General features: G+C 38.7%; 5 protein-coding genes across 5 annotated transcripts in view; 1 reads left to right on the forward strand and 4 right to left on the reverse strand.

Moving 5' to 3' along the window:
* The window catches only part of LOC140240442 (adenylate kinase 8-like), a 16,353-nt gene extending 16,146 nt beyond the window's left edge, over positions 1-207 (forward strand). The window contains exon 10 of the mRNA XM_072320212.1: positions 1-207. This exon is cut by the window's left edge and continues 1,511 nt beyond it. The gene's annotated coding sequence lies outside the window, so the exon portion shown is untranslated.
* Positions 208-6,323: 6,116 nt separating this feature from the next.
* LOC140240646 (neuromedin-U receptor 2-like) lies at positions 6,324-7,463 on the reverse strand. The gene has a single exon (XM_072320400.1). It carries the CDS (start codon positions 7,461-7,463, stop codon positions 6,324-6,326), a length of 1,140 nt encoding a protein of 379 aa, XP_072176501.1.
* Positions 7,464-13,455: 5,992 nt separating this feature from the next.
* On the reverse strand, positions 13,456-14,604 carry LOC140240648 (neuromedin-U receptor 2-like). The gene has a single exon (XM_072320401.1). It carries the CDS (start codon positions 14,602-14,604, stop codon positions 13,456-13,458), a length of 1,149 nt encoding a protein of 382 aa, XP_072176502.1.
* Positions 14,605-28,602: 13,998 nt separating this feature from the next.
* Positions 28,603-35,538, reverse strand: LOC140241010 (uncharacterized). The gene is made up of 3 exons (XM_072320784.1): positions 35,440-35,538; positions 30,312-30,499; positions 28,603-29,239 (listed from the first exon to the last, which is right to left on the reverse strand). The coding sequence occupies exons 1-3, from the start codon at positions 35,536-35,538 to the stop codon at positions 28,603-28,605; spliced, it is 924 nt and encodes a 307-aa protein (XP_072176885.1).
* Positions 35,539-37,941: 2,403 nt separating this feature from the next.
* Positions 37,942-52,178, reverse strand: LOC140240417 (small ribosomal subunit protein mS40-like). The gene is made up of 8 exons (XM_072320183.1): positions 52,042-52,178; positions 45,914-46,070; positions 44,874-44,950; positions 44,381-44,401; positions 43,638-43,718; positions 41,588-41,654; positions 40,673-40,732; positions 37,942-40,154 (listed from the first exon to the last, which is right to left on the reverse strand). Exons 1-8 carry the CDS (start codon positions 52,171-52,173, stop codon positions 40,045-40,047), a joined length of 705 nt encoding a protein of 234 aa, XP_072176284.1. The 5' UTR covers positions 52,174-52,178; the 3' UTR covers positions 37,942-40,044.
* Between the last annotated feature and the right edge of the window lie 11,646 nt (positions 52,179-63,824).

Below are 63,824 nucleotides of genomic sequence, written 5' to 3' on the forward strand. Positions count from 1 at the left end.
ATCTTTGTCTGTGAAACAATTGTAAATATCATTGGTGTACAAAATGTATGTGTTTCTTCAAATGGTATTCCCATTTCCATAGTTATGTGTTTCATGGACTGGTCAATGTTATGTTGTCTTCAGTGACAAATTATTATTTTCCTTGGAAGATACAGGAAAAATATTTGTACAAATCTGTAAATGTAATAAAGTTAATACTTCATGAAATCTGCTTATGGTGATAATCTCAGTGACGTATGTTGGTAATGGAGACTGTGTGTATGTAGCCGGGATTCTCTCCAACATCTTGACATTTTTTTTATTTTTACCAAACAGATCAGGTGCTTTGTAAGTAATTTGAGTGACCTACATGTATGACAATTATGATACACATCAGCACTGAACGGGTGAATGAATGATGATATCGATAGATAAGTGAATATGTGATATAGATATATAAGTATATAGATTAGATAGATGTATAAATTAGAAACCACTTTATGAAATGTTAAAAAAGCATACGATTCTAAGAGGAATTCAAATTTTCTTTGATGAAAATTAGTTTTGAAATGGCTGAGATATCCAAAAACAAAGTGAAACAAAGCGGTCCTAATAAAAGGTTGGTCCCACCTTTTATTAGGTTTGCTCTATTTGGGATGTCTTGGCCATTTCAAAACCAATTTTTATCAAATAAACTTTGAATTACTTTGATAATCATATGCTCTTTCAGATTTCATAGCAAGTTTCCCATTATCTCAAAAATGATCATTAAAAAAATTGGAAACCTGAAGCCCCATGTCAACCAAAACTATACCATCCCTTTAAGCTGCAATCTCACTTTAGAACAAAGTCATTAACACTCTTCTTGTGTAACTAAAAGAGTGTTTTATGCACTCACAGCGATACATACAAAATATGCACACACCAAAAAAGCCCGGTAAGATTCCATCTAATTATGGAATACCTACTCCTACATCATCACATACTACAAGCCATCATCAGTGCAAATAAAACGTTCGTGGTGATACCTCACTTGTTGATTAAGGAGGAACATTTTGAGGTTATGGATGAAAACATCCCGTATTTTCCTATCATTAACTCTATTATTTTTAAGTAGCTGTAATCGCATATATCTCAAATCGACGCAAGTGGAGTTTACCTTTTTTTTTTTTTTTGGATCAAACTCTTCATATTTCCACCCTTTTCATGATCTGGGGTTTTTGTCAGTTCTTAAAATTATCAACAGTGTCGGAGAGGTCCGAGACAGGCTGGGGAATCGGACCTGTTTAGGTGATAGCGCCATCTCACCTACCGTCACCGCAGCCACACCTACAACCATCATCACCATCTACAGAACTCTGTTGACTACTTGTCCGTGATAGTGATGCCCCGCTGTCTTCACGTTTTCATGTGGGATGTAGCTATTATCACGCACAATTGTTTGTTAAGCTGTTTTTCTGTTCTTGCTGGCTCGCATGGAAACCAGTGACGCCTTTCTCAGTGACTTTCACAGCTCGTGAAATGGGAAGATTGATCGCAACTCTATTTCAGTGAAATTTGGAGTCTATTTCTGTTGTTGTGTAGATAGGCCTATTTAAGCAGGAACCAAGTTTACAGAGCGCAGCTCGATCATCTGCGAGCCAGAATTCTTGTTTTATCACCAAGATATAAAGCATGTTTTTACTGTCAGACACAGGGGAAACGAGAGAGAGGGAGAGAGGGAGGGAGATGGGGAAAGGTATTGAAATACAAGGTTGCAAATATCTTGACGAAATAGCAATTTCATTTACATTTACATATGGACAAGATGATGATGATGTGATTGAATCCCAAATCTTGCATTCATCATTCTGCAAACAACACCTTACTAAAAATTCCTTTTCATTCGAAGTGATTTAATGAATTGATATTGGTAACTCGTCTTTAAAGATCTAGGTAAAGCTACCAAGTTATGAAAATAATTTATGCAATGATATTTCCCAATATATATATATGAAAAATCGTTTTGAATTAGTGAAATGATGGCACCATCGCCTTGTTTAATGTGGTCATCGCAAAAAAAAAAAACACACACACACACACCAAAACAAACATGTCAAACTACCAAATTCCATGATTTTCTCAACTTCTCTGATCTGCATAAATGATTGACTATTTATCGCTTGATCTCACCCCCATTAGAAACATATCAGAGTACAATGATAATTCATGCCAAGACATACACAGTTTACACAGACATACGCAGTTTATCATATTCGCCGAAACCACACAATGCCCCCACCTCCACACACACATACTCACACCTACTCACATTGATACAAATGTACATAGTACATAAGCTACAATATGTACATATTCGTATACACACAATCATACCAATTCCTTACCCAAACAACTACACAGCTCTGCACGCACCCTGACTCACCTAGGCTATATGCACAAATGCTTTTTATACTAGTTTTTTCCCCATAATAAATCTTATTACAAATTTGATATGCAATGGCAAATTACCCATGTATGATGTATTCCTTTCAGAGGACACCATCAAAGTAAAACTCAAGTCGCCTAAGATGGCGATCTCCTAAATTTCTCTGTAATAATTGATTTGATTGTTAATGTCAATTGGTACATTTTTGCATATTGTGAGATTTTCATACGCAATATCTAGTTATCATTCTTGGCAGAATTCACTGTAATGTAATACTTAATCTGTGAAAAATTCAGAAATCGATAAATCAAATTAAATCAAATCAAGTCTTGCTCTTTCTTTTTATCAAACGGAGGCCGAACAATGAGGACATCTAATCTGCTTGCTGTAGTTAAAGGTAAATAAGACTTGCGAGAAAGATATGAATTGACTACGAAAATAATGATTCATTTAGGGGCTGGGGTATAGTTTCGTTATCCCTGAACAAGGACCGCCAACAAGCTGTCAGAAAGTTGTCAGAATGATGGATTTCGCCTATAATTACAAACAAATACACCCCGCCGATACACAAAAGAAAATAGAGTGTAATAAAAACAAGCATTAGTCATTTAGTTGAAGTCTTAGTTTTTTAATTGCTTTTCAAATGGATTGACAGATATCTAAAGATACGTATATATATATATATATATGTATATATATATATATATATATATATATATATATATATATATATATATATATAAGTCAATAGATAATAGTATGTAGCTATATATTATAGATAACATGAAGTGCTTTTGTGATAATGTATACGTGCTTCTTTCTTTATTACACAATGTAGCATCTGCGCAATTCATGTTGATATGTCAGAAATGAACAATGTCACGTGATTTATACCTTTGTTTAGTTTGTGATGCATCGTCAGGTCTACCAATGGCATGATTAACATTGTAAAATGAAACTCACTGTATATATATATTTTTTTTGGTAATATTTGTTTTGTCATACAGTGTAACGCCATATTGCAATAGGCATGTTAGGGGAAATAAAGAGTGTGACGTCCTAAATGCTCGCTGAAAAATAAGGGAGGATATACTGTCGTTTACTGTAATGTGGATCACATAATATTCAAATATGCATACCCACCCGCCCCCCCCCCCCCGCGCCCGTCAGGACTATAGTGATGGAGGCCTAGTGTTACAAAAGCCTTTAATTTATTCTGTACAGCTAAGTGCAAATCAATCACCATCTTCAAATTACGCTGGATCATTCTGTTTGCCCGCTCCAGATATCATCGAGACGTTTATTTGGTGTGTAAAAAGGTATTTAACCTTTCCCGCCAAAGATGATATCAATTTCAACGTCATTCCCAGCTTTCATTGTTTGCCATCATCGAGTCAGCACTACTGGCGCGGAAATTGCCAGCTCTGCCAAAATGAACGGAAAGCCAAATGCAAGTGGAGTTACCATGACAAACGAATCTTTACTTTTACTAGCTGATAATTCGGTTTAAAAAAAAAAAGAATGAAAGCAAATCAAAGCTGCAAAATGAAGAGTGAAGATCATTTGGCTAGGCGTCTTTATATCCTTGCGCCTATAAAGGGTACTGGAATTTATACTTAGAAATACGATGCCAAAATTACTGTCTTGACTCGTAGGTAACTATAGAACATTAATGGTCATATAACAGCAATTATGATACTGGCGATAATGATGACAATAATAAAGATAACATTTTTATTATGATTATTTTCATTTGTTATTATCATTATTCTCATACTACACGATAGTAACACGATAGTCACTTTGCTCGTATACATTTATGTATCTATATATATATATATTAGGCCTAGGTCATATACATACATTATCACCATTAAATAAATGTCAAGCCATAGGGTGACATTTTTGTTCAGCTTTTCTTTTTTCTTTTTTTTTTCTGAACACATTCGGATTGATGTTTAGGTATACTAGTAATATCCTGATGAGTTACGTCATAATGCCAATATTCCGATACTCTACGGACTAAAAACAAGCCCGCACTAGGAGTACCCTGAACATGCTCGTGCCAGTCATGCCAGTAGGCATTCATTGCTGGCTGTCTCTTGACAAGTTTACGCGAGGTGTTTGCCACGTGCATACAATCAATCAAAATTGATTTTTGCATTACACATGGACTTGTATTAAACTCATACCTTTGTGAATTCTCGTCCTTGTGGTGCATTACTTTGACCGAGACCGATCGAGTGATAAAAGCCGAGAGCGAATACTAGTATATGCCTTTTTTCATGCGTTTGTTTGTTTGATTTTATTTTCTTTAACATAATTTCACTCGTAAATCAAATTTCTTTTCTGTAATATAATAGGAAACGCTGTGCATATGAAATCAATTTTGTGCAGAGAGAGAAACATACTATGATGTAGACCCATTCTTACCGAGAGTCAAATGATAATTGTTTCGGATGTTACTGAACATCTTTTTGATATTTTGTAATTCATTTTTTTTTTTCAGATTGCACGTTATACCGTTGTGAAGCGGATGAAGAAGTTTATATAAGTGCCATTAGAGGGAGCTCTCGACGCCATGTTCGAGCTGTTCTTCAAACAAATGCAAGTTGTCTCTATTTCTTGAACTTACCCATTAAATTTGGGATAGTGGGAATGTCTTTGATTTATATGAATGTCCTTTGATGATGATCGAGATAGCAAATCAAGCTTAAAGATTGAAAAATCCATTCGGCTTTCTGGGTGGTGGTCGCAACGTTCTTCATTGACCAATATTTTGATATCCAAAAAGTAACGATTCAAAATATAACGAAAATCATTTTTTTTTTTTTTAGGGGAGGGGGAGAAGAGGGGGAGGTGTAATATGTTTTGCTCAATACTAGGAAGCCACGATATGTTAAGACCGATATCTAAAGATACAAAATACCACCAATAACATTCGACACTTCTTATCCCTGGATTTCAAGCACGCAAATCGAATTTCAGCACTATCTCAAACTCTATGTTTAAGGAGAGTGTATGCTAGTCCATTAGCTTTATATACTCTTGAAAAGTTCACTTGAGTATCCTTTTTCATTGAATCCATCGAAATCCCCCCCCCCCCCACCGATCGTCAGATTCTTTAGCTTTCTAGGAAACGGTGTACTTGGGCGAAGCGCGGAAATGCATACGTCAATATTAGCAGGGCTTGGAGTAGCTGGCCCATGTACACACAGATCGAGGATGTGTGCGTCCAAAAAAAAAAAAAAAAACAATAAATGGTTTTACGTTTGCCCCACTCGTATCGTTTTCGCTTTCTATTTTTTAATGTGTTAAATCAATAAAATATGTCTCGGGAGTCCTAAAACACTGATTTCAACACGGGGATGGATAACAAGTGGACCCCCCCCCCCACACACACACACACATACGTAACCAATACATGCACACTTACTAGCAACAGGTACTTGTGGCAGACTCTGATGTACAATTCATTTTACTCACGTGACAGCCAAGAAATATGTGACTCAACAAATTTTCTACTTCTTTATTTCTCTTACTGTTATTTTATCCTGCTGGACATTTGGAGAGCAGAACGATACTAATCTTGATACACTGCAGCACGAATTGTGCCAAGAAACATTTTGAAGCGAAATTACATTCCACTAATATCTAAATCAATTTACAAGCGAAACGTCTGCAGTAAGGGACTGTTAATATCAGTTGCTCTTCTTTTCTTCATTTTCAGTTTTCTGTTAATACTCTACCCTTATTTCACACACACACACACACACACACACACACAAACACATGTGCACATGACATTGTGTGAAATACCAAGTTGTGGCTGATATGTGACTTTTTTTACCACTTTTTCTAATGTCACACATTCCGTTTAGAGATGCATGCGAGGTTTTCGTGTTCGTCATAAACGTCAGTGTCCATCATTAGGGCTATCATCTGAGATTGTAGAAGGTGCCGTTGAAGATTTCTTGGCTATCGAATCGATAGCATCTTTTTTTTCCTCCTGGTGGCGGGAAAATGTTTCACATAGCGCCTGACGATACTTAGCATTGGTGGCGCCGTAAATATAGGCGTTGCTGGCAGAATTTATGTACATCAGTGTCTGGAAAACGGGCCAGTAGGCCGAAAACTCGCTGTGTAATGAATAGTAAGCATCCGCTCCCAACGTTCCCATGATCGCAAAAACAAGAGTTACCACGTGGTATGGAGTGTGGAGCAGCAGGAACATCACGCCGCTTACGACGAGCATGCGTGTTACGGTGTTGCGATCTTTCGTGTAGCGACATCGATCGTTGTGTAACGATAGATCGGTCTTGATGCGATCTGTAAGACTCCTTATGATATTCGTGTAGAGGACGGAGTTGAGGAACAAGGCAATGAAAAATGGAATCAGTTCCAGTGCATTTCCAAGGACTAGGAAAAAGGGCCATGGAGTCCCACAAATGCCAGAAAGCGTTGGAAAATCGTCGTAACTGGGGTCGTCTGGGTAGATCAGGCACGTGTATTGCATGATACAACGACCGGGGACTAGTACCCCTGCTAGGACAACACTGACTGTCCAATTCAAGAAGACAATGCGACGCGTTCTTCTCCATGTTGTAATCTTGAGATGCCAGAACGGCTTGCAGATGGCGTAGTATCGTTCGATCGTCACTGCCGTAATGAGCAATATGGACGCGTTGTAGGCGAGGTCTATGACAAAAGAGATCGTTGGACACCCTATAGGACCTTTAGGCGTATGGTCGTTGGCCAACGGTGATACCTGAAAACGCCAGAGCTTCTCGCCTACACCGACTGTCAGGTAGATTAAGTCTGCCACGGCGAGGTTGACAAGGTAAAAGTTTGTGATCGTCCGTATGGACTGGACACGCGCCACGATGATGAGAAAGAGAATGTTACCGAAAAGGCCGATGGCCAGCACGCAAGGGAGCACATAGGCTTTGATGACAACTTCAACTTCGTTTGGAAGGAACTCCTCTTCATCAACTAGTGTGAGATTGCGCACACCTTCACAAACTTGGTTGTCGTTGTCGAAGAGTGAGTAATTCATGCTGGAAATCTGAATGATGACTTACGCTCCGTGTGCAACTGGATTAAGATTCAGTCGATAGCAGTTTGTATTCTTAAAGAATTTCGCTGGCACTTCTTGTCCCACCCTATACAAATCCAACTCAGGGACATTTTCCTGATGGACTATATACAATCTACCCCAATTTTATAAAATTGAATACTTGCCCTGGATCAGTATGATGATGCGGCATATATATATTGGTTGCTGTTATCTTGTCTTCGTTTCCTGTTATTGTTGTCTCATCCTGCTTAAAATAAAGGCCAGATTGTTTCAAGCAGTCCTCGTAGTTCCCGCTCACGACGCAGAAGATTTTTTCGATGGCTAGATTATCTGGTAGCTCATTTTTTTTTATTTTTTTTTTTTTTGCAAAGGAGTCAATCAAACCTCAATGACTCTTAAAGAATGTGGTGAGCTGAAGAGGACTCTTTGGATTCCTCGTCTATTTGAAATATCAAAAATCAATCTAGCATTCCTTGTTCGAATATGATGACAAAGCAGTTGCTTGTGTAGTTGATTCGGGTCCACTTTCGTTGCATCCTTCTCCTTGCCAACTTAGCACAGCGTGTTTGGGAGCCGCTCTTGAAAGTTCGACTGAGCTATCGATCTGTGATGCAGTTGTTGTTAGAAGACGACACTACATCAGAATTATGAAGTCAAGATAGTGTGTAGATGTCCGAGCTTTTAAAAGAGAAACATTTCCCTCTTTTCAGCGTCAGACGACACTTGCTTAAAAGAGCTCATGTCTGTCTATAGATTTGTCCCTTTTGTCAGTATCAAAAATACTTTAGCACAAATATCATCGAGCATTATTATGATTGCGAGCGACTTTCGATGGTGTACAATTTTCATTTACTACCTTGCCCTGGTGAAGTGTTTGCGCGACGATGACTTTACTTCCTGTCGTTGATGTTAGGTCCTTATACTCTTTGTTGGCTCAGGCGCTCTGAACAAATGACGTGTCGCTTCAGCTCCACGAGTGACGAAACCTGTCCTCTTGACAGACGATCAAGCTTTAATGTTCCATTGGCTCAACTGTCGATCAAACTCTAATGTTCTGTTGAGTGTTTAGCAAACAAGCCCGTGCTTCACTTTTTTAATGAGCCGGAAAAGCGGAGTGAATGATGTATACTAATATACACACACACATGGGCGTTCCATTGCAACGTTGCAAAATCTGACACTTTTCTGGTTCTGATTTTACCGCGATCACGATCTATACCTTAACTGTCACACCGCTCCGAAATAGATGTTCAAATGAGCTGTCTTTCCCAGCTGCTGAGACGTTATGGACGTGGACAGATCGGCTCAGTTCTTTTGCGAGTTAATTGGATTGCATCATCTGATATGCCCGGTTAACTATTTGATGCGGACTGGTCTTCCTGGGCACAGCGATCAGACCATGCGATCGGTTCATTATTAATATTAGACGGGTGCGCAAACAATACGCTCCCGTGACCAGGAATAGAGCATTGATCATCATGTTGGGAATGTACACAAATTTTGCTTCGCCAATTTCAACGGACTGACGCCATACCAGCATGACCAGTGGCGGATCCAGAGGACGGCGTACCGGGCGCACGCCCCTCTTTATTTTTGGCTTAAACAAAAGAAATAAAAAGAAAAAGGGGGTGCGTGCACCCCTTTAATTTGCAAAGCTGCCTCCACTTAGAGAATTCCTGGATCCACCCCTGATGACGACATGACATTCTCCGATGAAGGAGTGTAATTATTATGTGTATTTGATCGGGATGGGGCAGCGATGATTTGCACAATGCGTTAAGGGGGGTGGGGTGGGAAGACGGGGGAGAGGGGACAGGAGCAAGAACGCAGCGAATCAATAATTCACAGTGAAATGAACTTTGCTATCATCTATAATCCTGCGGTGCATGGCCACCCTCTCCTCTGAACAGTATGAAATCTGTTGCCAGCGACTTTTTTTCCCCTGGAGTGTATTTGCTCATGTGTTACATCGGCGTTGATTGGTACGATGAGATGTGAAGCATGCACATACAATGCACTCACAAAACACTTATATATTTTCATATTCTTAACTTTTATTATAGCGGCGGCCTATTTGACATTGTGATGCACGAAATAGAACTATTGTTCTTCAAGAAATCCAGTGTGTCTGATCATTTATTTCCATATTCAATATGACACAAACATAATGAAATACATACAAATACACATACACAGACACATACAAACACATATACACACACATACACATACACACACACACACACACACACACACACATACACATACACGTATATACAAACAGGAGAGAAAAAATATGAATAGAAAAGCTCATGACCATTTCCCTCCCATCAATTTCGTCCTAAAAATGGGGGAGGGGGACGGGTAACGTCCTGAATATTGGAGAGTTGGGGGGGGGGGGCGGGTAAAGGAGGGGGGGGGGGGTATCTTGCTTGCCCGACGGAAGAATTGACGAATTTATCCCTGGGTCATTTCCAATGCTTTTATGAAATCCTATAGTGAACAGTCCAATACAAAACTACCAAAGATCCCTTTGATATGCACGCACTCGAGTAAACTCTAACACTAACCCTTGCATACAAATGTCTTTCTGCTGTATTTAAAGTACAAATCCACGTAATGTTTAATTCGACTTTGAAGTACATGCATATTGTAAAACCTATCAAACAAGAAGAACGAGTTTCACTACAATCGCATACAGTATATTGTGTTATGAAATTTTAAAGGTTCGTACGGTCTGACTATGTGGAAACAATGCTTTCGGTTATAATAATTAATCACAAGGCAGCTTATTCTTTACTTATTAAACAAAGAATTAAAGTGCACCTTAAAACACACGGTTGTGTTGCACTTTCATTTCATTTCATTTCATTTCATTTCATTTCATTTCATTATATTTATTTTCATTCTTTTATTCCAGCTAAACATAACACAGAATAACACAGAAAAAAAAAACAACTTTACAATGGGGCGTTGTCTGCCTCACTCCCGAGTTTGTTCTGATGAGCGCTAAAGTCCTCTCAGACTATTTACAATAACTTGCTCCTATCTCGGACTTTTTTCAGTTGACATGCATCAATCAGCAAGTAAGGAGCATTACAGGAACTGCCCCTGATCAAAGCCACATGCATAAAAAACAACAAAAACAACGGCTTCAAGCAACAACCCAAACTTCTGCTTCAGCAAATATTATAGTTGTGCATATTTTTTTTTCTCTGAAATTGTCGGTGTGAAGAGATGATACAGGTTCTTGGTATAGAAATAAGACTTCAGCATAAAATGTCGCTTTCTTATTTCATTGACATGAGACAGGTGAAATGACCATCTTCGCATTGTTAATGTATATGCCATTTTTAACTCTCCCTTAACTCTAAATGTTTCCTCGTCATGAAAATTTCAGTTTGATTATTCTCACTTGAGAGCTAGACGTGTCCTCCGGTCAACTTTAAGCATAATGACAAATATCTCATTTTTCAGCGCTTATATTCAGTTCAAAGTTTGTTCATGTGTCACGCTTTGTGACATACTCATTTGTAAGCAACAAAGTGTCACATCCACTCTGGATCCCACGCAATATTTGTTATTAATCTTTCAGCGCTTCAAGACAAAAGTCAAGTGGCATACTTTCATCAGAGAGACTAACCTCGAGCTTAAGGCATTTTCGCGATAAGAATAGTGTATATACCACGTCAATGTTCAGGTTTCAGAGTTGAAGGAACTTTTAGCGTCGTGCCCTGATGGAATAGCATGCTTTCTTCTCTCAGTGACACGGGTTTGATGCATGTGGCGTTGCTCACTGGTGGTTATTAATTACCAAGCCAGGTTTGAATGTTTGTGTCAATGTTAATTTTTTAAAGATTGTCGAGAGAGGAGCTGCACTAAGTAATTATTTGTGTAGCTAATCCAGGTTTGAGTTGTGGTCAAATGGAAGGGCGAACCCCCTACCTCGTCTTTTGTATTACATTTGTTGCCGTACAGATTAATGAAACGTCAACGAAATGATACGAAATAAATATTTGAAGTCCTTTTGTCGCAATCTTATACATGTGCTTCCGGGGATGATCTCATAAAATATGTGCCTCGACTTAGTATGACCAGGCATGCTTATTTAAAATGAGCTAATATGAGCTTTGTTCAAACAATTGAGACACAACATTGAACGGACATTGTCCAAACTTGGTTCCCTATCTCATGGAAGATCTGGCGCCACTGCTAACTTGAATGGTAACTGAAATACAATGTCGACCAGTGGAACCCCTTTCCCAACTTCCTAACTCAGTCACCCCCTTAGAGTAACTATACCTACCTCACAGCGGCATTGACATTATGTACAAACATGTTACCATTGGTATAAACGAAGTTTAACAACACTGCCTCAATCTTAGTCAATTCAATTCACTGCAATTCAAATGAATCTATTAGGAATTTTCTGCATTGAATATATGTTACAAATGAAGTACAGTCATTTCTTAAAATATACAGTAAAATAAAACATACATCCGAACATAATTAAGATATACGTGTACAGATTAAAGAATAGAATAAGAGAACACATCAAGGACCACTCGGGATGTAGCGAATCAAGGTTAATGATCTGACTGAATTATGACACATGTATTGGGAGTGTGAATGCAGAAGACTGTCGTCGAATAAGCATATAGCTTGAAGATACGACAGCCTGCTGAAATAATAGTCGCGGGCTGAAATAAGGATAAGTGCATTTTGTACCTTTATCTCCACTCCCCTGCGTCTGTAGCGGTTGAAGATCTTTCGGCAAAAAGATGCCACGTCTCAAGGGGGGGGGGGGGCATGGTAAATACACCTTTCAGAATGAAGATTTTTATACTATGACTAATTTACCTTACACAGCTCTGGATTGCCATTGAATGATCCAGCTTAAACCACCATACCATGTCCATGATTATAGTGACAGAGTCTGATGCACTTGCGCAATATTATCATTCACACATCACTTGATTATGTCATATTTGTATTTCGACAGCAAATATAATTTGGCTGCACTCCCGAGAAAATGATTATTGTTTCGAAATAATGCATTGAGAGATATCTTAATCCTTCCCGATGGCACTATTCGATATAATGGGGGAAAATGAAAAGATGAAGATGCTCTCTAATACAGACTTCAACACAACTTTATTCAGCATTGTTCAGAACAATTTTTTCAATCTCTATACACACAGAATTCTCTTTTCCAAATAGACTGCAAAGCGAGAGTGATGATAGATTTACAAATATTACACCACTTAAAATAAAGCTGTGGTAAAGAGTTCCACAATCAGTCAATATTTTTGCATATTCTCCTATATCTCTGAACATGCACAGAAGATAAAACTTCTGATATGACTTCATTTCGTTTTGACAAACGGTTTTCTCAAACGAGCTTTCTGCTGTCTCAGTAATTTCTGAGAGCATTAGACACGAGTGTCTCTTCAACATGTTCAATTTACTTTATGTCTATTCATGTTCGAAGCAAAAATATTTGGACGGCGCGCAAAATCCACAAAAATATCGGCGGCGTTCATGTTTCGATTTTCAAGAAAGCATTTCGAGCACTCGTCTACATTTTTTTTTATTGTTCTTCATTCCACATTTTGGTCGGCGGTACTGTTTGCAGTTCGCAATAAGAGAGCTCTTGATATGGAATCGGTAATATTCATTTGTCAGGCCCTGTTATTTGCTCATAATGTAGAGAAAACCACTTGTAAAGATCCGCACTTAGTCTTGTCTCATGTCAAGCCACGGTGTGTGCAGCACTCCCTCGTATTAGCAGCTGAGAATTAAAGGTGTATGGCCGACTCGACATCTTTTAGGTTATCTGCCTTAGGGGAATTTCCATGACATTTGCTCAATTTCCGCATTAATCATCTTCTTGCTTAAGAGGAAATTGAAATCAGTTCTGATAAACGATCGATTTAAAAGTGTTTGCATGTCATATCATGCTCCATTATGTTCAATCTGCGTCATAAACAATTTCATTTATGGTTTGTGTTGACGATTTCATCGTGATGGAATTGACAGTGTCCTCCCGTCTTGCACTTTTGCGATAGAATGTTTTCTTCAGCGCGCGACGGTAACGGGCATTGGTAGCGCCGTAAATGTAGGGATTGTTTGCAGAATTTATGTACAGGAGAGTCTGAAAGATGGGGAAATAAGGATTTACTTTGTCGCTGAAAGCGAAGTAAGTATCGTCACCGATCATCCCAGCGACCACGAGGGCGAGAGTTACCACGTGGTACGGGGAGTACAGGAGGAAAAATAGAACACCTGTGATGACGAGCATTCGTGTCACGGCGTTTCGCTCCTTGGTGTAGCGATACCGATCTGTGTGGAGCGCCGCTTCGGTCTTAATGCGAGCCGTCAGGCTCCAGATGATGAGTGCGTAGAGAATCGAGTTGACGATCAGGGCGAGGAAAAACGGAATCAACTGGAGTGCATTAGCAATATCCACCCACGTGAGCGAAACGGCTCGACATTGGCCATACAAAGTCGGAAAATCTTCGTAAGCAGGATCATCGGGGTATACTAGGCAGTAAAAGATCATATCTAAATGTCCTGGAATGAGCAAAGCCGCGAGCACACAGCTGAGGAGCCAGGTAGCGAAGACAATTCTCCTTGTCCTTCCCCAGGTTGCGATCCGTCGATGCCAGAACGGCTTACAAATGGCATAATACCGCTCGATCGTCACCGCAGTAATAAGCAGGACTGAGGCGTTGTATGCGAAGTCGACGACGAAGGAGATCGTTGAGCACCCAATAGAACCTTTAGGCGTGTGATCGTTTCCCAGCGGCGAGGCATGAAAACGCCAGAGCTTCTCGCCTACCCCGACCGTCATGTAGATCAAGTCTGCCACAGCGAGGTTGACAAGGTAAAAGTTTGTGATCGTCCGTATGGACGGGACACGCGCCACGACGATGAGAAAGAGAATGTTACCGAAAAGGCCGATGGCCAGAACGCAAGGGAGCACGTAGGCTTTGATGACCACTTCCACATCATCCGGAAGGAGACCTTTAGCTTCCTCTTTCGACAGATTCACCATCGTGTGCCCGTCTGCCAAACAAAGTTCAATCGCATCGAGCTCTTGTGCCGTGGAGTATTCCATGATGCCAACTGATGAAGAAAAACGCTGTTTTACGTCAACGATTAAAACAATGCAGGAAACTTTAGTCAAAGAGCTTTTTAATTAGGACTGTATTTACCTCTTCAAAATACTAAGAGCAGCCTATTACTATAATCTGTGGAAGTCTGCTGGAAAACAGACGTAACACACACGCGCATAAAAAAACTATTGGTTTCTCGTCATGCCTTTCAAGAAGCTAGAGTGAAAATGCAGATTGACGAAAGTATGAAACAGAGCTCAGTAGAGGACGCGCGATTCATTTTCTCTCAAAACTCATTCTTAATCTAGTTCAGCTGGGTGGTACACTATCTACATAAACATTCAGCAAGCAAGGCAGATGATTACGCGATGCTGTCGTCATCTTTGGAACGTCGAATTACTGCACATCTCAATATGATTCGCTGTGTAGTTGAGCAAAAAAGTTTTGACCGCTATGCCGGAGCAGCGAGACCGTTGGGGGTAGCAACGTTCTGCTCACGAATACGCAGCCACGGACCAAGTGGGGGTACATGTATTTTGAGCTGGACTTGAGATTAAAGAAGTCGCTCTGACAGCGGTTGACATCGATCTAGGATGACGTCACGGTGAGGGAAGCTATTGATGCAGCGAAGACCCGTCACCGCATTTCAGCAAGTTTGACAATGTCACTGCGTGGCGCGATGAATAGCAAACAGATAAATCGGTTAGAAACGGAAACGACAGTGTACTAAAACATTCAACTCGGAGAGATTTAACAATCATTTCCTTTTATGCTGTTTGATCATGTAGGTCGATGTACCAACCTCTCTCGAATTGGCCTTTTTATACATTCGCCGGACACACGCACGCAAGTATATTGTACCAATTTACACAACTTACTGCTCGCACCAGCGTACGCGCAAACACGCAAAAACTCTAGTACAATATTCTGCGTGTGTGTGTGTGTGTTTGTTTTTTTTTTTTTTGGGGGGGGGGGGAACAAGAAACTTACGTTGGCGGGAACGCGATTACGCGCGACAAAATCAACACCTACACTGTAAAAACATGGGTGTTAGATTTAACACCACGGGTGTTAAATCTAACACCGATCAAACTTCAATAAAGGACCACACCCACAGGAGTTAAAAATGCACTGTGATGGTGTTGAAAAGTGTTCACCTGACACTTCGTGGTGTTAATTTGACACTGTACCAGGTGTTATTTTGACACTGTACTGGTGTTAATTAAAAAACGACACCACATGGTGTTGATTTGATACTTGTTGGTGTTAATATCAATGGTTTAACACCCGTCCAGCTTCAATAAGGGACCACACCAGCTGGTGTTACTTTGGTGTAAAATTATTTTCACATTTTTTCAAAGATCTAGTATTTCAACGTAAAATTCTTGATCGTCTTGTTTAAATTAAAAATCAACAAGAAGTGCAGTTACTAAGAAACTCTTCAAAAAACAGTTTAAAATTTGGAAATGACACCCGGGGGTGTTAATTTAACACCATAAATGAGCACCGAAAATTTAACACCAGCTCGGTGTTCACTATTTAACACCGGACTTTTTGCAGTGTATGTTTCTAGCAAAGTGAATTGATCAAAGACTGGACACAAGCGGAAACAACACTATATATAAGAAGTCAATTAGAGAGAAGAAATATAATCTGACAAGGAGGGCTCTGCTAATAGGTATATTGTTGATTGCTAAATGGCGACTGCGTGCCAAACATCTTCTCCCCCATACTCGCAAAACGATAACCACACAAGTTTGATGTTCTCAGTAAAAAAGTTGTCTCTACTCGTTATTACACATAATATCAATACGGTGACACAAAAAAAAAAAAGGAGGGGGGAGAAAACCTGATTGATGATATGCCGCTAAGTTTACTAAAATGCATTGATTAGATATGTTTCAATCCATGATAGCGTCGATTTAATGGCAGTGCTGATACTGAGAAAATGCTGCTAAGCGAAGATCATTTTGTCTATACTAATACAATGTATAGCAACATGATGAATATATGTATGTATGGTGATTGTATGTATGTATGTATATATGTATACATACATACATACATACATACATACATACATACATGTATATGAAAAGTATTAGTTTTCTTCTATTCAAGTTTATCAGTCTTGTAATACTTATTGATAAAACAAGTAATCATCGTTTAATTTCTACAACGTTTCCAAAGATCATAGTAGGGCAAGGTCTCAGTGATTGAAGTTTCTTCTCTCCCTCTCAGTCTTTCTCTTTCTCCTACTGAATCCAGAAAACGGAGGTGTGTTTTTACTATGCACATATCTTGCCCCGATGTAGGCAAAGCTATCAGTTACACACATTAAAGGACAAGTTCACCTTCATAGACATGTGGGTTGAGTGAATGCAGCAATATTAGTAGAACACATCAGTGAGAGTTTGAGCAAAATCGGACAATCCGTTAAAAAGTTATGAATTTTTCAAGTTTCTGCTCAGTCACAGCTTGATGAAAAGACTACTATAGCTTGTGATGTCACATGAGTACAACGATGTAAAGAAAGAATAAAGAAAATTCAACATATTTCAATTTTTCTCGCATAACAAAAGAACACTCGACTTCTCTCTTTCAGAAAGCAGGGGGAATAATATTACCCTTAACATACGTCAGTAGCAAGTCGAAGAAATGTGCACTTTATTCAAAAAGTAAAGTTTTGTGAAATTCTCTTTTTATTTTCCTTATATAGTTGTACGCATGTGACATCATACACTGTAGTAGTCTTCTCTTCTAGAAGTGACTGCGCAGATACTTAAAATATTCGTAACTTTTGAACGGATTGTCCAATTTTCCTCAAACTTTCACTGATGTGTTCTACTAATAGTGCTGCATTCTCTCAATCCTTATGTATATGAAGGTGGACTTGTCCTTTAAAGGATATGTTTATCTACGGTTTTCACTCAGCATGATAGTATAAATGACCTTTTAGAAGAGCTTGAACGAACCTTAGCGCTTGAAATGAAAAGCAGGGTTTGGACACAATGGCGATGACGTGTGCAAATCAATACACAGGGCGTATGGTTTTATATTTTCTTCATGATAAATAGAAACTGATACTTTTGATAAAAGGTCTATCCCGAGGTGGTAATATAGGATTACACCACCTTTTCAAAATGTGAAAAGTCTAGTATAGCTGAAAATATTAACAGCTCTCACTACCGTGACACATTGTATCATCTCACTTACCCCGCTATAAGCCTGTGATCTGCCATTCATTTTGATTTCATTGATGTATACTTTGTCTAACTTGTCAAAATACTTTTTTCCATCTCTTCCTGAGTCTATAAGATCGATGTGCCTTTTGAACTTCCTCTTCTCTCAAATCCATATGTTATGGTCATTTTATGAGCGATAGTCAATTGTCTTTTTTTTTTCTCTCTCTCTCTCTCTCTAGTCAGTGCTAGTAATTTCACATCATTATTTTGTTCATGAAATTAATATCTGCTTGTTAAGAAAGTGTGCGATTGCAATTAATGATGATTATTATTTCAAGAAGCATAATAATGATCAAGATTATGATGATAACTCGAAGATAACTACAAAGACAACGTGATCAGGATGGCAGTGGTTTTAAATGATATATTGGCGCACTCTTTCCTTACGTACTATTACTTTCCCTGGATGTTAGTATATGGTGTATGAAGTAATAATCGGGCACACTTCATACCTTAGAGAAAAGGTGAGAGTTAGGGCTGTTAAGTTATTCTTCCACAAGCGCTTAAGGTGTTATGACTGTTTCCCATTAGCTCTTTCATGAAGCTCCGTTGTATACAGTTCCTTGTCTATGGCTCCGTTGTCTACGGCTGCGTTGCTACGGCCGAAGCGGTTGCATAACAACAGGTTATGCACAATTAATTTTTTTTTTTTTTTTTTTTTTTTACTTACAAGCTTTCAGACTGGACTCTTTCCAGATTGAGTAATTTCTATTAAGCGTTTGAATCGAAGGCGGTTGAGTAAACAAAATGCAGCTGATATTTGTGATTCTTTTTATTTAATCCTCTTTCTCTCTCTTTATTTGTCTCTATGTTTTTGTGTCTGTATGTTTTCGTGTGTCTGTGTTATTGAGACGGGCCTTAGTATTGTTCGCTACCATAAATTCTCTTCGTTTCCCCAGTCCCCCTGAACAAACCGTCATAGCTTTTAATTACCCGTCGCCATGATTTATAACAAGCAGAGCAAATATTATCAGAATCCAACATGGCCGAGGATTTGTGACGCATGTTTGTTTTGCCCGAGATTATACAATAACATTCTATTGCTACATGAATATACTTGCCTTTTGTTCAGCTTAAATCGGAATAGTTGTGCAGTTCTGATTTTAAAGAATATTATCTTTCTCATCATCACCTGTATAGTTTTGTCCCATTTACACATTAATTAAAAATTTTCGAAGTTATTCGTATTTCCTTTTTTTTTTCAGTGGTAGCTCTGGTGGATGTTCATGAACATGTGTGGGTTTTTTTTAACATTACAGTCTTCATAGCGACAAGACAATCAATTTCGTAGCAACATACATGCAGGTTTTGACAATGGATATAAAGCAAAATCGATCCTTTGGCAAATATTTTGGTGTCTGTGTGGATATAACGATTCCTTCATAGGCTCTTTTAGTGGTGCATCTCTGGGTTCAATTAGTTGATTGATTTTGCAATGGATGGACGCTCCTGTATACAGTGAGCTGTTTGATCCAGAAATAACAGTTAATGCTGTCAGTGAAATAAAACAGCAGTTGACTTCTTTTTTTCTCTCACGTGATTGACTATTGTAAAGGTCCTAGTAATTAAAGTATACGTGAAACATCGACTCTCAAAAAAAAAAAATCAGGTTGGAAATCTCCATGTAATCCATAGGGGACGAGCAAACCTCGTGTCTGTTTGTGGAATTATTTATGTTAGAGCAAAGGGTGCGTGAAAAGAAGTGTGGTCATAGGGACACCACTGAATTATTTGATAGTCCTTCAAACATCTGGATATTCCGGGCACGTTCCACAAACTTGGAGTATTTGTGCTCACACTGACCTGTCCTATCCTTGCACACGGCAAGTAATAGCAATCACGTCAATGTCAAATTGTTGATCACGCTCTCCATCGGTCGCCGGTGAATGTTGGCGCCATTTCTTGTGACGTCACATACACTGATTTCGACGTGACAGAACAAAGATGCCTCTACGCAATAGCAGCATGATGAAAATAGACACACTGCATCAAACACTAGTAGGTGACCTACATGTACCATATACATCAGAAACATTGTATGTGTATAGTCATGATAGTTTATCTGAACGACAGGCATTCCAGATTTAAAAGGAACGTTCACATTAGTTCACTCTCTCACTTAATGCTATTGAGTTCCTCACGCACACACAAATGGTTAAGACCGCCTCCCTGGTTAAGACAGCCAAGTTATCTTGAAAGCCGACTTATTGTCGTCTTGAGGGAGGAGGGGTATCGGGGCTCAGAATGCTTTCGGGTATGCCATCAAACATGGGCGTAAATCCCGGGGGGGGGGGGGGATGGGGGGGATATATCCCCCCCTGAAATGGAGGAGGGGGGGATGGCCTGTACAATCATCCCCCCCTGAATTTTGAGGGGAAAAATGGAGGAAGCAGAAATGTGATTGTATCAATTTTGGCATATTGCATGACGTTTGTACGCCGGCCTTCAGACAGGTAACAGAGCTGAACAGTATTCTATCTTGTAGGAAAATGTATGTAATTTTCTCAAGCGCTCGCTCGCTTCGCTCGCTCGCGAAGAAAGTAACATCGACATACACTGTAAGGTATGGCTCAGGCGTTGACAACGTCAAATAGTATAGGTCTACATGTAAACATGCTATATGACGCGAGTAACTGGGGACCATCTGCAAAATATGTACGAAAACATACAAACAAACAATAACAACAACTTTTATCGCCATAATTGAATCCCCTCCATTTCCTGAATCATTCCTGAGAAACGACGATGACTGATGACTCAGTCAGGATACATCTATGGGCATACCCAGGGAAGATCAGGGACGTCGAATCTATGGGGGGCAAAGGGGCATTTGCCCCGCCCCAAAGGAAGTGTTGAGACAGACAAATCATTTATCCCCCAAGCAATTCCCGAGATGAGGACAAATCTCGAACTTTCTTAATGGAAAATTGTCCAAATATCGCCAGAACTATGCACCAGATCGTTGTATTGCAATCATGAACATGCAAAAGGTCCGCTATACAGGATAAGGGATAAACTTTGTACACTTTTGACATAGACGTATATTCCCTAATTTATCAAAGAGTGTGCAGCAGATCTTTCACTTAACAAAAGCAACCTAATATGTATAGAGGCGTCGATGGGGGGGGGGGATGGTTCTCAAATAAAAGTGGGACAAAGAAAAGCTTTTGGAGTGTAAAATGTTAAAATTTTAAAGCTGGCTCGCTCCGCTCGCTCGCATTAACCGCTATGCCATTCTCCTGATGTTGCTGCCAGTGATTGACAGGAGGTGCACCCGGTGCGCCCCCCTTAATTTCCAAAACGAAAATATAGCTACAAACGACAGTTTTTAGGACTGGAAAATGTCAAAATTTTCAAGCTCACTCGCTTCGCTCGCTAGCATTTTATCAGTATGCCATTCTCCTGATGTTGCTGCCAGTAATTGCCGGCAGTTGCGCCCGGTGTGCCCCCTTAATTTCCAAAGCGAAAAAATACAGCCACAAATGGCAGTCTTTGGACTGTAAAATGTCAAAATTTTCAAGCTCGCTCGCTCCGCTCGCTCGCATTTAACCGCTATGCCATTCTCCTGATGTTGCTGCCAGTAATTGCCGGCAGTTGCACTCGGTTTGCCCCCTAAATTTCCGAAGCGAAAAAGTATAGCTACAAACAGCAGTTTTTAGACTGTAAAATGTCAAAATTTTCAAGCTCGCTCGCTCCGCTCGCTCGCATTTAATCGCTATGCCATTCTCCTGATGTTGCTGCCAGTGATTGTGAGCAGGTGCGCCCCCCTTAATTTCCAAAGCGAAAAATATAGCTACAAACGGCAGTTTGGGGACTGTCAAATGTCAAATTTTTGAAGCTCGCTCGCTTCGCTCGCTCGCATTTAATTATTGTTCCATTCTCCTGATGTTGCTGCCAGTATAATTGCCAGCAGTTTTCGCCCGGTGCGCCCCCTTAATTTCTAAAGCGAAAAATATAGCTACAAACGGCAGTTTTGGGACTGTCAAATGTCAAAATTTTGAAGCTCGCTTGCATTTAATCATTATGCCATTCTCCTGATGTTGCTGCCAGTAATTGCCAACAGTTTTTGCCCGGTGCCCCCCCCCCCCCTTAATTTCCAAAGCGAAAAAAATACTAGTACAGCCATAAAGGACATGTGGGACTGTAAAATATCAAAATTTTCAAGCTCACTCGCTTCGCTCGCTCGCATTTAATCGTTATGCCATTCTGATGTTGCTGCCCGATTGCCGGCAGTTGCGCCCGGTGTGCCCCCATAATTTCCAAAGCGAAAAAATACAGCCACAAACGGCAGTCTTTTGACTGTAAAATGTCAAAATTTTCAAGCTCGCTCGCCCCGCTCGCTCGCATTTAACTGCTATGCCATTCTCCTGATGTTGCTGCCAGTAATTGCCAGCAGTTGCGCCTGATGCGGCCCCCCTTAATTTCCAAAGCGAAAAAGTATAGCTACAAACGGCAGTTTTTAGACTGTAAAATGTTAAAATTTTCATGCTCGCTCGCTCCGCTCGCTCGCATTTAATCGCTATGCCATTCTCCTGATGTTGCTGCCAGTGATTGACGGCAGTTGCGCCTGGTGTGCCCCCCTTAATTTCCAAAGCGAAGAATATAGCTACAAACGGCAGTTTTTGGACTGAAAAATGTCAAAATTTTCAACGCAAAGAGATTTCACCGTAGGAAGGGGAAACCCCCTACCATACCCTCCCCCCTCGCTTGATTCGTTCCCTCACATAACCGCTCCTCCTAAGATCAAATCCTGTCTACGCCGATGATAGGCCCCATTATTTAGTAGGCCTTCACAGTGATGTCGCACAGCAAGAGCTAAAATACCACGATTTTGTCATTCAATAATATATTGTGAATATTTCATTTTCTTATTGTTTTTTTTTTAAAGAAAAGAAAACAAAATTTTCACAAGTGAGCACCAGATCGCTGAATTTCAGGTCTGAAAATGCAAAATTTTCCTCGTGTGGGAGAGGGATACCCCGACACCCTTCCCCCGTTCGGTCGTTCCGCTCCCTCTCACAGATATTTCCAAAAAAAAAAAAAAAAATGTTTTCATACTTTTAAGGTCTGATTTTCCGCCGAAAGTCGTCTGACAAGCAAAAAAAAAAAAAAAAAAGCAACAAGAACAAAAAGTCTTTATGTTGTTGCTGCCACTTTTCTCCCACTTTATATTTCATGCAAAAGAGTGGGGCATCCGATCCCTGTAAAGTGTGTGAGTGTGGGGGGGGGGGGGGAGGGGGGCACAAAGCTTCTCCCCCCCCCCCCCCCCCCAAAAAAAAAAAAAATAAAAAAAAAAAGGCTGCGCCGGTCCGGTTATGGGCTTGTAATCGTGGTGATGGTGACCATCCCCCCCACTCCTCAGTATGGATTTACGCCGTTGCCATCAAACGGAGCACAGAGTGTTAGAAGCCATTGGGAATCGGGTTATTGTGAAAAGACACAAGACTTGGCAGAAGGAGAAAGTCTTCAGGTGAGATCGGTACCCCATGCGGGTTAAACTCAGAGCTCATTATTCTCTTATTCTCTTGTGTGTTTCGTCGAATATTGAACATATATTGTTCTTGTACCACATGAAAACATGACTGCGTAAAGGACAAGTCCACCTTCATATACATGTGGATTGTGTGAATGCAACAATATTAGTAGAACACATTAGTGAAAGTTTGGGGAAAATCGGACAATCCGTTCAAAAGTTATGAATTTTTTAAGTATCTGCGCAGTCACTGCTGGATGAGAAGACTACTACAGTGTATGATGTCATATGCGTACAACGATATAAAGAAAATTAACAGAGAATTTCACAAAACTTAACTTTTTGTAATAATAATGGCAGGGCCCTCTGGTAGAGCAGTGGTAACACTGAAGAGGCTACCCTGGGTAAATAAGACCTTATCATTATTATCGTTATTATTATTATTATTATTATTATTGTTATTATTATTATTATTATTATTATTATTATTATTATTATTATTATTATTATTATTATTATTATTATTATTATTATTATATTTTGAATAAAGTGCACATTTCTTCGACTTGTTACTGACATATGTTAAAGGTAATATTATTCCCCCCTGCCTTCTGAAAGAGAGAAGTCAAGTGTTCTTTTGTTATGCCAGAAAAGTGAATATATATGTTGAATTCTCTTTACCCTTTCTTTATATCGTTGTACACATGTGACATCACAAGCTATAGTATAGTCTTCTCATCCAGTCTTGAGTGAGTAGAAATTATATTTAAAAAAAATTCATAACTTTTGAACGGATTGTAAGATTTTCCTCAAACTCGCAGTGATGTGCTCTACTGATATTGCTGCATTCACTCAATCCACTTGTCTATGAAGGTGAACTTGTCCTTTAACTCGAGTAGCGTCTCGCGCACTCCATCACATCCATTACCAGGAAATGATCAACTTAAAAGGGGGTGAATGATATCTTCAGTAGCACAAATCCGGATAATACTGAACATGGTATAGATAATAGGTTATATCAATTCAGTAGACACGAAGATGATCAGAGGCTTTCTTCATAGCTGATATTACGTCAAAACAAACGACATGTAATAAAGGGGCATGTCTATATAAGGGTCTGCTTTTTTGAACCCCACTTCCCAATTAGGAAAAAAATCTTAATTATATACGGGACTGTAGTGGAATATTTAAAATAAATAAAAGTTGCGGAAATATTCGATTTTTGTCTACCATATTGACAAAACAATATTGAACTGCCTTCGTTAGACGTGAGGAATGTAATCACCTTAAACACGTATCAGTAATAATTCAAGGGAATATGTACCGTTAATTTGAAAAATAACGGAATACACGTTCTGTGAATAACCTATTACAAAAGCAAAAGCAAAACAAAACAAAACGCGGACGGAGGATGCAAGTTTTTATCTAATTTATTTCATGTCAAAAAACAAAAATGTGTAGTGAGGATTTGTGTGTAGGTCATTGGGAAACTATCATGTCCCAATCATCACATCTCTTCTAATTTGTATGTGTAGATTCTACCTTTAATTAAACATTATATTTCATAACTTTTAATGTTATATCTAGAAAATTGACAAATTTACAATCCTTCTTGTCTCCCTCTGTAAATTTCATCTCTTCCATGAAATAGACATTAAGAACCAAATCATAATCACACTTACTGTCGTCAGTAGTCATGATTTGGAATCTGAAGCAAAAGCGTGGAGACGATTTATATTGTTTTGCTGCCTTTTCAACTCCTTTCCCGCGGATTTCATACAGTTTTAACGCTAATTTCACGTAATCATCACTATAAAACTCAAATTAAAGGGCTGGTGTTTTCAAAACAGTTCCTTTTTATGAGAAAGAAAATCCCATTGCGATCTAAAACGTCAACTAAGTGTACACTAATTGATCGTCCTGTAAACTAACAACACTGGAATTATCAATTAAGACGGACCTAATTTTGCAAATTACGACGTAATAAAATGGGCCACGGTCATTCAATTCGGCGCACATTCCGCTGTAGCCACCCCGTGTGTAACAGGCGATTAAATTCTGTTTATAGGCCTCCTCACAGCGTCGGCCTTGCGCAGTTCAAGTGTTAATTATTGACGATGAATCGCCCTCGTGAAGACGAGTTTCATGATCATCGTTCCCGTCTTCCTCGGCCGCAAAGGAAGTAATCAGGGAAGGGGAAATTTACTGCAACGAATTTAATTTGCAAAATCATGATGGCACTCGTAATAAATTATGGATTCTCTTTCCGAAAGAGTCACATTGTCCATCGAGGTTCATTTCTAGTTTATCAATTTTCCTTTCTTCGTGTAAGTGTAGTGGTCTACAACTTTCTGCTTTTTGTGACTTCGCATTTATATTGGTGAATCTATGGTGCTTTTGTTGTGTTCCACATTGCTCTATACTGTAACTATTCAATTACTTCAGAAACGATTCTTTTCTTCAGTAACAATTCAATTCTTCAGTAACGATTCAATTAGTACTTGGGGACTTGATTGAGACTGGGGAGAATTCATAAACCGTTATCCTAATTTTACACCAATTGATTTGTGTGTGTGTGTGTGTGTGTGTGTGTGTGTGTGTGTGTGTGTGTGTGTGTGTGTGTATGTGTAAAGGGCGGAAATTGCGCGTGCGTGTGAGTGTGTTTTGCAATGAAGTCACGTTAACGTGACATGAAGTGACAGTAAAAACAAAAACGACACACCATATCGTACCATTAACTGCTCCACAAGTAAGATAGAACTGCTCCAATGTCAACGATCCATCGAAGGTGGCGTCCTCTGCATTCCGTCAACAGTGCCGTATCTATTGTGACCATCATCGCACATCTCCTTGCTTAGTGCATGTTTAATACAATGACAGCATTTGTATTTTCATATCGCACATTTTTTTTTTTTTTTTTGATAGCTGTACTCCATTCTTTTTACGATATGTAAGAGCGGGGAACCTTTTTATCGTAAAAGGGCTCATAATGCACGAGCGTTTCTCAGACTCGAATTTGGTGACATCTTTAAATAGGCACGCTACATGCAATGTACAAAGCAATTGAGAAATGACGCCAGTATGATATCACAATATGATTATCTGTTCTTTGCCTTTTACTTGAGTACCTTATTTATTATCAACTGAGTCAATTTGTAATCATGGAAAGAGGACAGGTATATAAAATGCACAACATGAATACAACGGTTCATGTTATACGTTAAGATGTCGTGAAAGATGCACATTTTTATTCATTCATACTCCATGTAGAGAACATAAAATAATATACGTGTGACAGAAAGTACTAATAAGACTAATACGTGATTTGCATAAGCAAGGAGTACTGTACCATTCAATGTGTGGTACAGGATAAACACAATCGATGAACAAAATAAGTCTACATCGAGAACATGAAGTGAATCAAATCATCATAATATGTGAAAATACACAGGCATGATTTGCATATATAAAACTTATACCAGTCGTGTAGACAATAATTGCTTAAAAATGACAAGAAGATGACGCCGCAGAGTCACAAGGGCGAAATAAAAACGTGGAGCCCCCATATGCTACAAAGTACGAAATGTTATGTATTTGTGTGTGTGTGTGTGTGTGTGTGTGTGTGTGTGTGTGTGTGTGTATGTGTGTATGTGTGTGTTTGAGAGTATGGCGTGGCTCATCGCATTTAAACTTTAACGTGAATAAGTTCAAACTAAGCTGCTTATGGTACCATTTGCTGGATCTTTTTAAAATCAAAATCAATCGTGAGGAACAATGCAAGCTATAGATGGTCAAAAAGCCTACGTTCTATTTTACTTTTTAATCATCTTTAAAACCCATCAATTCTTATAGTAATAGGGCCAACTGAATGTTCAGTCTTGAATTGACATTGCTGGTAATGCCGTAGACTTCATCGTATCACATCCAAAATTCGTGATGGGGTGTCCAACAGATTAGACCTACATTCGACAAGTATCACACTGCGCTACACAATAACACGCACGCGTGACTTATAGGCTGCATGCACTTATCTGTAAAACACATTCATTTTAGCAAGTCAGATAGCGATAACAGAATAGTAGTAATAACATTGTGCAATAATATTGCTCACATGCAGTTATTACAGTGACATGCTAGCATCTACGATCGCCTTTATTTCTTTTGGTAAGCGCATGTTCTTGGAAATAATATTGTGTATCACTGATACATTGTGACAAAATCAAATATAAAGAAAAAGAAACGAACAGCATCAAATTACAGAGGTACTGAGGCTTGAAAATGTTGCAAACTTCATGTAGCTGTGATAATGAAGACTGTCCTTGCGAGTACAGTCAGCGGACCAGGACGATTAGCGGGTGTCGTTAAAACTGCGATCTCCTTGATGCTTTTCTTATAAACAAATTGATCATGATTATTTACCACACAATGCCTGACATTCCTACTTTGCATACTATTGAATAACTATAAGTTTCATCATTCTCTGACAGTGTCCTCCGAATACGAGTGCCAACTTGTGTTTGAGATAAATATGGTGAATAGTAGAACGTATAGGCTCCTATAAAACAGTATCGTGCGCAATTTAACATAACACAGTAGTAAACCATATACGCTTACACACGCAGAGTGATAGACCCACAATTTAATCGGACGCCATTACTAAGGTACTAAGATTCTCTGAGACAAGTTGAACAAACACAATTTGATAGTGTATTATGATAGAAAAATAATTGTTGATACACCTTCAAAGATATGTTTGCAAGGTACGAGATTAAAGCCGCCATGTCTCTGCCTGTAACTCAGAATATTGTCAGCTCGTCTGTAATGAAAAGACGATAAACGGGGACGTTGCCCCACCCCCCCCCCTACTGAGTATTTTCCCCTCCACCATCAGGTTAGAAAATGTCAATCTAAGTAAAATCTCAATAACTTGCTCTATTAGTGGTTCACAAAAATGACGTGCCGATATTATACTGGCTAATACAACCACCGATAGACTTTTTCATCATTGCCTTTTCCTACAGATTTTGTTGTTGGTGTTGTTTCAATATCAAATGAATGAGATAAGTACACAGCTTAGGCCTACATACTTGGGGTTCCAAAGCTTTCCTCTCCTTAGTTGTTTTCAAACACTAACTTGTGACTCATTATTATCCGTGACATCGCCAAAGATTGTCATACCCGTCCTGACACTGTCTTCTAAGTGAAGTCACTTATTACCGAGGAATACAAACTGGTAATCAAAGCAAACTGTTTTTATTGGGGAAAAGAAGAACCATACGAGCTTAAAGTTTAAAGGCTGCCATCTCGTCATAATATTGTTGAGTGGCGTCGATGCATTTAATGGTATCCGGTTTCATCTCGTCGCGGGGTGGCGCCGGTTTCGGCGTCTGGAACCCGGTGCTTTTTAAGGTCATCTCGTGCATTTTCTCCTGTAAAGGAATCAAGCACCGCCACGTCTTGACAATATCCGCGCTCCCGTCCCATTCCAGAAGGGCCTCAGTGTACGTCATGCCGGCAGCCTCGCACAACTTCGGCAGATACAGCACCGGATTCGTGGCCAAATCGTCACTATCGATCACAGTCGGGTTCGGATCGATGTTCTCGCGGACGTGCTTCCACAAATCGTACTGACACTTGTACGTATATCCAGGCATCATGAACGGAACGTCTGTTGTCATATCAAAGGTTTCCTCCTCCAGCGGTTTGCCTGCTGACAGTCCCTCCGTCATTTGCTTGAAGAGCAGCCGACGCCACGAGGGAAACATGCGATCTGGGCGTCGGATAAGGAAGACGTGCTTGAAGTTAGCCTCCTTGCTGGGCAGCATGTCGTAGAAGTCTGTGACCGCATACGCCATGTCCTTGATGACGTATGACTTATCTGCTGGTAACGAGTCTAGCTGCATTCTTGCACTGTCGCGTCTGATTGGCCAGAAAATAAAGCACAAGAATGATCATGGTCATTAAACAAATAAATAACATTTTGACAGCCTAAATTAGCATAATTTTATAGGGACAAAATACGACCGCATGTACCTGCATGTCTCGGGTAACCCCATCCCAGACGTAGTGACACTGACAGAATTTAATGAAGTCGAAACTCCGAATAGTAACTCACAACAATATCAGGCATTTGCGGTTTGCCATTCGGTTAGATTCGCATTCCTTTGAAAGAGCATGGCCTTGAAATTCAAAGAAATTTTAAGTACTTGATGTCCATGTGTGTGTTATCAGTCCCAATCACATGCAAATCTTTTCAGATCAGCAAATCTTTACGAAAATGTGGAGGTTGGATAACGGGTAGTGTATCAGATCCGTAACTCATTAAACGAGGTGTATCAGAGCTTCTCATCACGACGATGATATCTGGTAAATGAAATGGATGAAGCGGATCACCAAATGCACCCAAAACGCCCAAGCAACCGCGACGCACACGCGTGTTGACGAATAAAATGAGTCAACAGGGAAAAGCTTCTTGAAAATACTCCTTTGAGGGAGCGGAGCGACCATGGGGGGGGGGGGGGGTGAATTGGGGTGGGAGGAAGGGAGGTTGGTCGGGAACTTGCGTTTAGGGGGCTGAAGTAGTGCGATTTGGTACATGCATGCCATGTACACTAGTCACTAACACTTTATCAATAATTCTTTCGGTAATGATTGAAGATGGCCATAGACGCATCATTTTGGAGCCTGTTTGATCAACATTTTGACAGAGCATAAGTGAGTCAGGAGCTAATGAGGTATATATCATAATTATTTCAGGGTATAGTATAATCATTCATTTACGTTGAAATTTGAATTAAAGCAATGCTTCAAGCAACTGTCAAGACGTAAACTAAACGACTAAACATGGGTTGTGGTGCAGGCGGCATAGTAAGTTCTCAATGGTCTTTCGGGGACAATTTTATGGATTTTCCAGAAACAAAGCTTATGAAACAAACAAAAAACAATATTGCTTCCTGCTTTTGTTTCTCTGGTCTTTTCCCTTTTCACTCACAGTATGAGCGATGCGTCCATTTCTCTTGGATGAAATTTATTTTCCAAGGGCGTTCCCTTAACTTTGGCCGCCATGTCGGCCTCGAAGGCTGCGGGGTCAAAGTCTTTCATCAGTCTCGGCATCTTAAAGCCCATCCTGGTGTGCAGGAAGTCGACGAAAAAGGCGTGACAGTACGGCTCGCACCATGCCTGGCAGAAATAATCAAAATATAAGAACGGGAGGAAGAAATAAAAATTAAAAATCAAGAGAACAGCAAAAACTCAGTATGGAGAGGCTCTCCAAGGACCACGTAAATTTAGTCTATTGTGAAAAGATACTTTGTTAAAGCAATACACAATGCATTACATTACAAGATTGTCTCACTGAAACAAGCACAGAGGAAATATTTTGTTTTGATATCGAGTAGGCCTATATGTATTTTCGTCACGTGTGGTGATCTCACTATTCTTGTGTATCGCCTTCACTTACTGTATTAGTAGCGGAAGTGCAATTTTACTTTTATCTTTCAGTCACGTAATCAAAATTTGAAATTAGGCTGCTTTCACATAGAAGTATTCGGTATTCGCTATTCGCTATTCGCTATTCGAGCACCGAATACACCATCACCCGCACCGTCAACTCACTATCCCATGTAGTGAGGATTTCTTCCTCCTACATCGCAGCAAATCTTATTAACGATTTCTAAACTGCATCAGAATGTCGGTCTACATGCTTATATTTGCTAACGGGCAAATCCAGACCAAAAGTGTCATTATTTCATAAACGAGAGACGGTATACGCTGCAAGAAAATCGAACAAGCTCGATTCCCACTTTGCTATACTTTTCGCAGGTATTCGGTACTTTCGAATAGTGCCCTCTTATGTGAACCGGTGTGAGGAAATCCTATCGTTCGATTCAAGCTATTCGCGTGCCCTCGAAAAACGAGCCCGAATACCCGAATAGTATACTTCTATGTGAAAGCAGCCTTAAGTGCACAAGATGTATTTGCAAGTTGTAACAGAAATACAGCATTGTGTTACGTTAAGTGTCATAAACGTCATTTAGTGACATTTAACAGCAGAAAATAAAACAGAAAGCTTCATAAACTTCGTTTTGATTTTCTGATTTCACTTTGAATTTCAAGAGTGTGGAAACTCAAGAATAATAGAGAAATGTCACTAATTAAATTCATTGCTTTTCTACTTCATATATATAATCATCGTCATTCTGACGTGGAAGAGCTTAGGAAGCCGTGATTTCCTCAAGAACTTGATGATGATCATAACTTCTTAACCTCAACGGCAGACTTTTTTACGTCAAAATATAAATGTCCGAATAGACCGTTTCTGTAGGCCTATTACAATTTATTTTTCCTGTCCTTAAGCCGATAGTAACGAAGCATTCCATTAACCTACTCCATCCCATTAAAAGTCCTGTTTACCTTTGGGAGCAGTGATTAAAAAAAAAAATCAAGATATCACATTTGATGCATAATATGTGTAGCTCTGTTGTATCACAAAACATCCTACCATATAAAATTTTTGCAATAAAGCCTGAAATATACGGAGATATCAGTATTTTTCTTATTAAACCATAACTGTAGACAGTTTAGTCTGGAAACATTTTTATTATAACTATTGTTCACTTTTTGTGTATTCAACAATACTTAACATCGATTATACGGATTCAAATTTTTACAGTGGTTATTTCTATCCCTAACTCACATTTTAGAACTATTTTAGAGCACTAATGCTGGGTTTTTGTTTCTTCTGAAAATGGTAAATTATGCCTTTAAGTTCCATGATAGGCAGGAATTTAGTTGTTACTAGGGAGGGCAAAGCCTCCGGCAAGCTTTATGGCTTTTACGGGCAACTTTTGTGCACAATGCATGCATAGAATTTTTATACATTACAGAACCGGCCAACTGACCATAGTCATCTTTGCGAGGAAACTACATACCCCATGTCTTGCGAAATTTTACTTTCATTTTCATAAAATACACACCATCAGAGCCGTGAAAGCAATGTTTTGACGAAACGATTACCCTGAATTCGAACATATAAGTAACTCAAATCCGGAGAGAAGCATCATCGATCACAAAATTAATCCCTTGTTCTAACCAAGCTGAGAAAATCACGGTAGTTATACTTGTGTATGTGTAATTACATATGGATAGGCAGCCTCTTCACTTGTGGCTATACACACAACCGATGTCACTCCTTGGTTAAAACAGGGAGGTGCTAGAGAAGGAGAGGCAACTAAAGCTCTCCTTTGAAGTCATGCGCGGCACCGCCGAGAAGTTATGCGTTCAACTACAGGTGTTACCCATGTGTTTTGACAAAAGAGAGCATCAGTAATCGGGACTAGCGCTCTCACATCTAGAAATATTTGCTCCTACTGCAATTCGCTCTCTCTTTCAATGTGATGGCAACAATTAATTTGTGTACCTTGAATTGGAGCAGCGAATCAAAATGCAGTGTAAAACTCACAATTTTAACAGCAAATAGTTTAAGAACACGATGGAACACGCTTTAACGGAGTACTTTATTTGAAAGATCAAAATATCCCTTATTAAGAGATAAAAAAAATTAACATGCGGAAATGTGCGCATTATTGAAAAAATAAGGTTTTTAAGAGGGACTAATTTTCATATCCTTTCGATTTGCGAATTACGAAGAAACTAGAAATACATGTTAATAATATTGAATTCTTTCCTAAACTATTCTAAATCAATTCGAGTATTTCATTTAAAATTTTGCGGTGAAATAAAGCTTGTAATTCAACGAAAGGTGAAATGCGTTCTTCGTCTCCGAACTTCGTCTTGCAACTAGAGCGGTGCCGAGCATGACTTCAAAGCGTAATGGAATGTTAGACATCCCATTGTAACGTCTTGAACCCAAACATGTGTTTGCATGAATTACGAAGAGTTGCCACTCCATCTCTGTAACACCTCCCTGGTTAAAACATGAACCTACTAGATAAGTGAACTATCTTCACCGCCGCCATCTGATTATGTGCTTCTTAAGGAATACGTTCAGATGTTTGGACAATGACGATAGTGTAATCGTGTATCGTCACTGACAAAACACTGTTTTCCTCATTTCGGTCTTATTTGGCTGGGGTCCCTTTTCAGACTCAACTGCCTTTGAATAAACAGTATAATAAAGAGGATCAGCACACTTTTTGTCCATCAATAGAAAACTGGCAGCCGTCTGCGCGTGCGTGTCGAGTGTATCAAAGGAGTGTTACCGCGGTTGCGTTCTAATAGAAGGGTTGTCGGGGTAATGTCCTGGTAAATACCCTAGCTAGGGCTAGGGTAGAATTAGAAAAAAGTTGCCGCGACAACGTCCGAGCACCATTTTGCGAGGACCGGTTTAACAAGCAGGTGAAAAAAAGAAGAAAATATCATACCTGTACGCTACCCGGGGAATCGCGGAATCGATTTGGGGAAGCTTTCCAGTCTCCATCTGGTAGCGGCAACGTCTCCTTCTAGTAGCGGCCAAGTCGTGGAGACCATTTATTCGCGAGGTCTCCGAGACGTCTCCGCGACTTATGCTGAGACCCATTAATTGGGACCTACGAGAGACGTCGCGGAGAAGTGTCCGCAACTGAGAAGACGTCTCGGAGACGTCGCGGCAACGTCTCCGCGACTCCCGGGTACCGTTTCATGAAAGTTATCAGCACTGACAAGTTGTCAGTCTCTGACAATAACCATAGTAACAGTCAGTGACCAGAGCATCTCAGTCAATTAAAACCAAGGATTTTGCTGAAATTGTTAGAGACTGACAACTTGTCAGCGCTGACTAAATTGATGAAACATCCCCTCCCCCCTCCCACTCCAGACGAATAGATTATCATCGTAAACTTATGTGAAGACGTCTCTGAAATCGTCGCGGAGTCGCCTTCTCGGTGAGAGCGCAAGTGAAGCCATGTGTGGTACGTCTTTCGAGTAGCACGAGGGGCGGCTGCAGTCGCGGCGATGTCTCCATTGATCACCGAGATACGTACAGCATGTCAATACATATAGGCCTACCTAGGTATTGATGTACAAAAGAATTCCACAGGTGCATTTGTGCCTTTGATGATCGATGTTCGAAGCCGCCGTCTTGCTGAGCAATCTGAAGATTCATTTTGAACGCTAACATAATGTAAGCCATATTTTGCTCATATATTAAATGAAATGAAATTTCACTTTCAATGATGATAAAACATGTGAAACAAAAGTCAATCTCATCCAGGAATTTGTGCAAAAGTGTAAATTAGAGCTGTATCATGTGAAGTATTTAAACTGTACCATCCTGGAAAGCCAGTTTTATAACTTTTCCACTTAATTTCCACAAATAAAACTAATATGGAATAATCTTCAAGTATAATTCTTTATTGATAGATATATCAGATTAGTGCCCGGGTATGCCCAGTCGAGTAATTTTCATCTTTATTTCAGCATTTTTTTTCGCGCAATTTCTATTCCCGTATCGTAGTGTCTGTACCACCTACCTTTTATAAGAAGGGATAGCGAAAAGTAATTACCATCACAAAGACATATCTACTTAGAAAGTGGCTGAAGATTATGCAATGAGACACGAGTCAATTGTCTTCCTATCTGCGCGGCAGATCCTGTTTGGCACATGCTTTAAATATTCTATATAGAGCGGCGGCATCGAACATCTAGCAAAGGGAATAAGACGGTTGTGACTCCATTCTCTTGAACCTCCTTCAATAAACGAATGAGCCGCAATATTGACTGTTGTTTTCATGATGTATCCAATAACGATTTTCCCCCACTGTCTTTGTATACTCAGGTCCAAATATTTACTGTAAATTTAACGTTATTTCCCGTTACAGTAGGTCGAACCTGCTATCTGTACAATTGTCTTCGTAAATAAACTGTCAAACAAATTCCAATACTTGATAATTATCATTTAGTTTGGATAGTTTACCTTGGTTACCACATGAAGTGCAAGCATTATGGTTGCGAGTATCGATTTTTGTTATACACGATAATCTTGCATTAAGTTTCATTGTATCATGTTAAATTGTTAACCGCATGGTCTGTCACTAATGATAGTTCGCAGAGTATTCGTTGCGTATATATGTACTTAATACTATTGTCTGTGTATGGAATATCTCCAGACCAATGATTCTTACCTGTGTGTTCGGTTGGAAACTTAAGCACTTGAGGATGCACGTAGATATTGAGCGTGGTACGCCCCAGATGATCACACGAAAAGTCTTGTCGTCCGCCATATTGGAGTCTATAGTGTGTTCTTCGAGTCTGCGCGGCTATTACATTGACAGTGTAAGATAAGGAGGAAGACCGAAATTTAATTGTCAGCCAACTCTACGCAGGAGTTCATATCATTGGTAACAGACCGCCACAGTCATTTCATTTCCACATACGGACTTTTAGGCACGACACTGGCTTGATTTGCACATGCCAAAGTGCGTCCATAAATGCATGAAATTATGGCTCTCGGGAAGTAATTGGTAACAGACCGCCACAATGTCATTTATTTCCAAACACGGGTTTGCTTTGTACACGCTCCTGCGTCCCATAAATGCATGAAGTTATGGCTACCGGGAAGTATAGGCCGAAACAATGCGCATCTAATATATCAGCAAGTTTTATATTTTCAAAGAGGTTCAAGAGAGTGGAGTCAAACTGTCGTCCCGCATTTCCTTTGAAGCCAAGTTGGATGAAGCCACTCGAAAGTATTTGAAGCATGTGGCAAACTGGATCTGCCGTGCAGATAGGAAGACAATTGACTCATGTCTCATTGCATAATCATCAGCCACTTTCTAAGAAGATATGTCTTTGTGATGGTAATTACTTTTCGCCATCCATATATACATTTATAAAAGATGGGTGATATAATGGTAAAGACACGGGGATGCACGAATTGCGCGAAAAAAAAAATAATAAAAATGGTAAAATTAAAATGAAAATTACTCGACTGGCCATGCCCAGACACTAAAAATTTCTGATATATCTATTAATAAAGAATTATACTTTAAAATTATTCCATATCAGTATATTATTTGTCGGAATTAAGTGGAAAAGTGACAAAACTGGCTTTCCAGAAGAGTATAGTTTTAAACACTTTCATATGATACAGCTCTGATTTACACTTTTGCACATATTTCTGGAAGGGATTGACCTTTGTTCAATGTGCTTTATCATTAAGTGAGATTTCGTTTCAAGCAGAATATAGCCAACATTAAGTTAACGTTCAAAATGAATCTTCAGATTGCTCAGCAAGACGGCGGCATCAAACCCCGTCAGCAAAGGTACAGATGCACAGAGCTCTGTGGAATTCTTTTGTACATCAATAGCAAAGTGACAACTGTTTGAATAATTACAGCAAGTTGGAACTCCATCTCTTAATCCTCCTTGATATTTTCGCGACGCAGACGTTCAGAGGAAAAATTTGTTCTGCGCGTGCGCAAATTTGCTTATCAAAATCGATCTCTCTTCGTCTGAGTTTTCACGGTCGGTGCTGGGCCATTTTTGCGTCCGCTCGAATTCACGACGCGGAGAGCTACTTGATGCACTGATACGCATGGTGGCCCCATTTTTACTTTTTATAGGGTACGTCTTCGCGTAATATGCTAGTATAGCGAGGTACCCGCACCTCGTCAGGGCCCCTTATACCGCCACCCTGCGTAAAATTGCTACAAGCGCACTGAACAAAATACGCCCGGGCACATAACTACCAACTTTTCAGCGGCTCTGAACCTCACCAAGCAGTCGCATGATAGGTCTCATCGGCATTCACATCTACATTAATATTAGAAGCTTGAACATCTGAAGTTTGTTTGTTTGTTTGTGGTGCAACAGAGTTGTGAGGGACAGACTACTTAACAAAATACACGTACATGTACATGAAGAAAATAAAAAACAAACAAACATGTTGATTAAGCATCAGCATCCGTTATTAATAATCATGCAACTCATTAAATCAGCTCTAGTCAAACATGCTATCACTTTAATGTCCCCGTATAGACTCTTCATGGAGTATTTCCTTCAAGAGATTACTTTAGGCACAAAATGTTGATTTAAAGAGGTGCAGGTAAATCTGGCGTCAAAGTTTTCTTTATTACCTCCTCAGTATTTCAAGCACAAACACAAAATCGTTCTTTAATATGCATACATTTTCATCTATAGACACATGCGGAGTCTTTCACACAAACAGAATGTAAATCAACTTGAATGAAATTGGGGAAGAAGTGGCCCAGTAGGGCCTGTTTTCATTTTCCGGCACGATGGTTTAACCCTTAAAAAGTCAGAGTGGGGGGGGGGGGGGGTTGAATCAACTCCCCTCCATCGGCTACAGAACAGCCCCAAAAGCCTGGCCTGGTTAGGGTTAAGGACGAGGTCTGTTCATCGATCAGGACTGGGTTGTTAGGCAGGTGACCGCTATATAAAGGGTCTACTAGTATAATATCATACCCAGAAAATGCCAGCACACGATCGTATGTATAATACGGACTTCTCTCTCTCCCTTTCTCTCTGTACACCTTTGCACGATGGTCACACTCACAGACCTGTAAATAAACTAGATACGACAACTCAATTCACCCATACTATAAGTGTATGTACGTGTACTGGATTTAGGAAACAAGACACATGGAAAATATGTACAAATACAATTGTATGCAAATGCAATTCTGTGGGCATAAGTGATGGTTTATTTCTTCAAGAGGTACATGACATGTCCATACAAATCTTCATCCACGAATGATCTCTGTGATCAATCCGACGCACAGGCACACACACCAAAGAATGTGACAAATACAGTACATTGTGCAGTATTCAAATTTCCCACATAAGTACAAGAAATCTTGAATCCACTATTTAAGACTGGGAGCAGTGATTACAAAAAAAAAAAAAAAAAATGTTTTAATTACTAGTACATGTACACTGTATAACATTTTGTTTGCTGCATGTGTATAATTCAGTTGTATCACAAAATGCCCAACTGTACTGTCTGTGCAAGGATTTTGCAATACATGTGTATAGCCGAAAACGCACTTTATAAGGAGATAAACATATGTATCACTAATTTTCAATGTCGGTGACGGTTTATTCTAGAAAAAATTTCTAATTAACTATTCATATTTTGTATATTCAACAATATTTTATATTGAATATAGTGATTAACATTTCATGTTGATTATTTTTTTTCTCTAACTCACAATTTATAACTATTTTGCAGCACTAAACCTGAGGTTTTTGTTGTTTTTGCTTTTGTTTTTGTTTTCATCTGCAAATATCAGCAAGGGAAACACTTATTATAGATGCTAATTGCAATCCTTGAGAAACTTTGGGAATACTGGCAGGGCCACCAGAGGAGACCAATGCGTTAAAAGTTGTACTAAACAATGACGGTGGGTCTTCAATGATATGCAAGCATCAAATAGCCATTTCTCAAAGGTTGTGTGTGTATGTGTGTGTGCGGTGAGGGGGGGTCTGGATAGACATTAGTGAAATGTCTCGTACATGTATGTCCTTTTTCGATTTTGCAGAAAGGTTTTTCAAACCATATTTATCTGTACAAGAAGATCCAACGATAAAGTCACTCATTTACAAACTAAATTATCATAAACTTTTGTGTAGACATGAATAGAAGTTCTGTGTGTGTGTGTGTGTGTGTGTGTGCATTTGGGTACTGTAAAAGTGGAAACTTTCGCAGTGTTGAAATTTTCGCGCAACCAGAAACTAGCACGAAAATAAAAGCACGAGAATATTTTCGCTTGTCATATGTTGCAGTTGATGTGATGATTCCGCGGAATCAAGAACACGCGAAACTCGTCTTACCTGGCTAAGCACAAAAAAATTAGTCGAGCGAAAATATCCACTTTTACAGTATATGCTTCTCCTTAGCGAAACACACAAGTGTTACTCGCTACGGAACACCACGCAAAAGTATGTGTTTGGATAATACACTTTGAGGGCACTTTGGACATTTTGTTACTATTTTTTATTCATCAGGATTCAAGTTTCATTTCCTGGAAACCAGAAACATGTCGTGTGTGTACAGTGCACTCCTATTATAACGAACTCAGTTATAACAAAATTCCAGTTACAACGAAGTAAAAACCCAGGCCGTAATATAATCTGCTCTATATGTTTTTATTATTTAATGTTATGACGAAATTTCGATATAATGAAAGAAAACTGCAGGTCCCAAGGACTTCATTATAACAGGAGTCCACTGTATTGGACTGACATCTCAGGAATACACAAGATGTTACAGCCCATATATCTGGACTGAGCAACAACTGGGATCCCTACAGATGCAGGGAAAAACAAACAAACACAAAAGCACTTGCGCAAACGGACCAGAGGGTTTTTGTGAGAAATTCCTCATGTTCTCATCCGTTTCATCATTGTCGATGCTCTGTCCTTAGATGCCTCGTACATGTACTTCCGGGGGAACTCGTCTTAACAAATCCTCACTAGCTCTGTGTCATCTGTTGCAAACCACCATCAAATGTGCAAACGTCCGGTCAACAGAAGAGAAACTTTTGGTCCCTGTCTCAACGTGCAGTCTTGTATAGTCCATGCAGCTCCACATTAAGATGAAACTTAATTCTTCATCCACCCTTCATGACTTTCTCACTGCTTCTCACTATGCCCCTGACCTCAGTCACCGATGATTTGCATGTGAAACAAAGTGCTGCAAATCTGAGAGATGCGAGTTCATACAGGATGTCAGTCTTTTTTTCTTGTGAAGTCCTAATCAGGGAGCATCATGCTTTAGCAGACCCTTCAATCCTCTCGTCCGGGGCATTCCCGTCACTGTTCTGGTAGTAATCTTCATACTTGTACTCGGTGAACGGCACAGTATATGGGATCAGGCCTGAAAATCAAGAAATGTAAGACAACATGAAGGACAACAACGATTTTCCAAAGAAAGAGTGTCACTTCCTCAATAACACTTTGCAAAAGTCAAATCTTATGTACACTGCGATGTACTTTTTCAGCATTCTTATCATCAATTACATAGCACTTGCATCAATAAAACACAACTGCAATGGTTTACTGCACCTCACTATTTGTAAAGTTCATAATTGTATAAGACTTTAGCAATCAGGCAACCAACAGTTTGCTTACCACAAATATATAAATACAATGTAAAAAGATTTTTTTTTAACAAAATGATTAAAGACAAAAAATTAAAGTTCTGGCCCACATGATATGCAATACTTAGATGAAGTAATCAATATCCAACATCTTCACAACATTTTATGAAATGTTGACTCAGTCAAGCAATTGACATGTAGAATGTATTTTATACAGGTTGGGTGAATGTCTGATGAATGCTCAGGCAACCAAAAACATGACCATTTAAGATTGATTTTGACAATGTCTACTCACCATGCTGCTTTGCCTTCTCTATGGTTGCACACAGCTTTTTGTACTGTTGTTGACAAACCCCTGGTGGGAAAGAAAAAACAAATGACAACAATCATAAGGAAGCTATCATATTTGATTTGGAAGAAATATGCCGTATTGCAAATCACTGCAAGGGTGGAGGGGAGGCATGATGCATGAGCTTAATATAGCTCAGTGATAACAAAATGAGGTGCATTTGCACAATTTCATGCTTGCTATTCTGGTTTGATAAATATCTAACTGAACATACAAGCAAATTTGGTTGGAGAGAGGAAGGATTACTGGAAATGCTTTATATGTTAGGGAATGGGATCTTATCTTTCCAGATCTCACAGAAATGTAAAGTTGATGAACTGCTGGTACTTTGGTATTATCACACCATTTCATGGACACAGTTTTCATATTTTAATTGAAATTATGTGACAAAACAAACAAATACATCAACAGTTTAAATATCTTAACATATTAATATCAGTTAAACTTCCCACAATTTCTATTCCTACAATTTTTCAATTACCTGAATGGCTACTCTAAGAAATTGTCAGTGATATCTAATGATAGTGGTTGTCTTGTTCTTTTCTTACTATTTCCTTTCACAGTGAACATTCCAAGGATACATTTTGTTAGCAATTTTCAGAGAGTAACACATCCTGTTCAGAGTTGTAGGACTGCTCAACTTGACAAAGGCAAGTGCAATTTTACATTTCTCACATTGTCATTTCTTCTTAAAAGATATGCCTGAACAGGCACTGAAGTGTACAAGTATTATATTTTCTCATACTCGGGTAAAAAACAAACACAAACGACAAAAACCAACCAACAAAACTTTATTGTTTCTTTCAGTGATGATTATTTGCAATCTCAACTACACATGAGTAATATGAGCACTAAAAATACCTGTCCGGAAGGTAGAGTATATGTCCCATGAATGTGGACAGATGAACTGCTCCAGCAGCTTCACATTCTGTGTGGACACAATTAAAATGAAACAATTTGAGGCATAAATGATAATATAAATCAGTAATATACTTCTACTGTTTTATAATACCTTAAAGGTCCAGTTTACCTTTGGGAGCAGTGATTTAAAAAATGTTCAAGATATCACATTTGATGCATATGTGTAGGTCTGTTGTATCATAAAACATCCTACCATATGAAATATTTGCCATAAAACCTAAAATATAAGGAGATATCAGGGTTTTTCTCAATAAACCGTAACTGTACACGGTTTAGTCTGGAAACATTTTTATCATAACTATTGTTCACATTTTGTGTATTTAACAACACTTAACATCGATTATACGGATTCAAATTTCGACAGTGGCTGTTTCTATCCCTAACTCACATTTTAGAACTATTTTAAAGCACTAATGCTTTCATCTGCAAATGGTAAATTATGCCTTTAATTACCACTCTGCCAAAGTGCTCAAAGGGATTAAGTGCATGGATGACAAATATGGGCCACAGCAGACTTGTAACTACCATACTAATTATACATCAGCCTCCCAAGTAAGTCTCTTTTTCTTTAAACAATTCAGCTGGACTTTGTTAGTCTTTGGGTACAGCTGCAGTTGCGAACTACAGTGTACAAGGATGTTGGTGCAACACCAAGCCAGGAAATGTAGGCTCTCCTCCAAAACATTATTATTCATTATTATTATTATTTATTCGGCAATTCAACATACAATACAAGCGGACATAAAATACAAACAGAAAATTGTATTACATGATATAAAAATTGTGGTGATTCCACAATTAAAGTCAAATTTCTAATTACATGTTATACAATCTCTCCTCAGGAATGCTTTCATTAGTGTCATAAGGAAACATGAGGTAACTCAGAGACATGATGTAATCTGTAGAAGTGATGGGTTTAATAGTAGTGTACATCTATTCAAAGGCAGACTAGAAGCATGCTTCATAATGGAGGAACATTGTAAGGTGTCTTAAAGGGTGTGTACAGTTCTGGTCGAGGTGAGGATTTAGCTTTTAACATTTTGCGAGAAATTAAGAAACCACTCTATGAGATGTCAAAGAGCATGCAATTTTAAGGGGTATAAAAAGTTTATTTGATGAAAATCGGTTTTGAAATGGCTGAGATATCCAAAAACAAGTTGAAACAAAGAATCCTAATAAAAGACGTGGCCTGTCGCCTTTTATTATTATCACTTTTTTGGATATCTCAGCCATTTGAAAACCAGTTTTCATCAAATAAATGTTGAATCCTTCCTTAAATTACATTATTATTATCATTATTATCTATTCGACCAGGTAAAGAATATAGGATACATATCATTAACATCACAAACATGAAACAAAAACCAGAATGCCTTTTCATATTTCATTAGAGGTTTCTCATTATCTCAATTAGGAATGTTCAAAACATGAATCCCCACCTCAACCAGTAATGTACAGTCCCTTTAACATTCACTCTATGACATACAAGATATCTGTCTCAGTAGATTGACCAAAAGTGATACATACTGAGTTGAATAACTATTCTTTGTACATGGCCAGAAGGAAAGCAATAACATGTCCACATGTAACAGCACATCACAGGAATGGGAGCTACCACTTCCCAATGAAAGATTCAGAAATGAGAACAGAGTGCTTTGACTAGAGTGCTGCTACCACGGGACATGGAGTTTGAACCTGGAACCTTACAAATGAGAGCTTGTGGTCTTATCCACACAGCCATACCAGCTCCCTGTTTTGCCATGTTATGCCAATCACCTGACCAAGCAAGTTTTTAAGGTGTGACACTCCATTCAAAAAGAAGAAACATTGCGGAGATTTCCTCAACAGAGTAATCAAACAGACATATAAAAGCTACAAAAATGCACATTTTTAGATTTGACTGAGTTAATCTTCTCAACAGAAAGGCCACATACCCACAAAAACCACAACAACTGGGAGGAAAAATAGAGGAGACAGTGAAAAGACTGACCTTGTAGTGCACAAGGAGATTTGAATCTCTGCAGATTGGGCAAGGGTTGCCGCATACACTCTGCTTCTCACCATGTCCTCTCTGGAGAAAAGATGGACAGAACACAGCATTATCTTTAAAAATCGTACATGAAAAAGAGGAGCTTTATTACACATTTTCAGCATGCTTAACCAGGTTTCAGTAAAAACAAACAAACAAACAAACAAAACACATCGAAGGGGAGGTCCTTTAGCCGTTTGAGCAATTCTTGTGTAACATTCTCAAAAGCCAGCAAAATGCTCTGCAACATCCCCAAGAACTGGTGACATGCTTAAAATAAAACGTAATCAAACATGTGAACAACATGTGCAAAACTTGAGAAACATGGACCCTATTCAGACTGGGCTTTTTTGGCTATGCTATATATGACCCCTCTGAAATCTTGACCATCAGTGGCGTGATAGTGGCACGTTAGCAGCACAATGGTAATTTTGAAGAAACTGGCGGTGCAAAGTGAATACACATTGCTCATGCCTTAAACTACTCAGAGATGCAGGCAACTGCTGTTATAACGAAATCATTGAGACCAACAGTTTTCTTTCGTTATAACAAAATTTCATCGTAACCGAAGAGAATTTTGAGCCTCACATGTTGGTGATTTACATACATTCGGGACCTGAATCCTTACTTTGTTGTAAAGAAATTTTGTTGTGTTCGTTCAAACAGAGCACCCTTCTTAGAAATATCCAAAACTTGTTACTTACTATGCACTTCTTCCTGGTTTTCTGCAAAGAAAAAGAGACAAGACAAATGTCAAGACTAGTAAACTGGTAATACAGAAAGATTATTAACTTTTTTTTAAGCAAAAATCAAGCACAGTATGTAATTAGACATGAAAAGTTAGTTTAAATCAAATTAGAAATGAAAAGTGGCATCATCTGCATAAAAATTTTGTTGCAAAATACTCAACAAGGAGAAAGGGTTGCAGTTACTGAATTATCAACCAAATACATGAATTTCATGACAATCTTGCATACTCATCGATGGTAGAATTGCGAGATGATGACCTCACTTGGCACCATTTTCTGCTTGTGGTTGCAACCAAAATCACTATTTGGTGCAACACATGAAATGCTGAAATTCTGCACCTTTCTCATTTCATGTTCAAGTTTGTTAACACTTCTGTTCTTTCCTCAGGCCAACTTTTCTCCGTTTCTAAAAATCACCTTGATGACACAGAATTGTAATTTTACCTACCGTTGGGGCAAGCCTTCCTTTATGGTTCCTCTTGTAGTTTGCCCACACTGGTTTGTTGCCATACTTTTCAAAGTATTCTGCAAAAGAGATGATACGAAATACAAAATTCTACTTTAGAAATGTTTGAATATACATGCATATGCAGGAAGATATGGCTCTATTCTCTTTCCAAACGCATATTTATGCATCAAGATTTTCTGGGCTGACAGTTCCCCATTCTCCAGGCCAGTCATTATTAACCAATCAAAAGATGAAGTTTAATTGTCACACGCTCACAAGTAATTTGTGTGATCATCTTAACAAGTGTCATCTACAACTCCTGAACACACTTTCAAGATAAAGTTAATATAACCAACTTAAAGGACAAGTTCACCTTCATAGACATGTCGGTTGGGTGAATGCAGCAATATTAGTAGAACACATCAGTGAGAGTTTGAGGAAAATCGGACAATCCGTTCAAAAGTTATGAATTTTTGAAGTTTCTGCTCGCTCAAGGCTGGATGAGAAGACTACTATAGCTTGTGATGTCACATGTGTACAATAGTATAAAGGAAGAATAAAGAAAATTCAACATATTTTCACTTTTCTCGCATAACAAAAGAACACTTGACTTCTCTCTTTCAGAAGGCAGGGGGAATAATATTACCCATAACATTATGTCAGAAACAAGTCGAAGAAATGTGCACTTTATTCAAAAAGTGAAGTTTTGTGAAATTCTCCTTTCATTTTCTTTATATATTTGTACGCACATGACATCACACACTCTAGTAGTCTTCTCATCCAGCAGTGACTGCGCAGATACTTAAAAAATTAATAACTTTCGAACGGATTGTTCGATTTTCCCCAAACTTTCACTGATGTGTTCTACTAATATTGTTGCATTCACCCAATCCACATGTATATGAAGGTGGACTTGTCCTTTAACATGTGTTCTCCATGATACACTACAGCTGAAGTTCCTGAAATGAAATGAATGAACGATAAGAGTAGGAAAGAAACCCCAAAATATCAACCTAATTCTTTCATGGTCATTTACGCACCATCACTTTCAAGGTAATCTAGCGCTTGCATTAGCTCTGCTTCCGTAGCCTCCCCCGTGGAATCAGTTGCCTTCTTCTCTGGTTGGTCTGACACATCATCCCACCTCACTACTGACGTTGTAAACCTTTGTAAGCTCCCGATACCATGGGTCACATTCTGGAAAGAGAAAACACAATTGTGCATCTTATATACAGATGTAGGTCCTATACACATACGTACACACACATATGTGAGGTGTAGAATTTCTACATGAAGTGAACATACATGTATGCAAATATATGAATGCAAAAATGATTAAATGGAAAAATAAGGTGAGTATAGGCATACAATATTAGTACCACAGTACATCAGGTTGAGCTTGAAATGTCTCATAGATCACTGGATGCACCTACGCGCAGGTTCCAAACCCACAACTGCACTTGAAGGATTTTTAACCTGTGCACAGCTTTGCAAACAGGTTAAAGACAATCAAATGGATCAGTTATCATACTAGTCTCTGGATGGGTTCAATCTGTTTATACTTGACCAAATCAAGAAAAATCATCAATTTGGCAGAGAAAGGGACTACTATATTGAAGAAACAATATTTTGCACAAAACACTTACATACAATGACAGGGCTGTGTATACCGATCCCCTAACTGCGACTAACCTGAACACAAAGTGTTTAATATGTTCCCACAGCCCAGTTAAAGGAATGGTATCATACTGATTGAGGTGAGGATTCAGTCTTTGATGTTCTTCTTCTTATTATTATTTTTCTTCTTCTTCTTCTAGTATAGTACAGTCTACCATGAGGTGTATCAGCGAACTGGTTGGGTGTGCAGTGCAGGCAGTTTACAGTGGCAGTGCTCCAGATAAAATTCATGTGGGCTATGTACAGTGCTAGAAAAAAACTAGAGATTGTAATTTGTCATCACTGACAAATTAAGGTGATCCGATTTTTTTTAATCAATGATTCGAGTCCTTATTGCAATAGGCATGACCATACAAGTTCCATCTGTGTTTAGAGACATTGGCCGTGTGATGTTTGCATTCTCATTTAGCAAAGGGAGTCATATCTGCCATGTTTGGTACCAAATTCTGCATACACTATAACGAAGAAACAGCAACAAGTACATATGACCTTTGACCCACCTTTGCACTCCCAAGATTGCATCTGATGAAATAGTGGTTATTTTGTGAAATGATTCTCGCGACATCGTCTATACGTGTGTAAAATATGGGAAAGATAAGGCAGGTATTCACCAAGATACAAGATGAAACATTTATGACCTTTGACCCTAATTTACATATCCAAGATGATGTCCGATCTAGTAGTTGTTATTTCATCAAATAATGTACGTGACATGAACTAAACATGTGCAAAATATGGGGGTGATAGGGCGTGTTTTTCTTGAGTTATTGCAAAGAAAGTTGCAGAAAGAAAGAAATACCTCAATACATAGAAGATAAGCGTTAATTTCAACCAAGTTTTTTATCGTGATGCCGACAACGTATGAAAAACGAAGGGCACATTATCGGTAGCGTAAAGTCTCAGCTACAACATATTAAAATCTGGGAGAAATTCACCGAAGGTCAAGTGAGCTAGTGCTCGATAAAGACAATCATGTCAATTTTCACATTAAAAAAAATTCCCTCCCATAGAGATAACACGTCATAACGAAGATACAAAAAGAAGTACATATGACCTTTGACCTCAATTTGCACAGACAAGATGGCATCTGAGTAAAAAGTAGTTATTTTGTGAAATGATCCTTGTAATACGGTCTTTGCGTGTGCAAAATATGGGAAAGATAGAACATGTATTCACTAAGATACAGGATGAAACACTTATGACCTTTGACCCTAATTTACATACCCAAGATGATGTCTGATCAAGTAGTTGTTATTTTATGAAATGATTTACGTGACATGAACTTAACATGTCCAAAATATGGAAGTGATAGAGGCCGTTTTTCTTGAGTTATTGCAAAGAAAGTTGCAGAAAGAAAGAAATATCTCAACACATCGAAGATAAGCCTGAATTTCAACCAAAAATTTTGACGTGATCCCGACAGCGTATGAAAAAATGAAGGGCACACTCACGGTAGCGTAAAGTCTCAGCTACAACATATTAAAATCTGGGAGAAATTTATCGAAGGGTAAATGAGCTAGTGCTCGATAAAGATAGTCATGTCAATTTTCATTTCCAGAAAAACTGCACTCCCATAGAGATAACACGTAAACTGGTCAAATTTGACAAGATTACTTTCAATCCTTTTTTACGAGGTGATACCGTTATCCAATCAAATTTTTGTTATTTTATGTTTGTAAGAACATTAAATAAGCTACAACATACTGAAATCTGGGTGAAAATTGACAAAGGACTAGTGAGATATGCTCGAATAAACTTGAAATTTGATGACGTCATTTTGAAAATTCACTTTTTTTACTTTATTAAGAAATTTGCTATCTTTTAATCATTTTGTCAGCATTACCACCCCATGAAATGACATGTACAACTCATCAGCTTTCAAAATATGTAAAGAAAATGGGGGGTCACCGTCCATCCTGACGAGTAAAATCGGATTTAAAATTGGCAGTTTTTTGGCATAGTTGCACTGTATATCGCCATTGACGCGCGCGCGGAATTTCAACTTTGACGGGCCCGTATGACGTCATATTGAGTCGGATTGACTTGAAACTTGGTATAAATATTCCTTGACATTTTAAACATCCGATCCGTGTGAAAAAACGGGAAATTTCAATTGCATATTAGCTGTGTGTGCGCATATGTGCGCGCGCGTACGCGTCCGTCCGATTTTTTCAATTTTTCAAAAAATGCTCCAAATGGTCTGAAACGTGTGCAAAAAAAATTTGAGCTCGATTGGAGCATACAAATATTTTAACGCGCGCGTACGCGCACGTTTTAAGAGAAAATATGAATTTTGAGAACATGAGCAGAATTCGCATAACTTGAAATATATGTGACGTAAATTTCATTGAAAAATTCTTTTCCATTAATGAGATATGATTGAGAATGTGTTTTCATATAATGACGTCATAGTGACGTCACGGTCGACTGATCACAGTGATACATTAGATTTGTCGTCTTTGGGACATGATGCATACATGGTATAATTTTGAAATTGATAGGCATTGCACTTTCTGAGCTAACCTCTGCACAACTTTTGAGGAGAAATAAAGAAGAAGAAAAACAAAGAATCCGTACAGATACAGAAGGTGATCCGAGAGGATACTCGGATCACCTAACAATGTGCAGCTAAAAAACACTCCCACTGTCTAACGGAGCTGAAGATTTCACACCTCCTCCTTAAGTGTAAGTGGGGAGGTACATCTTATGAGCTGATCAGGTAGACTGTTCCAGAGTCGTGTTGCATCTGGTATGAAGCTTTTTTGGTATGTCAGAGTGCGAGCATTTGGAATATACAGCATTTGTGAGTGTCCCCGGCGGGTATTTATACGTACAGGTAGGAAGTCGGGTGGAATATCTACATGTGAGTTCAGGACGGAATAAATCATGTACACTTTGGATGTTTTGCAAGATACATGTATGTAGAAACTACCATTTGAAATGTTACAGAGCATACAATTCTAAGGGGATATGAAAGTTTATTTGATGAAAATTGGCTTTGAAATGACTGATATATCCAAAAGCAAGGTATATCAAAGAGATCCTGGATAAGTGGTGGTCTGTCACAGTTTATTAGGATCGCTTCAAATGCTTGGATATCTCAGCCATTTCAAGACAACCGAGTTTGAGTTTATAACAGTAACAACATATATTATGTAAAAGAAAATTTGAATACATAATGGTCATTTAAACACTACACTTTTGTGTCAACAATCCCCAGTAACATCAACATTAATACATACATGTACAATTGTACAACTATTGCTATTGATTTGTAGTACCTTGTCTAGAAGTGACTAGAGCATTATCTATACAGATTTAATGTGTTTTGCGAACAGTTAGTTTATTTCGGAAAGATTTCCTGATTTAAATTTTCCTTTCGATCTTTGGCAGAGCGTTCCACAATTTAACTCCTGAATCCTATAGACCTTACAGAAAGCATGTTGGGGGACACATGTGTCGTAATTAGAAAGAATACCCAACCTTCCTTCTTTGAATATTTACACACAGCCTGTATGTGACTCTTCCAATTCAGATGACAATTGCATTTTACCAATGCATTATCAACTAGAAATGTCGCTAAGGCGACTGGTGTATGCCTCCGCCATAATGCATGGTTCTCCTAATAGGTCTATAGTACAATGTCTTGACAATGTGTGATGAAAGTTTCACACAATTGGCAAAATATTAAAATGACAGGTTTGCCACAAATGTGCTGAATGTTCACTTTCCTAGAACTAGGTTTAATTGGATGAATGATTAAAACGTCAGAGTGCAGGTATTTGGGGGAACTCATGATTTTTACTCGACTTTTGACCCTTTTATAAGTTTATGCATTGAGTAATTTTCAAGGTATTGAGAAAAAGTATAATTTCAGTATCAAATGGTAAAATAGTATTATCTAAACCTGGCCTTTGACCTTTGACCTAACAGTTCCAAAGAGAATCACTGTTAGGTAGAACATGCATAAATATATAAGTTTCATGATAACACCTTGAGTTACTTTTGAGATATGGAGGAAGAAGTGCAATTTAGCACTTTCACTTGACCTTTGACCTTTTGGCAAGAAACTTCCCACAGAATATATATTGGGTTATACATACATCAAGTTTAAAAAAAAATCCTTCAGGCATTGCATAAATATAAGGAAAGCAGTGATATTTTGAGGAGTTGACCTTGACCTTTGACCCCTTGACCTTTGACCCATGACCCCCAACTTCCCTAGATAATCACTGCCCATCGGTACATGCATATATACTAAGTTCCATGAAGATACCTTGAACCATTTGCGAGATATGAAGGAAAACATGAAATTTCAACCTTTTTTTTCACAAAATAACCTGTGACCTTTGACCTTTGACCCGTGACCCGAAAATCCAAACAAAGTATCATCCCCCCAGGATATACCCTCATACCAAGTTTGATGCAAAACCACCTCACGGTTCTTGAGATATCGACAAAAACAAAACGGGACGGACGTACAGACGTACGGACGGACGTACGGACGGACGTACGGACGGACGTACGGACGGACGTACGGATGGACGGACAGACGGACGTACGGACGAATGGACGAACGGACGGACGGACGACCCAAAAACATAATGCCTCCGGCCACTTCGTTGGCGGAGGCATAAAAATATACATAGGTCTATGCATTAATAATAATATATGAGCCTATATCTAATATTAATACATTGGTAAAATAATATTGTCATCTGAATTGGAAGAGTAACAAAAACAAAAACCAAAACCCAGATGCCTCATTCACTTCACAAATGTCATCTCATTAATATCCTCATCCTGATACTGATACTGATACTGATAGTTTCATTGTTCCTTTGACAGTAAATTTTTTTTACTTTGCCTTTTAATTTTTAAACCCGTTTGTCTAATGTTACTAGAACTCTACTCTTTTTGAAATTAGATTCTAGGGCCTAACAACACAAGGATGATGGTTGAGTAGCAATCAACAAGTAAGTTAGACCCAGTTCTATTTCAAAGATAGGTTAATTTAAAATGCCACTGTATTAGGATTGCATCACTCTTGATTGAATTTTCCTACTGCCCAGGCAGGCAGATCTCATGTTCTTTCATATTTCGTACGTAAGAGGTTTCTCATTATCTCACAAACAAATACACACACACACACACACACACACACACACACACACACACACACACACACACACACACGCACACACACACACACAAGTTGGAAACTGTAAACCTGCAGCTAGCTATATACAAAGCATGGACTATGATATGGGATCCGGCGGATGGGGTCTTGTATGGCAGGCTGGCATGCATGGAGCGCCCAAAGCCAAGAACCCCCCCGGGCGCGCCCCGAGCGAACTGCAGTGCAACGCCAACAACGGTTTCCCCAACGGTTTATCGTGATTTACTGGTTTGGCCTATCCAGCTCCAGTCCAGAAGCCTAAGTAGGTGCTAAATACATCATATCTGTCTAGCAAACATGGAGAAAAAGTACCTGGTAGGCCGAAATCACTTGCATACATGTGGGTGTCACTGAAGCACAATGCTTCACGTTTGATAACACCCTGGACGAAGCACAAATTCGGGCATTCCTTGCGAAGAGCACGAGACACCTTGACGGGTGCATGGAGGCTGCCATCTTAACTTCAGTAAGTGGTACAAGCTACTAGTTCTCCTCTGACTATGTTATTTTGTAGATTACATAAAAATTAGTCAAAAATATTAACATTATATATTTTAAACACTTCCATATATTATTTAATGTAAATTTTGTTCTCATTATATTTTTGGTAAATTTTTATCTCTGTTTATTTTAGACTTAGCTCGTACAAATTTGCTAGTCACGTGTGACGACTGCGCATGCTCATACTGTAGGGCGTTGCGTGCACATGACGTCATTTTAGAAGGACCTCGAGAGCGTGTGGAACTACAACGCATAAACCTCTCAAATTTGCTCTGAAATATTCCTTTCATAGACAAAGTAATAAAGTTTACTTAAAATCTGTGTTTGGATCTAGTTATCAGCATTGTTTTGGCATCATATAAGAAGCCTTGGTAGCTTCAGAATTTCTATATAAACGGCCATTTAGTAAGCGGCCAGTTGCAGAATTGGATTGCTGTCGAGCGTACTCGCTTTCCATACCGACACTGAAGGCAGATAAGGCATCCCTTCTAAAATTTTGGTCAAAGAAACTGGGCTAAATTGGGTTGTTTTATCACGAAAATGATGCCGTGAGAGGTTTAAACTCCTCATTCAAGATTCATAGGACTGTAGAATGAACGATGGCTGGACAGGCGATCGAGATTTGTCAGTTCAGGGAGAAAAAGAAAGTGTAAGTTGATGGCGTAGTACAGTAGCCTGTCGAGCATGTTCTCTTCCTTTCCCATATGTTCAATACAGGATTACTTCTAACAGCAAAACTTTTCTACTCCGTGTTTCTCGTCTTCGAAGTCAACTGGAGAAAATATGTCTACCTATCGGTCAGTAACAAATTCAACATGCTTTCAGCGGAATCATCTAGATGAGGAGCCCATGAACTGTGATATGACGTGACCATTTGTTCTTCGGTAATGGTGAATGAAGCGGGTTAAACATGGCTCGGATTTCGTGCTTTTCGTGATTTGGTACTGGCCTGTCGCCATTTTGGAGGAGTGGTCGTCGTATGCTAATGAGCTGTCTGGAAATGCAAATTGGGCTACTTCTTTCGCGCGCGCGGCCAGGGCAGTCGTGATCGTTGGCATGAACCTTTACCTGCGTGCTTTCAACTTCTTGTACGAGCTGCAGGGCAGTGTAGACGGATTGGCTGGGTGGCCGTGGCTACTCGATGATGCTGGGCGGCCGCCGCTCCGCTGTCTTTCCCACGTGTTACTGTAATTTTATGTGCGAGCACTGTGGACATAGACCCAAAGACACTACGTCCACGTGTAACCTTCCTTAATGACTTTTTTTTTTCAGATATGATATGACTTCTGGCTCCTTTTGTACTGTGTAAAAAATGAATTTGACATCATCTGAGTCTGATTTCATTTTGTTTTTATTATTAATTAATGTTACTGGTAGGCCTAACGGTTAGATAAGAATGACTAAAAATCCATAAATAGAGTCTACTCTCCCCTGGGTAATATAAACTGCCATTCCACACTGGATTATTCTTCTCCACTGCACTGGTATAGAACTAATACTAGACTCTAGTAGACCCTATATAACTATTAAAGGTACTTGGATTCTAATGACACTGCTGTCCCCTGTGAACTAGTAGTAAAATGAACAAACCTAGGCCAGGACTAATCTAGTGTAGAGGTTTAGAAGATACTATCCTCTCATTATATTGTTTTTCTACCAGTGTTTTGAACCGTCTAGTTCTTATTGTCTTGAGTATTTTTTCTTTAAAAAAAAAAGAAAAAAGGAGACCGAAGTGAAGGGGGCATCTTTTTTTCTTCTTTTTTTTTTCCCCTGATGGATAAGTCACTGCACAGTGTTATATTTAGGGTAGTCTAGTTCCACTGCCTGTCATTTTTAAGTACGGTACAATACAGTAAGGCTACCCATTTGTGAGGTTTCAAGGGCTGAAATGGTAAAACTCAATTGAAATTATTTTTCTGAGAAAAAAAAAAATTATTGATGCTGTAGCATGAAACGAGAGTTGGGACAAACTGGTTAAAAAAGTTTTTAGTAGGGCCTATAATGTCTGATCTCCCCCCCCCCCCCCCCCCCCGTTTTGTGCAGGGGGTGGGGGAGAGGAGGGCGAGGACTAAATTGATGTTAATTTCCATTAATGCTTTATCTTTAATTGTTTTTACTGGCCTCATTTGCTATTTTAGATTACTGTATTATCAGAAATTTTTTAATGTGCATGAAACTGGGTGATTTTGCGGAGAGCTCAGATTCTCGGAAGGTTTTAAAAATACACAAAGCATTGAATGTCAGTGGCAATTCATGAAAGTTTCATGCAGCGAAAAAGGCTTTTAGCTCCAATGCACAAAAGATTCATGCTGTGAATGTGGTTCTACAGTACCGGTACCGGTACCATGTTTTCTTCTAACGTTGGACACCTTAAATATGACACCTTGTCACACTTCGGTATGTGGTGTTAAATTGTATGAAGTCTCAGTCTGCACCACAAATTTATTTTTTGTCTGCATATCGTAGAATTTTTTTAATGTTTGTTTCACACTTGGAAGAAATTCTTATGCATGTGTTGCAAACAAACTTCCCTTTTTTTTCTGGATATAGAAATTTTAACTTTGGTCTTGCTAGTAGGCCTAAACTAAATTTGCACCTGCCTGCCAAAAGTATGGGGAAACCCTTCCAGTGTGCCCAGTTGGGCAAATGAGAGAAATTTCGTAAGTCTTGCGAAATGCTGAGTTTTTGGGGGTTTTTTTCAGTTATTCATTTTTAGGTATTTCAGTCGTTCAATTTTAATGGAATGCTGACAAATTCCTCGAATTTTGTTTGTGTGTGTGTGTGTGTGTGTTCCTTTTTCAAGAGTGGCAGCAAGCAATGTAGCAATCTTGTTTATTATATAAATTCAGTGAGGGTTTAGATGTACATGTATATGAAATGTTGAAGACAACCACAATTCATGTAATATTCAAAGATTACAACTGAATTCAGTCAAGTCAGGCCAGTGTGCAAGTCTTGGAAATCCCAGAAATTAACTGATTTGATGCCTTTCCCTATCCTTTGTAAGGATAAAAGAGGATGCATACACTAGTTAAAACACTGAATTCATATTTCCTTACGTATAGCTATTTGTTACTGCACTAATTTCTACTAGTAATGGTATTTCTTGCATGCACATTTCTGAAAATGATCTACATTGTACACTGAATTGCTTGTACGCCCTACTGTTTTATATGCATGGTCCTAGAAAAAAATTCCCCCCCCCCAACTTTTCCTCTAATTTTGAAGACTGGGTGTATGGACTTGCACTTCGAAGTATAAATCTAGAAAATATTTGAGTTTCAACAGAAACTGATAGGCCCAGTTGGTTGCAACCATGCATATATAGCAGAGGTGCTTATGTCATTAATTCCCAACTTTCCCCCATTGAATTGTGCAGGAAAATTGAAAATAAATAGATGAATAAATAAATGTTTAGGAGATTGTGATTGAGCAGCAAAAATCTTTTCACATTGTCCTTTCAAGGTTATTTGGGAAAAGTGGATGTAAATATGCATAATTTTCAAAGATTTCATGTAGAAAATGAACATACAGTGCACTCTAGCTATAATGAACATAGTTATGATGAAGTAAAAATTTAGGCTGCAGCATTACCTGCTCTGTGTTTTTTTATTGTTTATTTGTTCGGGTTTAACAAAATTTCAATACGATATGACGAAAAAAAAACTGCCGGTCCCAAGGACTTTGTTATAATAACGTGAGTCCACTGTTTAGGGAAGATTTATGTGCAGATGAATTTCATTTGTAGAGTTGTGAGATAATGGCATAAACCCCTCGTCACTTTTTTTTTTTTTTTTTTTTTTTTTTAAAGAGACAACTGTGCAGTACTCGCCACCCATGGTCTCTTATTCAATGTTTCTTGCTGCGCTCTGTGTAGCAAGTTAGTCTCATTCTTCAGCCACGATGCTTTGTCAAAACGCTAATCCCTCAGAGTAGTATGAAGTTGCTGTGCATGGCTCCATTCATGGGTACCCAAAGTCTAACATATGGGGTCAAAATTGAAATTCTTGGAATGAAACTGATTCTCTCCTTACAATCTTCCTTACACCCTGTATTACACACCAATTTTAAGAGCTGTTCCATGGGCAGTGCACGTGTAATCAAACATCAAAACATTAAGTGTCTTTTGTTCATAACTCCATGTCCATTTCCTATTTTTTTTTTTTTTATTCATTTATGGAAGCAGTTTCAGAAAAACTTCGGTGATATATTAGTTGATAATTGCTATGACTATCATCATATACCAGAAATTCAGGGATTTGCATCTTCACCAAAGCATAGTGATTGAATCCATTACATTGTATGGACAATAGTTCTGAACATAAGATTTTGTGACCTGTGCTGAAGAAATTTAGCAAACATCCCTGAATTGATGTCATATCCCCATTAACAACATTTCAATAAACAAAGGCAATGGAGTGGACCATAATCATTCTTATTCTTTTTCACTGTAAGAATTTGCTGTTGTCAAAAAAGATTATGTTCATAACTGTAGGACACTGATGGTTATTTTAAAGAAACAGATTACTCTTATGCATCAAAACCTACAATCAAATTAATTTTACAAGATTAATTTCAAGATAAATGTTTTAATTTTATGAAGTTGTCATTTTGTTCATAACTGTTGGACGCATAAGATTCAGTGTCCAGGTTATGAACATAAGAAAGAGATGAAAGGAAGTACATGTACAACAATATGTAGTATACAACACATAAAATCATTAGTAGTTTGTGTTTTTATACTGAAAAAGACAGAATAGCTCAGAATTGTAAAGAAATAGCTACATAACTTTGACATTGATATTAAACAAAAACTGAATCTTACGTTCATAACTCTTTTGTTCATAACCATGTCCACCTTCGTAATTGATGAAAAATTTCAAAAAAGATGTAAACTGCTTATGTAAAGTAATATTTTCTTATATTTTTATGAAAGCAATCCCTGGTGATACAAAAGTTTAGAAAATGATTTTCCATTACTTCAGAATAGGGCTGTATTATGTTCATAACTGTGGACACTAAAAATTCAAGTGATGTTGCAAGTAATAGTATATTTTCAATATCAGAGTAATGGGGAATAAAAACCTTTTTAATTGTTGGACTGTTACTCTGATCTCTTTTGAATGCTATTGCAATATCAACTGCAATTGTGTGATTTATTTATATATGTTTGGTGGATGCCAAAAGTTATGAACAAAACCCTAAATATTAATTCATCCATATATTTTTATTTGAAGAGCACATGGCATGATCTCAATATAAAAATTTTTGTACTATACTACTTCATACATTTCATTCATCAAATGCCCAACAAAAGCACAATCCTTCCTTAGAATGATGGGCATGAAATTGTGCTGTTTTTAATGTTACATTTAAAAAGCCAAAAAACTGCATTTTTTAATCTAAAAATGGCTGTAAATACAAAAATATTATTCTAAATAATACGAAACTAGTCTTACAGCTTCCTTAGCTTTATTTTGTTAAATCTTTATCAGAAAATAGCACCTTGGTGCGGTCAGCAGAATTCTATGGATGTTAAAAATATTGCAGGATGAAGGGTACCCATGATCAGAGCCATACACTGCTACTAATTGATCTGTGCAAACATATGAGACTCGTTTCAGAGACTCCTTATTTTTGTACATAATTTTGATTAGCCTTTATCATTCACTTTGACTTTGCATTGGTAGTGATGGTATGTTTGGATGGAATTGCACATTAACTTTTTTTTTTTTTTTTTTTTTTTCTGGCTGGACTGTACACTGTCTGAACAGACTTCATCTGTCTTGGTAGCCATAATGTTGTTGCACTGGCTGTCAATGCACATAACAATGACTGAGAAAAATTGAAAATGTCTTTTTACTCTGAAGAGGAAGTCCACCTTAAAAATGGGTTTGTGTAAATAGAAGCACCAACTTGCTCTGTGCTGCCAGGTGCATCTTCTGTCATGATCATATATAGTGTGTTTAACACACTATAAATTTAAAATTTACAATTTACATAACACTGTTATGTGAATTGTATATTTTAATTTAGTAATTCCATCTGAGAGCTCTGTGTGTTTCAAGTCATTGTTATGTTTGTTCCTTTTGTCGCGCTGATATTTTTGTATGGAAAATGTGGCCAAAATATCCAAAACCAGTCACACAATTTTTTATTTTAATTGATGTGAGAGAGAAGCAACCCTCACTTACATTTGTACAGGTGATAGCTCTCATTTGCAATGGGAATGGAGTGATGTGGTAGGCAAAAGTTTTTTTTAAGATGGTGTCCCCTTTGGTTAATGTGCTGTGCAATGTTATACTCGTGGTTAATATAATAAAGGAATTTATGTGTGCAAATACACAAGAGTTCAAATAATTTGTCTTTGAACCTAGCCAACACGCTTGTTTTACTTGACAGAAATGAAACTGGAATGAAAATTCTAAAATCCCAATTGGTTTCTGTCCCTCAGTCAACCTTGTATTTGCTCATGCCTGCTTACATGGTTTATTAACACTTCAAACAAGCTGAGATACTGACATTTAGTACAAGCAGTAAACAAATTTGCCTTGGAAAGTGGGTAGACAGTCATTGCAGATGCTCAATCTGCTTCTTGGGAACTTAACTTTCAGTCTACTCTTCATCTTGTGGTCTATTATTACCTCCGCCAAGGGAGGAGGTTATGTTTTTGTTACTGTTGGTTTGTGTTTGTCAGTTAGTTTGTTCGTGTGCACAATAACTCAAAAAGTAGTGAACGGATTTAGACGAAACTTGCAGGAAAGGTTCAGAATGATACAAGTAACAGAAGATTAAATTTTGGCAGTGATCCAAGAATTTTTTGGGAATTTATGAAGGATTTTTGACATTTTGGCAGGTAGGGTCAATGAACTTTTGAGTTCAGGCTGCGCGTATTTGAGGTTTGCATGCGCGCACTAAAGTGCGTGCTCTAGTTTCTGCTAGGGCGAGGCACGCCACACAGCTGAGGGTCTATGATGTAACAAAGGCTTCTATATTGGGAAATTGGGCAATTTTTCAGCATGTACACCTACAGTTTGTATGGGTGGAAATCACTGATCTCTATGGAAGAGCCCAAAGAGCTTTTCCCCAGTGGTGGAGAGAAGAAAAAATCTCTATGGAAGAGCAAGATCATTGGTGGAAAGTAGGTGCTTGGCAGAGGTCTGCACTCTCAGAGTGCTTTTCTAGTCATTAGAATGAAATGCAAGGATCATTTCTGCTTTTTAAGTTGATCATTCAAAGATTTTCGGTGTGCCAGTGCGTAGACATGTTTTAAACATGTCGTCACTGGGGTGACAAGGCCTCATATTTAAAAAGAAATGAATTTACAGGAGAGTGACAAAACTGTTCAGCACACTACAAATATTGAGAATTATGCCATCACAACGTAGATTTAATAAGTATCACCATGCCAATAAAAGCCACTTACTAAATGATTTATTGTAGTACTTGTCCAAGGCACGAGTATGGTAATCTGTTTACTTGCAGATTATAGCTCTTTTAAAGCATGTAACAGTAATTTCATCCCTGATTTGTCTCCATAGCTACATGTTACACAATGTCAGAGACTTCGGCTAGTTTACAGGCACAAACCCTTACAAGTTTGTCGTAAAGGAGTCTGCACCAAGACTACTACATGCACTACCACCGACACTGCCCCATAGGCCCTGTACTGTTTTTAGCATTTACAGTGGAGGGAATATGAAAGAGATGCTTCGGCACAGACTCCTTTACAACAGACAAGGGTTTGTGCTTGGAAACTAGACTTCGGTAGCGTATAGGATCATGCAGCTCAGATTTTTCAAACTACATTGTAGAATTGTATCTGTATGGTTATCTTTCTTCAGTTGATATTGTGATTGTTGTTTTGCTTTTGTGTACACTGATCAACAAAAACAAACTTTCTGCATTGATGCATTTCAGTGAAATTTTCTACCAGGGTACATCGAGATTTTCAGTTTTTGACTAAAGATTACAGAAAATTTCCATGTTTGTTTTTATGATGATGAACAATGTACAATGTATAGTGTGCTAGAATTGAAGCGGGATAGAGTAAAAGACAAAAATATGCCCCCACCCCCACTAAAAAACTATACAGGGTGATACCAGAGATATTTCTCTCACCTGCCATTGGATGTAGCTTTATGCTTACAACATGTGGCTGCCCATGTGTTTTGGTTTCCCAGCAAGTAGTTTCAGTTCACCTACAGAAGTGTAGCAGGTGTAGGTGCCACGTGCACTGAAAAATGAGAACTTGGCTCAGCACAGTTTGAGATAAGTCTTTGCCATTGTGTTCCCAATAGGATAACTTTTTTATGCCTCCGCCAACGAAGTGGCCGGAGGCATTATGTTTTCGGGTCGTCCGTCCATCCGTCCGTCCGTACGTCTGTACGTCCGTACGTACGTCCGTACGTCCCGTTTTGTTTTTGTCGATATCTCAAGAACCGTGTGGTGGTTTTGCATCAAACTTGGTATGAGGGTATATCCTTGGGGGATGATACTTTGTGTGGATTTTAGGGTCACAGGGTCAAAGGTCAAAGGTCACAGGTTATTTTGTGGAAAAAAAAATTGAAATTTCATGTTTTTCTCCATATCTCGCAAATGGTTCAAGGTATCTTCATGGAACTTAGTATATATGCTTGTACCGATGGGCAGTGATTATCTAGGGAAGTTGGGGGTCATGGGTCAAAGGTCAGGGGTCAAAGGTCAGGGGTCAAAGGTCAAGGTCAACTTCTCAAAATATAACTACTTTCCTTATATTTATGCAATGCCTGAAGGACGTTTTTAAAACTTGATGTATGCATGTATAACCCAATATATATTCTGTGGGAAGTTTCTTGCCAAAAGGTCAAAGGTCAAGTGAAAGTGCTAAATTGCACTTTTTCCTCCATATCTCAAAAGTAACTCAAGGTATTGTCATGAAACTTACATATTTATGCATGTTCTACCTAACAGTGACTCTCTTTGGAACTGTGGGGTCAAAGGTCAAAGGCCAGGTTTCGATAATACTATTTTACCATTTGATACTGAAATTATACTTTTTCTCAATACCTTGAAAATTACTCAATGCATAAACTTGTAAAAGGGTCAAAAGTCAAGTGAAAATCATCAGTTCCCCCAAATACCTGCACTCTGACATTTTAATCATTCATCCAATTGAACCTAGTTCTAGGAAAGTGAACATTCAGCACGTTTGTGGCAAACCTGTCATTTTAATATTTTGCCAATTGTGTGAAACTGTCATCACACATTGTCAAGACATTGTACTATAGACCTATTAGGAGAACCATGCATTATGGCGGAGGCATACACCAGTCGCCGTAGCGACATTTCTAGTTTCTTCTTCTTCTTCCAGTATGAACACTGTGATCATGTATTTCCTATGTTAGCCTTTCTCTTTAATAGTGTCAAATGATATCATTCACAACAGTGCACTCCTATCATTACGAACACAATTATAACAAAATTCCTGTTACAGCAAAGTAAAAATTCACCTCCCAAAATTATCTGCGTGTCTTTGTATGTTATGTACTTTATCTGTTTGGTTTTAACAAAGCTTCAAAATAACAGGAAAAATCATCTGGTCCTGAGGACTTTGTTATAATGGGGGCCACCTGTATTATAACTTATGATGGAAAAGGGGGGGGGGAGTATGTGCCTTTAAGTGTAAAACAAGTACAGTACAGGTCCATAAATTGCTGGAGATGGGCTCTGTACCATTTCAGTAAGATGGAACAGTATGCCCTTCAAATGTTTTACATGATGGCAATCAATGGAGCTTACTTTTGTCAAGATTTATATTTTTGGCAAGTACGGTCTACATTATTTCAATTTGTACAGTGAAAGCTACAGAACTACAATGTGTACCATGGCAGTGAAAAACACTGCAAGCAAGCCCAAACATTGATATGCCAATGTGGACAAATAGGAAGGAAATAAAACAAAAACTGTATTTGTATGTTCTGAGTAGAATTGATCCACTGATTGAGTCGGCAATGTGTCCAGAGTTTTGTTTGCAGAGCAGAATTGTTACGTTGATTGAGCTTGTCATCTCTGTCCATATATTCTTAAAAGTGTTATACCCCTTTCCCGCTGCCCCTCTCGGTGAACCACCGTTGGATTCCCCGGTGAATTCACTGGGGAACCTCTCGGTGAAATTTTCACTGCCGTCGTTTCACACCAACGACAATGCTCTCGGTGAATTTTGTTATGCAACTTTCCCCTAGATGTGTTTTCTGCTCGCACCGCGGCCGATCCCAGCTGAAGTGTGTAATAATGGCCCGATTCGCGCGCCAATTTGAACATGGTCTGGTGGATACTGTACTACAGTGCGTAGTGGTTCGTACTCGTAACTTCTCTATATCACCTCTATCGATCGTAATTCGCATTTTCGGAGGGCCTTCATTTCGTTGCTCAGTGTTGAAATTCGCGATATTTGCAGCTCATTATTGTATACAAAAAAAAAGAGAAAAAATATAGAATGGAATTTGCTATCATTGTGTCACTGATGCTTCTGAATCAACTCGGACTGTTCAGAAACCGAGTGATGTGAGTTGCAATCGCAGCAGTATAGTCGAGTACGAAGACGGATGAGACTCATCAGCGTACCAGACTGGAAGAGGAATCAAAGAACAAGAAGAAGACACGGCAACTCGAGTACACTCTAACTAATCAGCTCAGTTTATTTGTATACGGCATGCGTAGACGATACAACACCAAGATGCAATACTGTACAACAATGCCGTCGCGGCTGTGAAAGTCACACGAACGACATACTCCTGTAGTCGTGCGTGTATTTACATGGGTATACACGAATTACGTGTGGATTAATTTGGGAGAGCGCGATAGCTAGCGAAAAACGTGTGCATGACCAGAAACAAAACATAAGCTTTGACATAATTTGCATATTTCCCCCGGTGTTTCACCGAGACAACCTTTCACGCTGGGCGTTCCGTGAACCACCGGTGGTTCCCCGGTGAACAATCGGTGTTTACCCAGGACGCTTCTAGGGTAAAAAATGCCCAAAATTTAATCGGTGTTTCACCTAGGCTTCCCCTAGGTTTCAACCGAGATTCCTTTCACACTGCGGGGTTGAAGATTTCCTTCAGCGGGAAAGGGGTATAAATTACCTCTGCCAAGGGAAGAGGTTATGTCTTCATTACCGTTTGTCCGTGTGCAAAATAACTCAAAAAGTTGTGAAAGGATTTGGATGAATCTTGCAGGAAAGGTTGAGAATGACACAAGGAACAAATGATTTGATTTCATGTGCAATTTTCAAACATATTTCATTATATCTGAACTTAAAAATGTATGAATGCAATATATCACTGTGATCAAAGCTAGCTAAAACAAGCCTTGTTTAATTTATGTAGGAGAAAGTGAAGGTCTGATGAGAATATTCAGTTAAAAGAACAATCATTGCTTTGCCAATATATGTAGTTTCATCGTCCAACATTCTATAAGGCCAAGTAAAAAAGATTACTAGTTTCTCGTCCTCGCCCGCATTGTTTTTTTGTTTGTTTTGTTTTTTTGCCACTGCATCAACAAACAAAAAAATTGTAAAAAAAAATACAAAGGCAAAATTTTGATAGATATTG

Source organism: Diadema setosum, chromosome 17 (genome assembly GCF_964275005.1).
Source record: "Diadema setosum chromosome 17, eeDiaSeto1, whole genome shotgun sequence".
NCBI lineage: Eukaryota > Metazoa > Echinodermata > Echinoidea > Diadematoida > Diadematidae > Diadema > Diadema setosum.

Coding starts and splice junctions, on each gene's coding strand:
- LOC140240417 (XM_072320183.1), bottom strand. CDS start 52,173: ATGCACCCGTCAAGGTGTCTCGTGCTCTTCGCAAGGAATGCCCGAATT. Junction 46,071..52,041: donor AAGTGATTTCGGCCTACCAG/GTACTTTTTCTC, acceptor TTCTCTTTCCAG/AATGTGACCCATGGTATCGG. Junction 40,733..41,587: donor ATACTCTACCTTCCGGACAG/GTATTTTTAGTG, acceptor CTTTCCCACCAG/GGGTTTGTCAACAACAGTAC.
- LOC140241010 (XM_072320784.1), bottom strand. CDS start 35,538: ATGGCGGACGACAAGACTTTTCGTGTGATCATCTGGGGCGTACCACGC. Junction 30,500..35,439: donor GTTTCCAACCGAACACACAG/GTAAGAATCATT, acceptor TATTTCTGCCAG/GCATGGTGCGAGCCGTACTG. Junction 29,240..30,311: donor ATGGACGCATCGCTCATACT/GTGAGTGAAAAG, acceptor CTGGCCAATCAG/ACGCGACAGTGCAAGAATGC.
- LOC140240648 (XM_072320401.1), bottom strand. CDS start 14,604: ATGGAATACTCCACGGCACAAGAGCTCGATGCGATTGAACTTTGTTTG.
- LOC140240646 (XM_072320400.1), bottom strand. CDS start 7,463: ATGAATTACTCACTCTTCGACAACGACAACCAAGTTTGTGAAGGTGTG.